Here is a 72,089-nt window from a genome sequence, read left to right as displayed (position 1 = left end):
AGGTTCCGACGAAAAATGCATTATTATCTGACATATGCATCAGTACGTCTGCTGCTCCCACGTACCTTCCTGCCCATCAGTTTGTAACCAAAGATCAAAAGGGAAAGACGATTAGAAGCTTCAACCTCATTGATGGAGGCGTTGCTGCAAATAATCCTGTAAGTCTTGCTTTAGACACTCGATTATATGGGGTGGATAGTATCTTTTATTTAGAAGTAGAAGAAAAAAAAAGTTGGACACAATTTTCAAAAAAAATAACATTATTTTAGTTTGAAAAATAAAAGTGAACTTTTAATCATAAAAAGTAATTATATATTTTAAAAAATGCCTTTGTTTTTTCGGTATCTTAATCGTTTCAATAAGTTGAATCCTACTAGTGTTTGAAGAAATTCAACTTAATGTTAATATGTTTTTTTTCGAAGGAAAAGATATATCGGGTTCAAAGTTATAGTTTAAACCTCCATTCCCCTGCATATTATTTAATTATTATTTATTTTTGTGTAGACTTTTGTAGCTGTTAGTGAAGTGACTCGAGAAGTCCATCAACGAAATCCAGATTTCTTCCCGGTTAAACCTACAGATTATGGAAGGTTTCTGGTTATCTCTCTTGGAACAGGAACATCCATCCCTCAAGAAAAATATAGTGCTAAAAGAGCTGCAAAATGGGGTGTTATGGGATGGCTGGTGAATGGTGGGAGCAGCCCTTTGATCAACACTTTCACTCATTCCAGTGGAGACATGGTTGATTTCCATGTCTCTGTGTTCTTCCAAGCACTTAAATCTGAACAAAACTATTTGCGAATCCAGGTATGCTAAATATATGTATATATATATATATATATATATATATATATATATATATATGTATATATATATATATATATATATATGTATATATATATATATTGATGAAAATGAACATTGCCCTGCATATTAAGCTTGCAAACCGCATGAAAATAAGAGCATGTTTGTATGTCGGGTGGGGAAAATCAAAGAAATGATAGGTACATGAAGTTTCATGTTTTTGCTGCCAAACGCACACTAGACCATCATTCATGAATGGGATGAATTTCTTGGATGGTGCATGAATTTTTTCCCAATAATCTAATTTAGGAAATTTTTGAATAAAAAAACTAAAACTTAAATTTTAAATATTGGTTGTTATTATTGTAGATTAAAATTTTACAAATATGCAATAAATAAATTGATTCAGACAAATTAATGATTCATCCATGCACCAATTCCGTGTGTGTAGGGATGGTAGTGGACGGGGGCGGTGGCGGGGGACAAGGTCTCCACCCTCGCGCCATCTCAAAATCCTGCCCTCCGTCCCTGCACGGGTTTTGATTTTAACGTCCATCTCCACCTCCATTCCTGTTTCATGTCCTCCATCCCCGGTCCAAACGTGGAGAGGCGGGGCTTCGTTAATTTCTCCTCGGTCCATTGCCATCCCTAAAGAAGGATTGGGGAGGGGGTGGGGTGGGGCGGCGATCAGGATGGGGACGGGGTGGGACAAGGGAAAGCTTAAGTCCATCCCTGCCTCCATCTCTGCACGGGTTTTGATTTTAACCTCCATCCCCGTTTCATGTCCTCCATCCTCCAGTCCAAATTAACGGGGCGAGGGGGGGGGGTGCTCTGTTTCTCCCTGGTCCACTGCCATCCCTGCGTGTGTGTGTGTGTGGTTGGGTGCATGCATGTGTGCGGATTCATAAGACTCCTTAAAGCAAGAGTTTATGAAATTCATTGTTTGATCAATCTTTAAATATATGGGTATATATAGGTTGAAAATTTGGCCGGAGATACATCTTCAGTTGACGTATCAACCAAGGAAAACCTAGACAGCTTGGTGAAGCTTGGTGAAGCCCTCTTGGAAAAACCAGTTTCACGTGTGAACTTGGTGACAGCAACCTATGAACCCGTAGCAAACGAGGGCACCAACAAAGATGCACTTATCAGGTAGATGTTCTTGCAATTTTTTATATCTGATTAAAATTTTTAAAACTGAAAGAAAGTTTGATGATAAAGACTATCATCAACCGAAACAAGTACTCTTCACCCATTAACAATGAGATTTTATGTCTTCTTGGCTTCAATAATGCTGTACTGTAATCTTTTCACTATTAATTTTACAATATCTTACTCATTTAATTGTTCAAATTTGAAGGTTTGCAAAATTACTGTCTGAAGAACGGAAGCAAAGGAAATTGCGATCTCTGAAGATGGCTCACTGAAGATCATTTTGAAGTGTTATTCTTCTTCTTTGTGTATGTCATTGTATAATCCAATTTGTTCATTGACCATATTTCATTTCATTTGTTCAATTGCTTTGTAAGCTTCATTATTATATTTCATCTTATATGTATAAAAAAAAGATATACCTTTTCTATTTCATTGATGTTTGTATTACCTTTATAACCCCTTATTATAAATTTCTGTTTATCAAGGTACCTCAACCTCGTGCTCTACATCTGGAGATTTTGCTGGTGTTTCCATTTCTATTACTACCATTGATATTTTCAAGATGAGTTTTTTTTTTCAATGATGGAAAACCCACCCTTAAAATCAGAAACCTAGTCGCGCTGGCTAAGCCTGCACACTACTCGTTATAAGGAGTTGCCAAGCTTTGGCTGAGCAAAGGTTTATCCCTTGCTCACATTAATGCAAGAGGCTGATGCTCATGGGAATGGAACCCAGATCACTCTTATAGCGGCCAAAGCCCCTTCCACTGCACCAAACCCCTTGGGGCTTGCCAAGCTGAGTTTAATTATGATGGTTGTAACGTTACAGGGGACTCTGAATGTACTCAATTCTACTGCAAACATATAAAGCCCTATTTTCAATTTTAGTGGTCAAAACGGAATGGATATGGGATGGATCATGCCATATCCAAATCTCTGCCTAGATCCAAATGATATCCGATGTGGTAAGATTGAACCTAGGACCAAAATATAAATAATAGTGGATCCTAAGAGAAGGACTATGATCAAGCTTTTTACTCATAAAAAAAATGAAAACAGTTCAATTATTTTTCAAATATGGACATACATCTGACTTAAACATTGACCTAAATCCAATCCAAGTCCTAACATAATACATTTAAGTAGATCCAAATAAGATCTAATTGAACATTCAGATCTCATTTTAAGATCCACATCTGAAAAATGATATATTGGATTCCAATCCATATATCAAACGAAACCTGATCCATTTGCAATCCTGATTATTATAATAAAGTTGCAAGTCTTTTGAGGGATGTTGCAAGTTCAATAACCAAAGTCAAGCGCCACATTGTCAAAGACTAGGGATGGCAGTGGACCCGGGGACAACGGGGCTCCGCCCTGCCTCACCCCGTTTGGACCGGGGATGAAGGGCACAAAACGGGGATAAAGGTTAAAATCTATCCCCGTGTGGGGATGGAGGCGGTGATGGACTTAAGCTTTTCACGGCCCCACCCCATCCCTGTCCCAATCCCCGCCTAGCCCCTCCTCGCCCCCGTTTGGACCGGGGATGGAGGCGGGGGTGGAGGTTGAAATCCATCCCCGTGCAAGGATGGAGGTGGGGATGAAGGTTCGGATTTTGAAACGGGGCGGGGATGGAGACCTTGTCCCCCGCCCCGGTCCACTGCCATCCCTATCAAGACAATGGGAAGCTATCACAGGTGGGCAAGGGGGAGTACTCATAGAGGTTTACACCTCGAACACCGAAACAGGGCAACATTGCATCTCTGGACCCGTAACAGAATGTCTCAATCATAGCAGTAGTTTCTCTTTGATATAAAAAGAAGAAACAAAGTGTTCACAATGCCAGACAAAAATGATGCCATTGATATTAGCTGATAGTGATAATAATAATAGTTTTTTTTTTTAATTAGGGGAAAACAATTTATTAATAATCAAATATGAGAATACGTGATTAGGCCGATGAGGCGTTGGCAATCAAAAGAGAGATTAGATTAGGACAACCCTGGAACAACACACTAAGCCATTCGATACTAGAGTTAGACCATCTAGGGGGTGTTTGCTTCACGCTGAAAGAAGCTTCACACTGCAATCTACACGGAGCCTCCTTCCACAGAAACAGAGTCTGACCACCCTCCCATGGGAAGCGATTCCGCTGAAAGTGGGGTGGTCACATTGATATTGGGGTTGTCTTTTTGCAATGAAATAGAGTCCACTGTTTGCTTTTCCACGGTGGGGGAGGCACAAAAATGCTTCAGGCTTTGTGTGTTTTCACGGAAACCCCACCATTTCTGTGACACACAAATACACCCTTAATCATAGCTAGGTGAAAGGCATCGACAAGGACACATCTGTTTAAAGACTGAAGTGTAGAATGCTCTTCTTTGAAAACTTGGCATTTCGCTCTTTCCAGATAATCCACCAGATAGATAGTAACCAACATCCCCATACAAAATAGCATCACTGTCAGGATTTGAATAGAGAATGAACTAGCAGCAGGTCTCTGTCAAAAGAGGCCTCACGAACAACCATATCCGACAACTGCCAAACCTTATGGAATATGTCTTGAAGAAATGGGCAAGACTAAAAGAGGCGCGAGGCTGTTTCGACGTCAAATTCACACACATAACTGCAACTAACAATATGAAAACCTCTTATACATAGGCTGTCATGTGTAGGTGCCTTGTTGACGAGGATTAACTAAGCAAGACATTTTGAATGCCCAGTTTGTCTAGAGCCCCAAATGCATTGGATGGGAATCTGATCTACATGAGGATCGAGAAGCAAAAAACATAGAGAAGACATGGTGAACTGACCTGTAGCTCGCACTTAAAATTTCAATTCAACACGAATGCTTCAACATATTGAAATATAAAAGGAGGATAACTTAGAAGGAACTCAACAAGCAATCAATGATAACTTAGAAGCAACTCAACAAGCAATCAATTGGAGCCAAAGTTGGAAGAAATCAGAAATTTGCTTCTGTACGAGGAGAAACAAGTCCAAGTAGTGAGTGGATTTTACACTTGAATGGGAGGGAACTCTAAAGAAAAATATTTTTGGCCGAGTCGTGGTGGTTGAGAGATAAACAACTTGTGTGTGGCATTTAGGATTTGTGGTCCAAAGCATAGTTGTCATAAATAGGGTAAGGTACTGGTACAGGTATATGAAAGTTAAAAAAAATTCAAGTATGTTTTGGTACAAAATGTATATTGAGACCACTTGCAAAAACTTTTTTGAAAGAAAGTTTAAGATAATCAGCATTTATTCATATCCACAATTAATGAGGTATCACTTGTAGCTTGTACAAAGCATTAACAAGCATCAAAGAAGTTTATCAAAAAAATGATATAGACAAATCACATTCTTGGGTCGCTAGACCAAGTAAGACTTGTTGGGCCATTTAATTTTTAATCTTTCTTTGAATTCCCATTTGATGGTAGCCAAGACTAGCCCCACTAGAATAGATTCATCCCTCAATATTATAAAATTCCTTTCCAACCACGCACCTCACCATACAAGAAGAAGCCAACAACATGCAAACACCCACTTGCTGCCTTTAACAACCATTTCTTTGGGGCAAAATAAAGTCCCTAAGTGTTACAATGTTCTGCCAAAATAATATAACATTCACCTAGAAAAATCTGAAAAAGTTTGTTTATATATGAACACTGCACAAATAAGTGTTCGGGCGATTCCTCTGCTTGCACCCATAGTGAGCATTTGCTTCCCAAGTATATGCCTTGATTCTTCATAGTTAAATCTTTTTTGACTCCATTATTCAGTATTAACAATCCAAATGAGCAGCCTCTTGTAGGTAGACCCTGCCCCACAAGGCAATGACAGTCCAAGGTGCGGCGATAGAAGCAACAAGAATCCAAAAGCATGAGGATAAAAAAAACTTATCTGTACTAAAAAATTTCCAAGAAGTCATGTCCTTTCGTTAGCTTGATTTGAGAAAGGAGTTGTATGAGAGAGAGCCATTGTTGTAGTACCTGTGCATTAGGATGTCTCCTCAAAACTATGTCCCATGATGTGTTAGTCTTACACGTAGAGCTGACTAATTGATTGGTGCCTTTCATCACTTGAAATATCAATGGGTATTCCTCTCTTAGTGGTGATTCTTTACACCATACATCCCCACAGAAAATAGTTGAGTTTTCATTTTTTACTTGGATTTTGACAATTTCCAAGAAAATACTAAGTACCTTTTGGAGACCTTTCCAAAAACCAGATCCCCTCTTTCATTTGTTGTTTTCACAACATCTCCGTGGCCATCCATGTAAGTCATATTTGTTTTACATAACATTTGCAACCAATAAACTTTCAGTGGTGAAGATCCACCACCATTTAACGAGCAATACTTCATTAAATCTTCCATGATCCATAACTCCAAGGCCACCTACTTGCAATGGTAAAGCAACATGTTTCCAGCTTTTTATGATGTGTCCCTTTGGCATGGTTTGGATCAGCCCATATAAAATTCTGGATCAATTTTATTAGCCTCTTAACAACCTTCTTAGGCATTGAGAATAGCTGCAAGAAATGAATAACCATTGATGATAAAAACAAATCTTACCAATGTGATATGCCCCGTAAACAAGAAGAACCTAGCTTTCCAAGACTGAATCTTAGAGTTGATGTTACAATCGATGGTCGACCAGTGTTTCACCCGAGTGATGCCCAGGTCTAAAGGGATTCTCAGGTAGCGCATTGGTAGTTCTCACTTCTGACACTTGAAGATAACAAATGCAATATGTTGCAGCTCCTCACCACTATCATTGAAAACTAAAATCTGACTTTTGGAACCATTTGTTTTTAATCCTGATATTCCTGAAAAACATCTTAAAATCAAGCACAAGGAATTCAGATTTTGGACCGATGCCTGCCCAAAAATAATAAAGTCATCTACAAATAGTAGATGTGACAAACTTGAGGCACACAATAAAGTGATTCCTTTGAAAAATCCTTGTGTTAAAACATCCTCTAACATTACACTAAGACCTTCCATGGTAACACCAAAGATTAGGGGTGATAGCGGGTTTCCTTGCTGCAACCTACAAAATGGTTTGAAGAATTGATCTCTTTTCCACTGATGGAAACTGCAATGGAGGCTGAATTTAGGATCGATTGCATCCATTGAATCCATTGAATCCAATTCTATCCAACATCAATCTTCTCCCATAATTGAATTAAGTAGGGCCAATTTATCGAGTCAAAGGTCTTCTTGAAATCAATTTTCAATAATTTTAGTAGATGTACGTGGGTGTATCTCATGAGATACAAGTCTGAAACGTATGCTCATCTCAAAAGATTCATTAATATGATTGAAAATCAATTCAATACCAATGTCTTAAATCTTAGATTGAATAATGATACTGAATTATTCTTCAATAATATGCAAACGTATCTCAGAGGAAAGGGAATTAACCACCAACACAGTTGTGTCGCGACCTCACAACAAAATGGGGTTGTTAATATGAAGAACTTTCCCTCTATGCAAGATTAAAGGAATAAAAACTGTCTTCCTTAGGCTGACAAGAAGTTCAATACTAGCCTCAAAATCTGATGTAATAGATAACAAATTTTGAACCGACCTCCCTTTATCACAGATGTAGAATAACACATCATCCGTGAAGAGGGAGTGACTACAACTAAAATCTTTAATAGAGATTGAGGATATGAAGTGATCCCTCTCAACTTGGTGAAGATGTCCACTCAATCTCTCTATCCCTAGCAAGAAAAGAAAATGGAGATAGGATCCCCCTGATGAATTCCCTGACTGCTAGGTAATTCAGAACCAAGTTCCCCATTCATCACCACAACAAATTTATGGGTGGATATATCACATTATACAATGTATCCACTCTATAGCAAACCCAAAACAGAGTAGAGTTTCTTCTAAAAAAGTCCAATCAACCCGTTCATAGGCTTTGGCAAGATCTATTTTAAATAAAACAGACAAAGTTTTGCTATAAGCCATGGGATCAATTAACTCATGGGTGAGAAGAATACTCTCTTGGATATTGTTCCCCCTTCAAAAAGGCCCTTTGGTTTTGAGAAGCAAAATGCTACAGAATAGGTAACATATGGTTGACCATTATCTTGTTAATAATCTTATAGATGACATTACACAAGCTAATGGACCTCAATTTAGAAAAAGTGTGGGCATCCTCTTATTTGGGAAGAAGGATAATGCGAGTGTTGTTTATGCTAGTAAGTAATTTACCCTTGACAAAAAAGTCCTTAGCAGTCACACAAACATCCTTGGAAATAATATACCAAAAGATAGAAGCTACCTGAGAATCCATTTGGACAGGGGGCACTATCACCATCAATATCAACTACTGCTTTAGAAACTTTCTCATCAGTGATAGAGGAAAGATGATTCATTTTCCTCTGTGCGGACAACAAACTCCACGGGACCTTCAAAGCAATTGGGGCTCACATTGGTTTTGGTAAAGACATGAGTGAAGAAGTTATTTGCCTCCATGAACATGGACTCTCTATTAGATACATAATATCAATCCTCATGTTAAAGCCAGTGAATCTATTTTTTCTGAATATTCTTGTTGGTAAGAAAATGGAAGAAATATGAGTTGTGATCCCCCTCTTTAAGCCATCTGCACTGGGATTTTTGACACCAATTTGCCTTTTCAAGATGCATGATTTCTGAAAGTTCCTCTTGTAAAAGACTCTTTTCCAATGGCTGCAAGATTACATGAATCCACCTAAGATTGCAAGTTGGAAATATCTGAATTGATGCTTTCTTTATGGGTTTGTAGACACCCAATGGAATGCTTCCTCCATTCCTTAAGATATTGACGCACTTCAACCAGTTTATGAACTGTAGGATGCATAGGGCAACCTTGAATCAGTGTAGACCACGCTCGTTTCATAACCTCATGACATTCTGGAATTGAAGCTCATGAGAAATACTTTGAAGGCCATGGAACTGAAGATCGTCTACTAGCCATCAATAGTAGAGCATTATGATCTGATATGGTTTTGGGCATAGCGACAATGGATGTAGCAAGATACTTAAAAAAATCTGTCAATTTTACTCTCCCAAAATCTAGATCATAATTGCTTGTTGTGCCAAGTGAATTGGCAAGAAGGATCATCTAATTCCAGAAGACCAGCCCCACTTATAAGTTGGGTGAAATTAAATCAGTTGCTCCTAAATGATGGCCCGTAGAATCCCTCTGTTCAGATAAAGCACAAGTCACATTCCAATCTCCCACTATCACCCAAGGAGATTCGATGGAATGCTGGGATAAATCACGCCACAAAGAACTATGATCCAAGTAACTATTCCTCCTATAAATGCCAAAGACGATGATAACATCCTTGCCATCATCAACCAAAACCATCAACAACTGATCCGAACACTAAAGAATCTCCAATTAGATGCTGCTAGGCCGACACAAGCAAATAATACGGCTAGCAGAAGCATGCTCGAAGTTTCCAACTATGTCATAGTTGAGAAAATACAAACGAACAAGTAAGAAAGCTTCAAAAATCTTTGTTTCCAGCATAAAAACATTATCAGGTTGGTGCTGGGACAAAATCGGAGATTTGGCAATGTGCTTAGGCTCGACCGAGCCTACATACATTCCAACTAATAAGCCTCATGGAAAGACTCATCGACTTCTAGAATTTAATAAAGATTCACAACAGGGTTGGAAAGAGGGAGAAACCATACTGTAGCTCGTGTTCATAGTAGCCACCAGCATTGCTTTCGATATGGACAGACCACGATGGCGCTGAAGACATTCTGACGAGTAGAGAAAACTTCATATAGAGGAGAACGATGGGCATCGAACGTACGTCCCTTGTATCCAGGGGCGTAGCTAGGATTCATGTGGGGGGGGGGGGCAAACAGCAGGGGTGTAGCAAAAAAAAATTTATTTGTGCGATAGTCGGGGGTTCGGGGGCAGCGCCCCCGATTTTTTTTTTGAGATAAAATAAAAAATAGCTACAATTATTAATAAAAATCTATTTCATATGGACAAATCAAACTATTTGCTGCAGTCAGGGCTGGGATAGGACTGGGCGGAGCTACAAAAATGGATTAAAAATCTATTTCATATGGAATCAGGGCTGGGGTAGGACTGGGCTTTAAAAAAAAAAAAAATTAACTGTTTCGGGAGGCAGAACTGGGCTACAGCCCAGTCCTGCCCCCCTAGCTACGCCTTTGCTTGTATCGATAGTGTTGTTTCACTGTTTTGGGAGAAACATGATTCTTCTGCTGACCCGGCCATATCAGTGGAACGAGCATTTTCTTTTTTTGGCTGCTCGCTAGCTAGACACAAAAATGAAAGATGAGACTCCTTGGTAGAGCGAGGGACAGGGGCGTAGCTAGGGGGGGGGCAGGACTGGGCTGTAGCCCAGTCCTGCCTCCACAAACAGTTAATTTTTTTTTTTTAAAAGCCCAGTTCTAGCCCTTCCCTGATTCCATATGAAATAGATTTTTATCCATTTTTTAGCCCAGCCCAGTCCTAGCCCAGCCCTTACTGGAGCAAATAGTTTGATTTGTCCATATGAAATAGATTTTTATTAATAATTGTCGCCATTTTTTATTTTATCTCAAAATTTTTTTTTTTCGGGGGCACTGCCCCCGAACCCCGACTATCACACAAATTATTTTTTTTTCTACACCCCTGTTTGCCCCCCCCCCTCACATGAATCCTAGCTACGCCCCTGGCGAGGGAGATGTGGAGTCAGAAGCTGAGTTGACATTGGAGGGCCCCTGATCAGAGACGTGGATGCCCATTGGGCAGCCGTTATCCAATGAAGATTCTTGGATCCCGTGGAGGTTGCCATCTGAGCCACGTTAGGGTAGTTATCACCCGTCTAAGTGCTTCCTGTGAACATCGACGTCGGCTGGCACTCTGATATCTTCTTAGTGGTAACTGTCACCCAAAATTTCAAGTTTTTGGGGTGGACGAAAAAATTGTTGTCATTGAAAGCCTTATGACAGAGGCATCATCCTGCTTGATATGAGGATCACAGTGTTCTTCAGGGACCTCTTCTACGTCCATGGAGGAGTCAGTCCATTTGTCGGTAGAGGAAGGATTATTGTCGAAAGCTTTTACTGGTCTCTTATTTAAGAACCACAAACCTATTAGTTTGCCTTAATTTGTTGTTGTTTATGTCCTTCGGAGGGTTTGAGTTGCTGATATAAGAAAATTAGGTTTCACTAATCCTGCTATGGAGCATCATGTTGAACTGAAGGAGATGATCATCGGACAGGGCAAGTAGAGGTTGAATGGTTCATGGATCTACAAAGAGAGCAATACTTTATTTTTTGCTCATAAAAGATTTCCTAAGTGAATGTTTGATGATTGAGGATCGCAATTTCGATTTGTGGTTTCGACACAAAATCAATGGCACCGATGCATAAATACAGGCAAACACACAATGCTCCAATGCCTTTGTTTGACTATCAACATCAAGCGGGAGCCCTGAAGGAACAAAGCTATTCCTTCAAAGACATCCCTAGTGTAATAATATTCGACCGACAACCCTGGTAGTCGAATCCACAAGGGAACTTAGTTAGATACTTGAAGCTTCAGTTCCATTCTAGGAAGCCATTGGTGGGCGACCAAGATGCATCCCACCACATTCAAAGGCCCGTCATGCATTATTTGTGTCATCTCGTCCATGTTATTCAATCTGATCAATAACAACCCATGGTTGAGAACGAAGAATTTGATTGAAGAAGCAAAACTCCATAGGAAACTGAGTTCCTAAAAAACGAAACGGTATTCCATGTGTTTGTAAGGGTTATCGCCCGAGAAACCAGCCAATAAAGTCCATCGAAGAGGCTGCATCATTCCGTCATGCCTTTCAGGAGAAATCTCCATATGCATGTGATCTCCATGCTTCACTAATGCAACCTTAGGAGAAGAGTTTTCAGTAGTGGTTCCCTCCACCACACTGGCCCATGAACAGGGAGGCACCCTGCTCTTGGACTATGTGAAGCATCGTGGCATTCATCACCCTTCGAAGGGGAGCGGGGGTTGCTAGGGGAGTCACTCACTATCTCTCCATTAGAGAGCCAACTACCTTATCTTGATCTTCATTATACAAAACTTCATTAGGACAACCCCTAGAGCTTTCTCTTATGTACACTAAACCTGAACCATTCTCTTGTATGATTCTTGAATCTTGTGTCAGATCTGCCTTCAACACCTTTTAGTGGCCATTTGAATGACAAGGGCCAAAACCTTGTGTTTATCTAGCTAGGTTTTGTGTCAAACCAGGTTATTGGCAAACCTGGCTTGCAAAAAACCAGCCCATGTTCAGTTGCTTAGGTTGTCATGAACTTCTTGTATTTAAAGAGCGCAATCCGTCTTTTATAAAGGAAATGCATCTCAATCTTAATAGTAGATCTTAGTGTGGCCATGGACGTAGGCAACTCTCATGTGGGTATTTCTCATGTGGCTGCCTAATTGGCCAAAAAATTTAACTGTAATCGTTTTATTGTTCAAATATTCAACATAAATATTTGTTTGCTTATATGACAGACTGATTTACTTTTACCATTTGAAATTACTTATTTGTCTTTAACCATGGCTACCAAATGAAGAACTATGGAAGTGACATTCAATAGTCTTTTTTTTTGTGGAGAGGCAAGCCTGGATAAATTTGTTAACATTGCCAAAGTTGTAAACGATATAATAGGTTATTTGATGTTATCCTCTAAATATACGTTCTTTTAAGATATGTTTTTCTAGTCCAAGCAATTGGAACGAGAGATATAGGTCATATGGAAAAGATAGCGAATGTCTGGGTCCATCTTTCTTGGATGGGACACTATATACGACTATGTTAAGGGACCTGATAAAGCAATGAACAGATAAAAGAATACTCGTAGATGATGATCTTTATTGAGCGTGCGAGTGTATTTATATACATCATTCAGTTACAACATATAAGTAAATAACAACAAAATGATAAGGATAAAGTTTAAAATTCAAATTTGAATCCTGCAATAATCTTGGATTCTCAAGGATGGTAGTAACTGAAATTCCATCCGAGGATCACGTTCAGGATAGCCCTTTGATAGTTACCATTTTTGACACTACACCTCAAGTTGGTGCTCCTATGTCTATGAGGGCCAACTTGTGTGCTAGGTGGGCGAATTGCTCTCGTCCAAGGGACTTGGTAAAAATATCGACAATTTAATCCTTCGATCATACGAATGTAGTGCAAATCTCTCCTGCCTGAATTTTTTCTCTAATGAGATGACAATCTATCTCAATGTGTTTGGTCCATTCGTGAAAGACTTGATTTGCTGCTATGTGCATTGCTGCTTGATTATCACAACATAGATTTATTGGTCCTTTATGTCCAATGCCCAAATCTTTAAGCAAATACCGAATCCATGTTAATTCGCAACATGTTAATGCCATTGCTCTATATTCTGCTTCGGCTAGTGATTTTGACGTTGTGGTCTGCTTCTTAGTCTTCCAGGATATGGGGCTTTTATCAATCATAACACAGTAACCAGTAGTGGATCGCCGAGTCATTAGGCAAGAAGCCCAATCAGAGTCAGAGAAGCCTATTATATTGACCTTGCTTTGTGATGACATCATGATTCCGTGTGATATGGTTCCCTTTAAGTATTTGAGAGTTTGTACATTGCATCTTGGTGGGGAATCCTTGGCTCATTCATGATCTGACTCAAAATATGAACCGAGTGAACTATATCTGGTCGTGTAATGGTCAAATAAATGAGTTTGCCCGCTATTCTTCTGTATGACGTAGGGTCTTTGAGAACTTCTCCACTTTCATTGTCGAGTTTCAAATTTTGCTCCATGGGAAACTCACATGGTTTTACTCCTGTATATCCAACGCTTTCTAAGATGCCGAGTGTATATTTTCTTTGGGAAAGGAAGATGCCATCCTTGGAATTGGTAACTTCAATTCCTAGAAAATATTTGAGTTTGCCCAGGTCCTTTAATCAAAATTGCTCATTGATGAGTTCTTTTAGATGTGATATGGCCTGCAAATCATGTCCTGCAATGATGATGTCGTCGACATAGATTAATAAGAAAATTCTTTCACTGGCCATGATTTTCGAGAATAGAGAATAGTCGGCTTTGGATTGGAGGAAGCCCACGCTGACGAGAAAATCTGAAAGTTTGGCAAACCAGTTTCGTGAAGATTTCTTGAACCCATATATGAATTTGTTTAGTCAACACACAACGTTCTTCCCCTGTCGACTGAAGCCTGGTGGAAGAGTCATATAGACTTCTTCTTGGAGGTTGCCATGCAGGAAGGCATTATTGACATCAACCTGGTAAAGATGCCAATTAAAGATGGCGGCAAGGGCTAAAATACAACGGATGGTGATGACCTTAGCCACAGGAGCAAATGTTTCGTTGTAGTCAACCCCCCTTGTTTGTGTATAGCCCTTAGCAACGAGGCGTGCCCTGTAGCGTTCAACACGTCCATCCGAGTGGTACTTGATCTTGTAAACCCATTTGCATCCATTGGGATATTTGACGGGAGGTAAAGTCGTGAGGGTCCAAGTATTGTTTTCTTTTAATGCTTGAATCTCAGCTTGCATGATGTTTTGCCATTTATCATCTTGCATGGCTTGGTGGAAATTGGATGGCTCAAAATCCTTAATTAGGTTAGTGAGAAAACAACGGTGTTTTGAAGAGTACCTATGATCATCCAAACGTGAAACAATCGGATAATGTGTTCCTTTTTGCTTGCAGGGAGCAACACTCTTGTGATTGGTGTTGGCTTCAGGTAAGAGAGCAAGACAGTGGTAATCCTTGAGATGAGTAGGTGGATAATGATGTCGTGTAGATCGATGAACAGGTTGAGCCGAGGTTGGAGAATGGGCAGGTTCAGGCGCAGACTCAAAATTGATAGGTTGGGCTGGAGGTTCGATGGGTGTATGACTTTGGTTGGTATTGATGCCTGTATCTGGAAATGGATTGAAAGCAATTTGTTCATTGAAAGGTAAAGGGAGTACAATCTGAGATTCACCCATTTGGGACCCATTATTTTCTTGGTATGGAAAATTATTTTCATAAAAGCAAACGTCTCGACTAGTAAAAACGATGTGGTTTTCTAAGTCATATAATTTGTATGCATTTTGGCCAAATGGGTAACCTATGAATATGCATTTTCGGGCTCTTTTATCAAACTTATTGGTTTTATGGATGTTGTAGGCATAGCAAAGGCAACCAAAAATGCGGAAATGTTCATATTTTGGAGGACGATTATATAAAATTTCATAAGGAACATTGTTTGAAATCACATTAGTTGGTAATCAGTTGAGAAGAAAGGCTGCAGTCATGATACTTTCTCCCCAAAATTTAATGGATAGGCCGCTTTGAAAAAGAAGAGCACGAGCAGTGTTCAAAAGGTCACGATGTTTGCGTTCTACGACTCCATTTTGTTGGGGTGTGGCAACGCAACTATGTTGACGTTCTATCCCCATGTCATTTAAAAATAACTGCATTTCTTGTGAAAAAAACTCAATTCCATTGTCAATTGTATTTTCTTGATTCATATTCCAAATTGGTTTTCAATAAGTTTCACAAAATTTTTAATGATGGAAGAGGTTTCATCTTTGTACTTCATTAAATAAACCCAAATGGCTCTTGAAAAATCATCAACGATTGTTAGAAAATAATGGGCACCATTAAGGGATGCGGTCTTATATCCTCCCTATACGTTACAATGAATCAAATCAAACACTTTAGAGGTAGAAACTCCATTGTTGGGAAATGGAAGTCTAGAATCTTTAGCTAGATGGCAAACATGACAATTGTCTATGCGCTTAAAATGTTCAATGAAATTAGTACCAAGTAGAGAAGTGGTTCTAGAATTTGATGGATGGCCGAGGCGATAATGCCATAAACTGGATTTATCGATGATGGAAGAGTTGATGACTTGATCGGCTTGCTCAAGGATATATAGGCCACCTTGCAATTTACCCGTTCCAATCATAATCGTCGAGTGTTGGTCCTGCAAGATACAAGAAATATCATTAAATATTGCATCACATTTGGAGTCAGCACACAACTTGGGTATGGAAATAAGGTTGAATTTGAATTCTGGCATATATAGGACATTTTTAAGGATGAGATTGGGAGTGATAGTTACGGTTCCTGTGTAGGTGACATTAGCACAGGTTCCATTAGGGAGGCCGACGGATGAATGAAGGGGTTTTTTTGGTGACTCTATCATTATCAAGTTGTTGCATATGTGGTCGGTGGCTCCGGTGTCCAGAATCCAAAGTTTGTTTGAAATAAGACAACAAGACAAGTTTATCTTCATGCCTAATACATTCGCAAGTGGTTCGGTTTTACCTTAGTTGGCCTTGGTCATGAGTTCAACAATTTGTTTGAGTAGTTCAGGACTCACTTGATTGTTGTTGGGCTTGCTTATGGTCTGGTTTGTGTTTGCTGATGTAGTGACATTTACCTTGGGCCTTGAATGAGCATTAGAAAAATTCGTCCTACTTGGGAACCCCACCAAAAAATAACATTTTGCCTTTATATGTCCCAATTTACCACAATGTTCACATTTCATTCGAGGTTTCCCTCGTCTTCGTCCTTGATGTTCTCTGTAATTGTTTGGCAAAGAGATATTGGTAGCAATAGAGTCTGTTATTGGTGTCACTACGCTCAGTTCTTTATGCTTTTCTTCCTGTATTAGGAGAGAACAGGCTTTGACCGTGGTAGGCAATGGCTCCATCAATAGGATTTGGCTTCGAACTTAATTGTAACTTTCATTCAACCCCATTAGGAATTGGATTAGTTGATCACGTTGTTGCAATTCATACACTTTCTTTATAGCACCGCAAATACATACATGCAAGGATGTGTAGGAAGCGAGTTCGTTCCATAATGCTTTGATCTTGCTGTAATATACGACAATCGACTGTTGCCCTTGTCTATAATTCAAAATTTGATGTTGAATTTGGTACACTCGTGGTGCATCAGCTTGAGTGAATCGTTCACTCAATTCGACCTATACTTCAGCCACAAATTGTGCATAGATGACCGTTGCAACAAGATCCTTATGTATGGCATTTAAAATCCAAGACTGAACGAGGTTGTTGCATCGATTCTAGGCTGCAACTAAAGGGTCTGACGAATCTGGTTTTGGGATTGATCCATCGATAAATCCCATTTTGTTTTTGGCGCTTAATGCCATGATCATGGCAATCCACCATGTGGGGTAGTTATCTCCCGTTAAACAATGAGAAACGAGCATGGTACATGGGTTGTCTGAATGATGGATGTAATATGGGCTATCTTCCGCATTTTCTTTGTTTTGAGGTTGAAAGTATGTTTCAACGTCTTTGCCTGCCATGGTGCCCTTAGGATGAAGGTAATGCAGCTTCCTTGGTGCAATACGTATCTTCGATCTTGGAGTATGGTGGGCAGATGCTCACATTAAACTTGATTAGGCAGGGAAAGAGTGTCCGATGCCTGATCTCACAGGCCTCAGCAGAAAACGTTTGGGGTCGCTGTTGTGATCTGTGCGGAAGCAACAAAGATGGTTCAGCAACACACGTAAGATCCAAGATGACGACGGCAGAAAAGGGAACTAAAAGAAACCAGATGCTTTGATACCATGTTAAGGGACTTGATAAAGCAATGAACAAAGAAAAGAATACTCGTAGATGATTATCTTTATTCAACGTGTGAGTGTATTTATATACATCATTCAGTTACAACATATAAGTAAATAACAACAAAATGATAAGGATAAAGTTTAAAATTCAAATTTGAATCCTGCGATAATGTTGGATTCTCAAGGATGGTAGTAACTGAAATTCCATCTGAGGATCACGTTCAGGATAGCCCTTTGATAGTTACCATTTTTGACACGATACCAGTTTTGAACAAGCGTGCCTAAAACTTGGTGGTCCTGTTATCGGGAACTTGGTGGCTTTTTCTTTTTCACTCTCTCTTATTGGTGGTCCTGTTATGGGGAACTTCAATTGCTGGAAGTTAGTGCCTGAATAAAAAAGAAGAAAAAACGTTGTTGGTGTGTGGACATTGGAGTCTGGGACATTGACCCAATCGTAAATGCTTGAATTCAAAATTCTGATTGAATAAATCTTGATGACCCACTAGGAAGTTTCATCAATTACACCCAAACGCTCTGTTTTCCATCCTCAAGGCAGCGTCTTCCATGTTCCTATAACTACTACAACCCTTCTTTATTCTTCATCGTTTCCCATGCAAAGCCTGATCCAGTCTTAATACACTGCAAATTGCAAACCTTATCGCTTTGCCTTTTTATACTCTATTACCTACGCTTTAAACCCAGACTCTCTCTCTCTCTCTCTCTCTCTCTCTTAACAAGGCTTTAAACCCAGACATGTGGAAAGTAGAGGATTGAATGGGTGCTTCTGTTGTTGTTTTCCTCAGCTGAAAATGGTCCCCGCCAAAGATGCATTACTATCTGACATATGCATCGGTATATCTGCTGCTCCCACGTACCTTCCTGCCCACCATTTTGTAACCAAGGATGAACAGGGGAAGACGATTAAAAAATCAGTACTGGCCACACCTTATGGATGGATATGAGGAACCGATTCTTCTCTCTCTTATATATATATATATATATATGCTGCATTTAACTTTTCTTCAAATGAATTTAATTTAGGGTCCCATTTTTTGAATCTTATAATCATATCTATGTTGGATTTGGATATCTACCTACTTACCAGACTTTTTTTCAATGTCCCATTTATATAGTTTTAAGGACATCAAAATAGGTTCTTTTTAAGTCATAAAATTTTGGTACATTGTGAGCCATTGATTTTTGAAAATCTTAAAAAACTTACATGTATGCCATAGTCACAGTAGAAAACTTGTTTTCCACTAAATAATGGGTGTCGATCATATCTATAAGGTCTAATCAATGAAAAAGCAGTTAAATTTTTAAAATTTCAAGCTTCTATTAAGTGGGAGTAGGTGCTCTGGGAGCACCCTATCATTACTAATATATAATAGCTATAAAATACCCATGTAATTTACAAACCACTATTACATATACCTGAAAACGTTTTGATTTACTGAGCATTTTCATTAAAATTCTAATAATGCTATGTAATAGTGGTTTCTAAATTAGTATCTTATAGCTATTATATATTAGTAATGATAGGGTGCTCTCAGAGCACCTACTCCCACATAATAGAAGCTTTAAATTTTCAAACTTTGAATTTTTTTTCGTTGATCAGACCTTATAGATATGATCTATAATCATTATTTAGTGAGAAAAAAAGTTTTGGATCATGTGATTATGGTAAACATGTAGGTTTTTTAAGATCTTCAAAAATCAATGGCTCACAATATACCAAAATTTCATGACTTAAAAAAACCTATTTTGATGTTCAAAAAACATGATCCAAAACATAATTCCTATCAAATAAACTGTGTTAAGTACATCTATAAGGTTTGATTGAGAACATGCAACATACAACTATGATTTCTAGTAGGTAGAAGTAGGTGCTCCCAGAGCACCATAGCATGACTATAGATGTGGGAACATACTACTTGGTCACAATGCTAAATGAAACACGCTATTGGTTTTTCATTGTTTTATTCAAAATTATAATTATACAGATGTGTTCAGCATGATTGATTTACTAAAAATCAAGAACATGCATTTTGGATGAAAAAAATCATTTTTGGAACCTCAAAAATTTATTAAAATTATAGGTCATTCATTTTTTAAACCTTTTAAAAACATATCCATGCATTGGAATCAAACACACCAAGGAGTCATACCTACAAAAAAACATATAGCTTACATATGTAGAGTCAGAATTTTGAAAGAACACCGAAAATCCAATGGCACACTTCATTTAGCACTATGCCTATTTGGTGGGTTCCCATCTCTCTCTCTCTCTCTCTCTCTCTCTCTCTCTCTCTATATATATATATATATATATATATATATATATATATATATATATATATATATATATATATATATATATGGTTATTATTGGAGGAGTGTGGAACCTGATTCCTACCTTGATATAAATCTTCAATTTTGGATTGTAGTTTTATAATTTTATCCAATAGGGTTGTCATAAACTCCTTGTATTTAAAGGGAGCAATCCGTCTTTTATAAAGGAAATGTATCTCAATCTTAATAGTAGATCTTAGTGTGGCCATGGACGTATTTGTTCTTTGTGTGGTTGAACTTTTTCTCTTCTTTGTTTTTTTTTGTTTCTATGATTTATCGATAGTGTGTTGAGTTGTTCCCTAACAATTATGATCGATTGATTGATGCTTTATGCTAAAATAGTGTTTTGAAGGGAGTAGTGAAGCATAAGAAAGGATGAATGGGCATGCCTCCTGGCCTCCTTTCAAACACGAATGGGTATTTCTCATGTGGCTGCCTAATTGGCAAAAAAAATTTAAGTGTAATCGTTTTATTGTTCAAATATTCAACATAAATATTTGTTTTGCTTATATGACAGACTGAGTTACTTTTACCATTTGAAATGACTTATTTGTCTTTAACCATGGCTACCAAATGAAGAACTATGGAAGTGACATTCAATAGTCTTTTTTTTTTTTTTTGTGGAGAGGCAAGTCAGGACAAATTGTTAACATTGTCAAAGTTGTAAACGATATAATAAGTTATTTGATGTTGTTATCCTCTAATTAAATACACTTTCTTTTAAGATACGTTTTTCTAGTCCTAGCAATTGGAACGAGAGATATGGGTCTTATGGAAAAGATAGCGACTGTGTGGGTCCATCCTTCTTGGACGGGACACTATATACGACTACGATGCCAGTTTTGAAGAAGCGTGCCGAAAACTTGGTGGTCCTGTTATTGGGAACTTGGTGGCTTTTTCTTTTTTACTCTCTCATCAGGCCTTGATGGTTTTCACATCGACTTCTTTAAAGCATTTTGGTCAAGTGTTAAAACTGACCTGCTCCACTTGTTCGATGAATTCTATCATAATGCGAGGTTGCCTAAACCATATCATGTGGCAGTCATCTCTTTGATTTCTAAGAGGCAAGGGGCGTCAGACATATCCAACTTCAGGCCGATTTCGGTGATGGGTGCTCTGTATCGCATTATATCTAAGGTGTTGGCTAATCGATTGCGCGCTGTCATTGATCAACTTGTTTCTCCGAACCAGGGTGCTTTTATTCCAGGTCGAAGTTTGCAAGAATCTTTTATTTGTGCAACTGAGCTTCTTCACTCTTTACAGTCGACTGGATCACCGCACTTCATGTTAAAATTGGATTTTCACAAGGCTTATGACAGTCTGACATAGGATTTTTTGATTGAATCTCTAACAAATATGGGGTTTGGCAGCCGGTTTATAGCATGGGTTAAGGAGTTGGTCACAAAATCCGTATCATCAGTTTGCATCAATGGAATGAGAGGGGAAGAATTCAAGTTGGCTAGAGGTGTACGACAGAGTTGTTCTCTAGCACCTATCCTTTTTAATATCGCGGTAGATGGTTTACCTATTCTCATGAAAAGGGCAGAAGAAACAGGCTTCTTGGAATCCTTGGGCATTCCTGGTTTTGTTGGTCACACAATTCAATATGCAGACGATACTTTAATATTTGGACATGTGAATGTTAATCAAATGTCCAGGTTGTGCTTCATTATTAAACTCTTCGCTGCAATTTCAGGCCTTCGCCTGAACGAGAGTAAGTGCGCTCTGGTCTTACTCAATGCTGACCCTCTTCTCCAATCGGCTACTGCAAGGATCTTCAACTGCCCAATATCCGACCTTCCTGTCAATTTCTTGGGTCTATCGTTGCACTCTCTGCAGCCAGCAGGAACTTCTACTTGGATGTCTACCATAGAGCGGGTGCAAGGGAGATTGCAGGCTTGGAAGGCTCGATATTTATCTTTTGCGGGACGAGTGACGCTCATTTGCCATGTTTTAGCCAGATTACCAGAGTTTCGAATGAGCATGTCTATTATACCGACGATAGTAGAGTAGACGATTAACCGTTTGCTTTCGCACTTCCTTTGGTCTGGGAATGTGTCGCACAAAAAGTACCCGCTTGTTTCTTGGCAACAGATCGTTCTTCCGAGGCAACAAGGCGCCTTGGAGATTCCAGCTCTAAGAAAGAGGAGCATCGTTTTAGTCTTGAAGTGGGCTTGGGAAGCTTCCACATCTCAATCTTCTTGGGCTACGTTTGTTAGGCAAAAATATGGTAGTCTACATGAATCCCTTCTTTCCACACCCAGTTCAGTGTGTCACTCGTCCCTTTGGCTGGAGTGGCGGAAGACACTTCGATCCTTCAGTGGCAGAGATCTTAGGCCGGTCCATAGCCTGCCATGGCTTCACTGGGCCATGGCGAGCGGAGATAGGTTCTCCATTAAGCAAGTTTACCATTCCTTGTTGCCGTCCGGGATGGACTGGTTTCCCAGTGATTGTATGTGGGGTAAGGGGCCAGCTCCAAGGGCAAAAGCTTTGGCGTGGCTTGTGGCTCTGGATCGTGTTCAAACCCAAATTAATGTCAGGAAACGGGGGATTCAATTTCCAAGCATGTGCGTTCTTTGCGAGAAGACTGTAGAGGACACGACTCACCTATTTTGGCTTTGCCCGGTCGTTCTAGACTTATTTTTTCAAACTTGGGGTGCGCCACCTGTTCAAACTCGTCCGTGCTCCGTCATTTGGGACCTCTTGCTTGGTCCCAGGATTGTACGACATAAAAAAAATGGGGATTATTGTGAAGGGTTTGGTTGCTTTCAGCATGGTGGGTCATATGGACCGAAAGAAACATCTTTTTCAGGGGCATCAAATTCGATTTCGGAAGGCTTCGGCAAGGGGTCATGTCTGATGTGTATCTGGCTCTTAAGTTACATAGTAGGGGGGAGGGGTTGATCGACTTGTACTCTGATCTCTGCATAATCACCATCTAGATTGTGGTTGTTTTGCTTTTATGTTTCTCTTTTGTCTCTCCCATCCAATATTCTGTTGGATGTTTTTTGGTAATGTTGAATGGTGAATGTTCTCTCTCTCTTATTGGTGGTCCTGTCATGGGGAACTTCAAGAGCTGCAAGTTGGTGCCTGAATAAAAAAGAAGAAAAAACGTTGTTGGTGTGTGGACATTGGAGTCTGGGACATCCCACATTTTTCTAAACACCTCAATTAGAAAGCCATCAACCACAAAACCTATTAGCCAATGGCATAGACCAAACGACCTTCTTTACCTAATACCCTCACTTCTGCTTTTATGATATTTGGGATATAAGACTCTGACATAAGTTTTTAAGCACATGCGCACATAAAAAAATTACTAGTATTACTAGATGCGTAATTAAACACTTCATGATTTTGCTAAAGTTGTCCATCAAAATGCCCATAAGGGGATGCTCAAAATTACTAGTAGGGACAACTTATGAAAGTCACCAATTTGACAGGAGATCATGAGTTCAAAATCCATCGGAGGATGCTCTCCTGCGGATTATCATTTACCTTGCGGTGGGTAGAGGGGCTTCAAGGGTCTTATCAACTGAAGTCCAGCAAATGTGCTGTCGGTGATAGGGGGTTTTCTTTGGCCTAGCAAAGAAAAAAAAAAGATATCCATCAGAATTATCATTATTCGACTACACTCAGGTGATTATTTTATTTTTTGGTTAGGCCAAGGGAAAACTCTCCCATCACAAACTGCCACCTTGGTGGGCTTTAAATTGAGGTTGTCCTATGTTTGAGACTCTTTTGTTTTTTATCATTAGGACACTGCATCTCTAGTTATTGCGAACAGAATACTAGAGGAGTTGAATTTTGGGTATCTCCACACCTTCATATAAGCCACCTTTAGTTGCAGCATTAAGCATAGATGACAATGCCTCGCTTTGGAGAGGTCCAATTCGAGGATGAATTCCTGACCATGACGGGAGTGCATAGAATGAATTGCCTCATGAGTAAATATGAATCCCTCATGCAAACACCTCTCAGAAATGAAAGCATGCTGATTATAAGAGATAATCTTATTTAACACTCTTTGCAATCGAGATGCCAAAAGCTTGAAAATAATTTTGTACATGCTACCACTCAATGCAATGGGACGAAAGTTATCAATGGATCGAGTTCCTTGAGCCATCTTTGGGGATGAGCACGGTGGACGGTCTCCCAGGAGCTCTAGGGAGAAATACATTATAGAGTAGAATTCTTGAAAATAGACAGTGAACATCTTCTTTGCATGCCTCCCATATTTTTCGAAAAATTTTTATTGAAAACCCATCTGGCCCTGGAGCCTTATTTGAAGGCATAGCTCAAACCAATTTCCTAATCTCCTCTTCAGAAAATGGGCTCATAAGTGACTGCTGGCCTTCCTCATTCAATGCTAAAAAATTCATTACATTAAGTCTGGAGTAGCAAGGTAATCACAACTATATCTTTCTTGAAATGAATTAGAGAAGTAAGCCAAAAGTTCATTTGCTTGCAATTAGAGAAGTAAGCCAAAAGTTCATTTGCTTGCAAGTTATCAATCCCCAAATGGACCAAGATTGGTCCACATTTCTGAGGAAGCAGATCAGGTCATGCTGAACATGAGCTTATGGCATTATAATAATGCGATTGACATTATAATAAATTAGTTGAGCATTTCCGTTTTGTTGAAGGAAGAGAGATTGCGAGTCAGAATAAAACTTCCCTATATATACATTTTAAAATTTCTCAAAGTAACACGCCAAATGAATGGTATATATAATGGGCCATGCATGCATGCCTTCTTAGTACCCCACTACCTGTGGGTCAAAGAAAAGAAGATTGGTTGATACAGCTTGAATACTATATGGTATAGTTACTTGTTAATAAAATGTTAAGAAAGCTGTTTGCATTGAAAAATATTTTGTTTTTACAACTAGAATTAAAAAGATCACAACCTTTACAAAGGAAAAACTAAACGCTCGTTAGGAATCAAATTACAAAACGAGATATTGCCAAGGATTTAAAAAATAACGTTATTTTTAACAAGCATAAAGTTACATTTACATGATACCTGGAAACATATGTAAAAGATTGCTAAAATAATTTATTTGAAAGAAGTAAAAGATTGATAAAATAATTTATTTGAAAGAAGTAAAAGATTGATAAAATTGATTGAAGAAAATTGTGTTGATTTTTTGGGTGGTTTTGAGTGTTGATATACTTTTTAGGATCTTTTTTTTTTTGCTATTGGCTGTAAATGGAGAAAGGGACATGGTAGGTTGGGTTTCATCATACATTCAATCCTAGCCATCCAGCAGAACCATTTTAGCCATTGATTGGATGGCTAGGATTGAATGTATGATGGAACCCGTGTACTGGACGGAATCCACTTATATTAAATTCCTTTGTCCCTTTTGGACGGGCAACTGGGTAAGACTATGACGCCATAGTTGAACACGTGCAGAAAACTGGCGATTGACGACCAACATTATCCATCCAAGTCATCATCATGTCATGTCCAAATTTCACTCTCTCTCTCAAAGAATTTGGAAGCAATTTAATCTTTTGTTTGAGGAGGTTTTAGTAGAAAAAATTACATTTACAGTCCCATCTTTTACTCTGATATTCCAAAAATAGGCTCTATATTTACCAAAAAAAATAGGCCCTATAATTTTTTTAGTGCATTTTGGGTATGCAGCATCTCATTCTAGATTATCAGTATGCTTACACTGGATGAAACCCTGAATGAAAGTTTTCCAATTTTTTAATTGCAAAATAACTCAATTTTGTTTTTGCCGTTAAGAATAGGATTAGTCCACATCAAGGTGAGAATGTCGACTAATCTTAACCGTTGGTTGGACGGATAGGATTTAATGTGGAATGGAACTCAACATGTCTCCTACGATGGTTGACGTGTCAAATAATATTAAAAGAAAGAGAAGTTGGTGTGGAACATTGTAAGCGTGGGCCTTGACATAGTCGTATATGCTTGAGTTGAAAATTCTGATTGAATAATACTTGAAAACCCTCTAGGAACTTTCATCAAGTACATCCCCATATCCAAACGCTCTATTTTCCCTTCTCACCGGAGCCCCCCATCGTCTATAAATACCATGGCCCTTCTTTTGTTATTCATCATTCCCCAAACAGAGCCTGTTCTAGTGTTAATACATTGCAAATTGCAAAGTCTATTCGCTCTCTCTCTCTCTACTAGAAACCATCCTTTTGAGCTCAGCAGCAATGGCAGCAACATCACCAGTGTCTCAAAATCAGCAACCAACTTATGGCAAAATGATCACCATTCTAAGCATAGATGGAGGTGGAGTAAGAGGGATCATTCCGGGGACCATCCTAAGCTTCCTTGAATCACAACTTCAAGTACTAGATATTGTCCTTTTTCTTTTTCTTCCCTGTATTTATTAGTATGAACTTTTTTATGTTCTATTTTGAATCGAACCGAATAAGGAAAGAAAAATTACATTGAAAGAAAGGACAAATCTATCTGATTAATAAAATGAATTAATACAGCATTTTTTCTTTGGAAAAAAATATGGATTTACTAATAATCAAATTGCTTCTTGTGAACAGCAACTGGATGGAAAGGACGTGAGGATCGCTGATTACTTCGATGTTGTAGCGGGAACAAGTACGGGAGGTCTAGTGACCGCCATGCTTACTGCTCCTGGTGCAGATAACCGACCTCTCTATACAGCTAAAGATATCGTCCCATTCTACCTTGAAAACTCCCCTATGATCTTCCCTCAATCTTGGTAGGTTATATATCAAATATTATGCTGTGTTTGTGGTTTCCCACCTTCTGTTCTTTGGGAGCAGCAGTGTTCTCAAAATAGTTTGTGGAGATTGTTTTCTCAAGGCAGTTATCGTCATATTGTATATTATATCACCACCCAACATCTCACTTGGTGGAGATTTGCGTGGGCCACACTCTCACATATATCCCATGTGAGAGGCACATCTTTTCACCGTAACTGCTCTCATGTTTTTTGCAACAATATATATTTTTTTTCAAAGGCAAAACCATATTTTGTCAATACATGGATACAATTCTTTTACACATGTCCCAAATGCAAGGCTCCCAAATAGAGCCTTTAGTTACTTCATTCACATACAAGTTGGTTGAAATTTTATTGGTTTGGTTGGTGACGGAATGCAGTAGTGGGCCATTGAGCAACGCCAAGAAGCTGATAGATGCAATAGAGGCACCCAAATATGATGGCAAATTTCTTCACCAGCTCCTCAGGAGAAATCTTGGTGATACCAAATTGCACCAAACCCTAACGAATGTGGTCATCCCAACCTTCGATATCAAACTCCTTCAGCCCACCATCTTCTCTACTCTTCAGGTTATCATCATTATCACCATGGTTATGTTCAATTATGTAATTATTTTTTAGGGTATAAGATTCAGTAAAAATAAAAAGGCAGAGCATTAGTTCATGCGAAAACTCAGATTGGAGGATTGAATTGGTGTTTATGTTGCTATTTTGCTCAGCTGCAAAGGAACCCAACCAAAGATGCACTGCTATCTGACATATGCATCAGCACGTCTGCTGCCCCCACGTATCTTCCCGCCCATTATTTTGAAACCAAAGATGAAAACGGAGAGACAGTCAGAAGCTTCAACCTTATTGATGGAGGCGTCGCAGCTAATAATCCTGTAAGTCTTGTACGGTCTACAGCACATACAATCTAGTTGGGAAATCATATATGCAAGCTGCATCTGCTCAACCTGACTTTGCATATATATATATATATATATATATATATATATATATATAATGTTTTCTTTGCAAAAGTATGGTGATTTGATTCTTGAAAATTTCGCACAATGTATGACATTGATTTCGGAAGCCCTTGAAAAACCTGTTTACGTATTGTAAATACATGATCTAAAACCTATTTACTACTAAACAAACTATGTAGATCACGTATATATATAAGGTTCGATCCACAAAAAAATTGCAAAAAAGTTTAAAATAATGGTGTTTTTTACTAGATTTATGTAAAACGACTGTAGGAAAAAAAATTATATATATGTATATGTTGTGCATATCATCTTAAGTGTGCAGAATATATCAATTAATTATTGTTTATTTTTGTGCAGGCTTTGGTTGCGGTTAGTGAAGTGAGTCGAGAAATCTTCAAACAAAATCCAAATTTCTTCCCCATTAAACCTACAGACTACGGAAGGTTTCTGGTCATCTCTCTTGGAACAGGAGCAGCCAAGGTAGAAGAAAAATATAGTGCTACATCAGCTGCAAAATGGGGTGTTGTGGGCTGGCTGGTGAACGGTGGGAGCAGCCCTTTGATCGACAGTTTCACCCATTCAAGTGGGGACATGGTTGATTTCCATCTCTCTGTGACTTTCCAAGCACTAAACTCTGAGCAAAACTATTTGAGGATCCAGGTATGCTAAATATTATGATGAAATTGTGCCTCGTTCAGATGGAGAGGGATAAAGGCTGCCGGCTGGCAAACCAGTAATGACTTGAGTATCCGTTCGGTGTCGCCTTTGTGGCCGAAGGCAGATCAGGTGCAATCACATTGCACACTTTAGCTGCCGCTGCATCATGATCTGCCCTCCATCTTCGGTTGGGCCCCGCAACTAACAAGCTGTACCCCAGAGATGGAGGGCAGTCAGGTGCAGGGTCATGTTCAAAGTGTGCAATATGATTGCACCTGATCCACCCTCCATGTGGCCTCAGGCTTAGGGACAACGAGGTCTCATCCTACCTCGAGTTCGAATCCCCATGTGGGCGCCCCTCTTGAATCAAAAAACAAAAGTTTTCTTTGTGTGTGTGGCTTCTTGAATCAATTTTCATGGAATTCATTTTATGGACCATCCTTAATTTTGGGTATATGTAGGATGATTCTTTAAGTGGTGATACGACTTCAGTTGACATATCAACCAAGGAAAACCTTGATAACTTGGTGAAGGTTGGTGAAGCCCTCCTGGACAAACCAGTTTCACGTGTGAACTTGGACACGGGTGCATATGAACCCGTACAGAACGAAGGCACCAACAAAGATGCACTTATCAGGTATAATGATCTTGCAATTTTTATGTAGTGCGAATATTTTCATTGTTAATTTAACAATTTCTTACAATTTTGATGGTTGATTTTTGAAGGTTTGCGAAATTATTGTCCCAAGAAAGAAAGCTTCGTCAACTGAAATCTCCCAGGACTCAGCACTGAAGATTTATTTTGAAGTATTATTATTCTTTGTATAATCCAATTGTTTATGACCATATTTCATTTCATTTCTTCAGTTTCTTTGAAAACTTTGCTGTAATCTTTCATTTCATTTGAATAAAAAGTCTAGACATTTTTATTACATCAAGTGACTCTGTCCCTAAGAAAGTTTCTCGTTATCAAAATGACAATAACAATAATAATATACAATAATTTAAATAAAACGTAAATTCTCCAAGGTATTTGACGTTGCCTACGAGGTCGGTACGCTAAGGGACGGTCTCAAATATAAATAATCAGTCCCGCCATCTAAACTGATTTATAAGTAATTGTCTTGACGAGTTTAAAACCATGTTCAACGATAATTGATATTCGCAAGGGAATTTAACACATAAGAACAAGATTCAGTGAGGATGAAAAAATAATAAAAAACATACTCATAAACGGGATAGGAATTGATGTGAAGACTGGTTCCAAACTAGGACAGTTTGACGTTGATTTCAGTAAGAGCGATTCACCCGAATGAATGCTAGTTTCAAACAAATATTTCGATCTATATTAGTAGTTTGGGCACAACAGAAATTAAACCCAAAACAGATTCAACGTTAATGATGATAAAACTGAGTGCAAATCAGATGAGCATGTGTGCAATGTTGTGAGTGAAACCAAATACTGCAAATAAGTTCTTGACTTTCCCTCGCCAAAGCTAAGGCTAAAAGTAACTTTCAATGAATAGGATTTTGCATTGCTAGCCGATGTGGGTTATGCGAAATGGCCATTAAGACAACTACACACCTGTTTGTCGAATGCAAATGGATCAAAGAACTGCAGATAGCCTACAAGAACCACAATTTTCCACCGCACGCTTGTAGCCCATGAGACTTATTCCTCTCTCCTAGGATGGGCATTGTAGGCAGCAAAGAGCATTTTCGGTGGTGGTGGTGGTGGGTATTGATTACATGGCACCAGATTTGGAAGCACAAAAACCAGACGGTATTGTTGGAATTATAAGCAAGACTCTTCGTATTCCTCCCTCATTTTTGGGAAACTCATTTTACTTTAAGGCTTGTTGGAATTATAAGCTAGACTCTTCGTATTCCTCCCTCATTTTGGGAACTCATTTAACATTAAGGCTATTTGCAGTTTTCTATGCAAACTCTTTGGGTTCCTCTCTCATTTAATTTTTCTCTTTGAAAATGTAATAGTCTTTTAGTTTTTTTATGGTAGAAATTTATTATGTAATTAAATTTTGGTTGAGCTTGAATGCTATATATATATATATATATATATATATATATATATATATATATATATATATATAGCAGCCATGTATCATCATTTTGACAAGTCATTAGAATGTATTGAAGCCTTTTGTAGTCTTCTCCTTCTCTTGCACCATTTCTGTGTGTTTTTCATTTTAGAGAACAATCTTCTTCTCTAGTTTGTTGTTTTATTTCCAACATAGTGGTATCAGAGCTATGATGACTTTCAACAATATGGTGCAACCACAAGTTCCTTGCTTTGCTGGAAAAAATTATAACAAGTGGAGTATTCAAATAAAGGCATTCTTTGGTTCTCAAGATCTATGGGACATTGTTAAAAGTGGCTTCGATGTGATGGACAATGTTGAGGGCATCACTCCACGACAACTAACTTAGTTGAAGGAAAACCGGAAGAAGAACAATAAGGCATTGTTCTATATTTATCAAGCTGTTGATGAAGGCATTTTCGAAAGGATATCTATAGCGGAATCGGCAAAGAAAGCATGTGATACTCTCTATACAACATATAAAGGAGAAGACAAGGTAAAAATGGTGAGACTCCAAAATCTTAGAAGTGAATTTGATTCTTTAAAAATGAAAGAATCTGAAACTATTGAAGTATTTTTCAATCGAGTCTTCTCCATTGTTAATCAAATGCGAGTAAATGGTGAAAAATTTGAAGATCAAAGAGTTGTTAAAAAGATATTGAGAAGCTTAACTCGCAAGTTTGAACATATTGTTGTTGCTATAGAAGAATCCAAAGACTTATCCACCTTGTCCATTGATAGTTTAATGAGATTACTTCAATTCCATGAACTTTGTATAAAGCAATTTGATTATCCTCCAATCGAGTAAACTTTTCAGACACATCTCTCTATTCATGGTGGTGCTCGAGGACAAAGAGGAAGAGGAAGATGTTATGGAGGTGGTAGAAATCAAGAAACAAAAGAAGATGCTTGTGATTCATCTTATTCTATGCGAGGAAGAGGTCGAGGTCGAGGTCGTGATCGCTCTCTCTCACAAGTTCAATGCTTTCATTGTCAGAAGTATGGTCACACCATAAAGTTCTGCAGAAAGAGATAGGCAGAAGAAAACCAAAAGGAGGTAACTTTCATGCATGAGAAAAATAAAATTCTTGATAATGATATTGTCTTTCTTGCTTGTGATACCAAAGAAGAAACACATGATGAAGTATGGTATATTGATAGTGGTTGTAGTAACCACATGACTGGAAACAAAAAATTATTTATGGACCTAAATGAAATGGTTCAAACTAAAGTTAGAATAGGTGATGATAATAGACTTGCTGTCAAGGGACGTAGTGATATTCTTGTTAAAACTAACCATGGCAGCAAACACGTCACCGATGTTTTCTATGTTCTAGGCCTCAAACACAATCTTTTGAGTGTTGGGCAATTTATTCTAAAAGGATATGATCTTCATTTCAAAGGAGAAATATGTGAAATCAAAGACAAAAAGAATACTCTCATAGTCGAGGTAAAAATGACTCAAAACAAAATGTTTTCATTTACATTTCAAAGTGTTGTTCTTCCTTGCTTCAATACTATTATTAAAGATCCATCATGGTTATGGCATCTTCGATATGTGCATTTGAATTTCAGTTGTTTATCTCTCATGTGCAAAAAACATATGGTCAGAGGCATGCCTAACATTCATCAGCAAGACAAAATTTGTGAAGGTTGTGTTCTTGGAAAACATCACAGAGACTCTTTTCCTGGTGGCAAATCTTGGCGAACATCAAAACTACTTGAGTTGGTTCACTCTGATCTATGCGGTCCTATGCGCACCACATCTATTGGAGGTAATCGTTACTTTTTAACATTCATTGATGACTTCAGTCGGAAGACATGGGTTTATTTTCTAAAAGAAAAATCTGAGGTGTTTAAATATTTTAAGCAATTTATGACATTTATTGAAAGCAAAGTGATCTTTCTATTAAAACCTTGCGTACTGATCGTGGGGCTGAATATATGTCCAATGAGTTCGAGTAATTCTTGAAAAAGAAGGGCATCCGTCATCAGTTGACTACTCGGTATACACCTCAACAAAACGGCATTGCGGAAATGAAGAATCGCACGATCATGGAGATGGCAAGAAGTATGTTGAAATCTAAAGGTATGCCTAACATATTCTGGGTTGAATCAGTGGCATGTGCTATCTATCTTCTTAATCGTGCCCCCAGTAAAAGTGTTCAAGACCTAACTCCTCAAGAAGCTTGGAGTGGGCAAAAACCATGTGTTGCTCATTTGAAAGTATTTGTCAGCATATGTTATTCTTATATTCTCGATGAACGAAGGAGCAAGCTTGAAGATAAATCTGAAAAATGTATCCTTGTTGGGTACAGTGAATGCTCAAAGGCTTATAAGCTTTACAATCCAATCATCAAGAAAATTATCATAAGTAGAGATGCAAAATTCAATGAAGAAGAATCTTGGAATTGGGATGGCGAGAATGAAAATAAAAATTCACATTTCATCAATAAGGAGGAGAGTTATGACCCTAATAGTGATGGTGGCGAATGAGATACTTCACTCTCCTCTCCATCTACGCATTTATCATCGTCTTCCTCATCTTCAAGGAGTTCTGAATCTCCTCCTATGAAGACAAGAAGTCTTCAAGAAATTTATGAAACAACAAGAAGAAATCTTGAGGAAAATTTGGTGAATTTTGCTTTATTTGCGGATGCCGATCCAATTACTTATAAAGAAGCATCTCAAGAAGAAAAGTGAAGAATTGCTATGAATCAAGAAATGGACTTCATTGAAAGAAATCATACTTGGGAGTTGACTGAGCTCCCAAGAGGGCACAAATCTATTGGCGTCAAGTGGGTATATAAAACAAAGTTCAACTCAAATGGAGAAGTTGAAAAATGCAAAGCTCGTCTGATGGTAAAAGGTTACAAGCAAAGGTATGGTGTTGATTTTAATGAAGTTTTTGCTCCTGTAGCTCGCCTTGAAACAATTCGCATGGTGATAGCTTTGGCTGCTCAAAGAAAATGGAAGGTCTATCAAATGGATGTTAAATCGGCTTTCTTGAATGGTTTCCTTGAAAAAGAAGTGTATATTGATCAACCTCCGGGTTATGTGAAGAAGGATGTAGAAAATAAAGTGTGTCGATTGAAGAAGAGTTTATATGGGCTGAAACAAGCGCCAAGGGCTTGGTATAGTCGCATTGATGGATATTTCTTGAAGAATGGTTTCAAACGGTGTCCCTTCGAGCATACTCTCTTCATTAAAGAAGGCAATCAAGGGAAGTTCTTAGTCATATGCTTATATGTTGATGATTTAAAAATTACTAGCACTAGTGCAAGCATGGGTGAAAATTTCAAGAAGGATATGATGCACGAATTCGAAATGACTGACATGGGGCTTCTCCATTTTTTTCTGGGCATTGAAGTAAAGCAAACCGAAGATGGAATATTCATATCTCAAAAAGGTATGCTGAAAACATATTAAAGAAGTTCAGAATGGAGGGTGCTACACCTCTTAATACTCCTATGGAAGTTGGACTGAAACTTAGCAAAAATGATAGTGAGAAAAAGATCGATGCAACTCTCTATAGAAGCCTTGTTGGTAGTCTTATGTACTTGACTGCTACAAGACCTGATCTTATGTTTGTTGTCAGCATGATTAGCAGATTCATGGAATCTCCTTCTAATACTCATTGGGACATAGGCAAAAGAATTTTGAGATATGTGCGTGGCACTATCAATTATGAAATTCATTATAAATGTGTCGAATATTCAAAATGGTGGGTTTTTGTGATAGTGATTGGGGTGGAAATAGAGATGATAGTAAAAGCACTTCAGGTTTCGTTTTTCACATTGGTTCAGGTGCAATCTCGTGGGCATCGAAGAAGCAAGTTGTTGTTGCTCTCCCCACAACCGAAGCTGAGTATATTTCATTGGCTCTTTCTAGTTGTCAGGCTCTCTAGCTAAGGTGGATTCTTCATGAGTTGAAGCATCCTTAATGGGAAAGCACTCTTTTGTTTTGTGATAATAGTTCAGCCATAGCACTCACCAAAAATCCAGTTTTTCATGACAAAAGCAAGCATATTCGAATCAAGTATCATTTCATTAGAGACTTGGTCAAAGATAGAGATGTCAATGTCAAGTTTTGCAAGACCCAAGACCAACTGGCTGATATCTTTACAAAAGCATTGAAGAATGAAACTTTCAATAAATTGAGAGAGAAATTTGGTGTCATTATAGTCTAGCTTAAGAGGGGCTGTTGGAATTATAAGCTAGACTCTTCGTATTCCTCCCTCATTTTTGGGAAACTCATTTTACTTTAAGGCTTGTTGAAATTATAAGCTAGACTCTTCGTATTCCTCCTTCATTTTGGGAACTCATTTAACATTAAGGCTATTTGCAATTTTCTATGCAAACTCTTTGGGTTCCTCTCTTATTTAATTTTTCTCCTTGAAAATGTAATAGTCTTTTAGTTTTTCTATGGTAGAAATTTACTATGTAATTAAATTCTGGTTGAGCTTGAATGCTATATATATAGCAGCCATGTATCATCATTTTGACAAGTCATTGGAATGTATTGAAGCCTTTTGTAGCCTTCTCCTTCTCTTGCACCATTTCTGTGTGTTTTTCATTCTAGAGAACAATCTTCTTGTCTAGTTTGTTGTTTTATTTCCAACAAATATTTGAAGATGTTACTCCAAAGTTTCAAACTAGTTCTTAGTGCAACACAAAATGAACAAAGAAATCACATAATGGATGCAGCTGAGGTTAATACAAAGCTATGTCAATAGAACGACGATGACCATGAAAATCTAGCAGAACTCAAATAGGTTTTCTTTGATGCAGGCTTTGAATGACACCTTGTCATTCGACTAGTTTGCCTGCTGAATTGTAAACTGATAGTGTTTTGTTAAATTATTACTCATGTTCATAAATAAATAAAATAAGACTTTCATCTAAAAAAATATTATCATTTTTTTTGTTCTTTACAAGATCAAGTATGCTATATATATATATATATATATATATATATATATATATATATATATATATATATATATATATATATATATATTGTATCTGAATTATCACATAGGATATCACTTGGATTTTGGAAAGATTCAAATGTGGCATGATCCGGCCAATAACCAATCGGTTTGGACCCCTAAAATTAATAATAGGGTTTGACATGTTGGTCAACAAAACAATCCCATTTAGGGCTCCATATAACAACATTGCTATCATCATAAACTTAGCATGCCAAAAATGGTAGCAGATAGAGCTAAAAATTTAACTGTACCGAATCCAACATCTTCAACATATGGGTCTTGTTGTACACATTTTCAAAACTCTCAGGTTTCTCTATCAACGGCCAAAAAAATCTGGCTTTGTTCCCTTTAACGTTGGGGACATAATGGCTTCTTTTGCATCCACCAGCTTTGGTTATCATATCAACGACTTACCAATCAAGTACTTGAGATTAACTCACCATCTCGGAGTTACCAAAGTCCAATATTTGGAAGGAGGTAGAAGAAAAAGTAGGAACAAAATAAACTCATGGGTTCGGTTCAATCTCGCAATTGCAGGAAGGGTAACTCCTGTGAAACATGTTCTCACAAGTATTCTATTGCATTTTTGACAAATTTTTCATATATAATCCAAGACTAGAATGCATATCAACAGAGCCTTCCAAAATTTCATCTGGTCCAAGAAGACACATAAGGAGAAGGTGCACCTGGTATAATAGAAAATCATCACCCGAACCGAGGAGAAAGGTGGTCTTGGTATTTGGGAGGTTGGCCATTGGAATAAAGCTATACTCATCAAATGACTTTGGTCAATCATCTCTCTTGACAAGCCATGGACGGTGGTTGTTAAACACAAATACAAGTTACATGGCTGGCCTTCGATGTGGATTTGGGGTGTCCAAATGCTTACCCATTAATTTTGTTGAAGCCTTGTACATATCGTTAGGTGATGGGTCGACGAGTACCTTATTTTGGAAGGATGCTTGGTGCATAGACGGATGCTTAGAGAACTATTTTCAGCATTATATTGGGTTGCCACCAACATGGAGGGGGCAACAACTCATTTTGGATGGGATATCTAACTTCGCAGAAATCCTTCTCCGTTAGCGTTGGATTAATGGATGGAACTTATGCAAAGGTTGGCCTTAATTAAGCCCAAGGATCCGTCTGACGCTCCTTGCTGGAAGTACTCTACATCCGGTCAATTCACTACCTCCTTGTGTTATCGAATGTTAATTAGGCCCCCAATTGTTCAATGGATCATGGTTGATATTGCAAAACACATTGCTCATTCGAGGCTCTATGATTAATACAATCTGATTAGGCGAGCTCAAGAAGAAAGCACATTCTGGAAAAATGAGCCATCAAATCCGAATGCAAAGGCCAAGCTCACACCAAGCTTGAGGAGTCCGGGCTTCAATTTTGAACATACAAGATCACATTTTGTTTGGAACCGAATTTTGCATAGTTAGATTTTTAATCAATATAGCTTGTTTTATTCTTTTATTAGTTCTGACAACCGTTAGGATTTATTTTGCATAGTGGGAGGGTACTGTATGCCGGATCAGGGTAGTTTATTTTGTGTTTTAGACCCAAGACCTGTGAAAATCTAGACCCAAGACTGGCCCAAACACTTGAATGGGTCTCCTGGCCCAAAACTGGTCCAGGGGGTCGGATCCCAGATCCAGACCCACCTTGGTCTAGGGACACCATCGTCATTGTAGGGTTCCCGGATTGTTCCTTAGCCTCACACATCCCATTTCTTCTGCATCAATTTGTCTCTCAAAAAAATAGAAATCTACATTATTGGGTTATAAAAATAAAAGAAACACTGATAGAATAAGAAGGTATGGTCTTTTTATACATAAGAGATGAAATATTACAATAAAGCTTTCAAGGAAATTGAAGAAATGTAATGTAATATGATATATCGACAATTGGATTACACAATGGTATACACAAAGAATCATATGAGTAATACTTCAAGATGAATCTTCAATGGTGGGCCTTGTGAGATCTCAGTTGCCGAAGCTTCCTTTCTTCGGACAATAATTTCGCAAACCTTCAAATTTTCAACAATTAAAAGAGTAAGATATTGTTAGATTAACAGTGAAAATTTCCATACTAGCTACAGAACAATTGCGGAATTATGCTACCTGATAAGTGCATCTTTGTTGGTGCCCTCGTTTTGTGCGGGTTCATAGGCTCCTGTCTCCAAGTTCACACGTGAAACTGGTTTCTCCAAGAGAGCTTCACCAACCTTCACCAGGTTGGTTAGATTTTTCTTGGTTGCTATGTCGACTGAAGCTGTGTCCCCGCTTAAAGTGTCATCCTATATTTATACCCATATAATTAAAGTTTGACAAAAATTAATTTAATAGTCTCTTGCTGCAAGAAGCCTTATGAATACGCACACAAAATCATGGTAACAAACCTTGCTTTCGAGATATTCGGGGTAAAGGAAAATTTTATGCTAAATTAAAAATTTGTTATATTTAAATTTTAAATTATATAAGAAAATATAGAAAAAAATAAAGAAAACATTGAAAATTTAACAGTATTTAAAAAATTATGAATACCCTAATCACATGATAATTGATAATACATGATAAAAATATAATATTTTTAGAATAGGTGATATTTTCAAAATATAATCTTTTTCTAGGGACAGTATCATCAGTTTGTGAGAATCTTGCAACAAAATCATGAGATTTTCAAAATATGACTCGATGATGTCATTTGCAAGCGTAATAGACTCGATGATGTACGAATTCATGAAAATATTTTTCATACCTCGATTCGCAAATAGTTTTGTTCAGAATTTAATGCTTGGAAGACCACAGAGACGTGGAAATCAACCATGTCCCCGCTTGAATGAGTGAAAGTGTTGATCAACGGGCTGCTCCCGCTATTCACCAGCCAGCCCATAACACCCCATTTTGCAGCTGATGTTGCACTGTATTTTTTTTTTAGGGATGACTGTTCCTGTTCCAAGAGAGATAACCAGAAACCTTCCATAGTCTATGGGTTTGACAGGGAAGAAATTTGGATTTCGTTGGAAGATTTCTCGAATCACTTCACTTACCGCTACCAAAGTCTGCACAAAAATAAATAGCAACAACAATTATATAATAATGATTGTCTATCCAAAAACATAATAATAATTAATTAAGATGAGATGCACACTTTAGATACTCTCACAAATTTGTCTCTGTGAGAGAGAGAGAGAGAGAGTTAAGCTAGCATAACCCTGGATCAAACCCTGCGGTTTCACGGGTGTGTCCATAGCTTTTAGAGGTGGACCACCCGGAGTTTTTCTTGCTTTGACGAGGAATTGGCGAGGGTTCCTCGTCATTATCAAAAAATAAAAATAAATGATTGAGATACCCCCAAAAGCTAAAATGGCATTTCTGAAATGATACGCTTTTAGTTTTTGTATAAAAATAATATAATTACTTTTTAAGAATTGTTTTTCACATTTTTTCTAAAAAAGAAAATGTAATCAACCGTCAAAAGTAATTACATAGAAACGGGCATGTAGTGCAAGACTTACAGGATTATTAGCAGCGACGCCTCCGTCAACAAGGTTGAAGCCTCTAATAGTCTTTCCCTCTTCATCCTTGGTTACAAAATGATGGGCAGGAAGGTAGGTGGGGGCAGCAGACGTACTGATGCATATGTTAGAAAGGAGTGCATCTTTTGTGGGATTCTTTTTAAGCTGAGCAAAATAGCAATAGAAACACCAAGTCAATCCTCCAATGCGAGTCATCACATGATCTTATGCTCTAGTAATTAACTATATACGAAAATTTTACAAAAACATGCCCAAGTTTTGGCCTACCTAACTTTTGGGAATTATTTTGATAACTGGGTGTATTAATAATATCTCAAAAGTTCGGCATGTGTTTGTAAGTAAGCCAAAATTAGGCATCTTTTTGTACATTTTTTCATTATATACTGATTATGACCATCGAGATCTTCCCATCATTTTAGTAAAAAAAAAGAAAAGAAAATCATGACCGTGGTGATAATGATGGCTACCTGATAGGAGGAGAAGATGGTAGGCTTAAGGAGTCTGACGTCGAAGGTTGGGATGACCACATTCGTTAGAGTTTGGTGCAATTTGGTATCACCAAGGTTGCTTCTGATGAGCTGGTGAAGATATTTGCCATCATATTTGGGTCCAGCCATTGCACGCATCAGCTTCTTGACCTTATTCATGGGTCGTCTGCTGTCACGGGCCTATTTCCTTCAATGGGCCAGCGCGGCGCGACGGTCCTTCCTTACCACCGCAAGCCTACTCGTCAGCTCGCTTGCCGGTCGCGGAAGCTTATGATCAGAGTGCAAGAGAGCAAGAGAGAATAGAGGGAGAGAAGTTGCAATCACAAGAAGCAATCACAACGAGGGTGAACAAAAGAAAGCTCAACGCATTTAATTCATTCACAATTTTGCCCGCAGGCTATTACAGTTCAAGTATACGGGCTGCCCCTTCGGGGTATTGATTCACCTAAACCGGGCAGCTTACATCAGACTCAACAAAAGCAAAACAGACTCTAGCACAACCGTACACTGTAAGTCGCAAGGGAACATGCTCCCCCCTTCAAATCATGCGCCGTCCTCGGCGCCATCTGTTTCGTGGTAAGCCCTGACTTCAGCCGGGTAGCGGCTGTTCATTCGAAATGCAGGCGCCCACGTTGGTTCCGCTGTTTCCTCCCACTGCACCAAGTATTTCTTCGCTTGCCCCAAGTAGTTGACCTTGTGGCGAAGGATCTGACTGAGGTGCTTCTCGGCCCATTGTGCTGCCGGGGACCTCTGCATGATGGGAGCGCGTTGCGGCACATTGCGTTCCGGCACATTGCGTTCCGGGTCTCCATCATCTGGATGGAACTGCTTGAGGTTGCACACGTGGAACACCGGGTGCACCTTGAAGTCTGGGGGCAACTCCAGCTTATATGCCAGCTTGCCCACCTTCTTTGTGATGGTGAAGGGTCCCTCATACTTTCTGAGTAGTCCGCGGTGCCGCCCGCGAAAGATGCCTGTGCGACCAGGATATAACTTCACCAACACTTCGTCCCCAACCTGGAACCCTGCGGGCCGACGGTGTTTGTCCGCCCACTTCTTCATTCTCTTCGCCGCTTTGTGTAAGAATGCCTTCGCCAACTCATTCTGCTCGTGCCAGTCGTGAACAAACTGATAGGCGAAGGATGGCCTTCCCTTTTCTTGCGCGGCAAGAGTGTGCAGGGTCAGTGGCTGCTGCCCCGTGGCTATCTCAAACAGGCTGTGGCCTGAAGATTCGCTCTTCTGCAGATTATAACAAAATTGTGCCACATCAAGGAGCTTCACCCAATTTTTCTGATTGGCACTAACAAAGTGCCTAAGGTACTGCTCCAGTATCCCGTTGATGCGCTCTGTCTGCCCATTTGTCTGCGGATGGAAGCTTGTTGAAAACAGCAAATCAGAGCCAAGTAACCGAAATACTTCACGCCAGAACTTGCCCATGAAGCGAGCATCGCGATCGCTCACAATGCTCTTTGGTATGCCCCAGTGCTTCACCACATGCTTTACGAACAACTCTGCAGTCTTCTCTGCAGGGCACTCCTTGGAAGCTGAGATGAAGGTGGCATACTTTGAGAAACGATCCACCACGACTAAAATAGAACTGAGGCCCTCTACCTTTGGCAGACTAACAATGAAGTCCATAGAGATGCTTTCCCAAGGACGTTCTGGAATTGGTAGAGGCTCAAGGAGATCGGCAGCCTTCTGGTTTGTCCTCTTATCTTGCTGGCAGATGAGGCATGTCCGCACATACCCCTCAACATCGTCTCTCATCTGCGGCCAATAGTAGCCGCGCTCAAGAAGTGCTAAGGTCCGCTCCTGACCAGGATGGCCGGCCCATAGTGTATCATGGCACTCCTTGAGTAGCTCTCGGCGAAGGCTTCCCCACCGTGGTACAAAGATGCGTCCCCCTTTTGTTACAAGGAGGCCATCCTGTAGCCAAAATCGTCGAGTCTTCCCTGCCTGCGCCAGAGAAACAAGGTGTTGTGCGGTCGGATCCTGCTGTGTACCCTCGCGGATGCGGCTCAGCAATGCACTTTCCAAATGCACTTCAGAAGGCTCTGCGCGCGCAGCAGCTAATTCAGCCCTACGGCTCAAAGCATCCGCCACAACATTGGTTTTTCCAACCTTGTACTCTAAGGCAAAGTCAAACTCAACCAAAAACATCTGCCATCGAGCTTGCTTGGGCGTCAGCTTCTTTTGCGTCTGAAAATAGCTCGTGGCCACATTGTCCGTCTTGACGATGAACTCGGCACCCAAAAGGTAGTGCCGCCAGGTCCTGAGGCAATACACAATGGCGGTCATCTCACGTTCGTGCACTGTGTACCGCCTCTCTGCATCCTTCAGCTTACGACTCTCATATGCGATCGGATGCCCGTCTTGCATAATAACTCCGCCAATGGCAAAGTCTGAGGCATCAGTGTGGACTTCGAAGGGTCTCGAATGATCAGGCAGTCGCAGCACTGGCTCTCTCACTAAGGCTTTCTTCAAGCCCTCGAAGGCATCTTGGCACGCTCCTGTCCAGAGCCATACCCGATTCTTATTCAACAAATCTGTGAGGGGCGCAGCAATGAGGGAATAACCTTCGATGAAACGCCGATAATAATTTGCCAAGCCGAGGAATGACCGCAATTCTGGCACTTTGCTTGGCGGAACCCATTCCTGGATGGCCCTTATCTTCTGCCCATCCATACGCAGCACACCACGCCCCACAACGTGGCCAAGGAAGTTGATCTCCTCCTGCCCGAAGAGACACTTCTCTCGTTTAACACAGAGGTCATTCTCCTTCAGCACCTGAAACACTGTTCGCAAGTGCCCGACATGTTCCTCCATGTTACTGCTGTAGATCACGATATCATCCAGATAGACTACCACAAACTTGTCTAAGTAAGGGTAGAAAATCTGGTTCATTAAAGTCGTGAACGTGGCTGGAGCATTTGTCAACCCGAATGGCATTACTAGAAATTCGTAAGCACCATAGCGGGTGACACAAATTGTTTTCGGCTCATCACCTTCGGCAATCCTCACCTGCCAGTAACCCGATCGCAGATCTAGCTTGGAAAAGATACGGGCACTGCCTAGCTGATCGAACAAGTCTGCTATCAATGGCAATGGGTACTTGTTCTTCACCGTGACCTTGTTCAAGGCCCGGTAATCCACACATAACCGTTTAGAGCCATCATGTTTCATCTGAAAAAGGACCGGGGCACCAAATGGGGCTTTTGATGGACGAACAATGCCTGCGTCCAACATCTCGTCTAGCTGCCTGCGCAGCTCCTTCAACTCTGCTGGCCCCATACGGTATGAAACCATTGCGGGAGGCTTTGCTCCCGGGGTCAACTCAATCTTGTGGTCGACCTCGCGTCTTGGCGGAAGACGCTTTGGCAATTCCGGAGGCATCACCCCCCGAAACTCCTCCAATAGAGGGGCTAGGGTCGGCGGCACTGCTGCTTCTACCTTCCCTTCATCTGCACGCACTGCAACTAAGAATGTCTGCTCCCCATGCTTGACACCCTTCTTCAGTTGCATTGCTGATAACACTGAAGACTTGCCTTTCTGCGTAAGGCACTGCACTGTGTGGGACAGGTCTGATCCCATGATCGTCAACGTGTTAAACTTTGGCAGCATCATCACATTCTGGCTTCGCAGAAACTCCATACCCAGAATCACCTTGAAATCGTCCAGGGGCACCACAGAGAAGTTGGCTTTGCCGACCCAACTCCCCACTTGAGTAGCCACATCTCTTGCTTCACCAAGAATGGGCTTGGCCTCAGAGTTTACTGTTTTAATAGTCTTCTTCTTTGGCCCAGTTTTCAAGCCCAACCGCTCTGCCTCTTCCCGCGAGACAAAGTTGTGTGTGGCCCCGGAGTCTACCATTGCCGAAGTAGACTTTCCATTCATAATGACTTCTACGTACATAAGTTCCTTACTGACCTGCATGTTCTTAGCTGCGCAACTTCTAGCTGCATTAATCGATCGCATGGCGCCCATCCTCGGTTGCATGGTCTCAGTGTCACTGCCTTCAGTATCGCTGCATTCTTCCTGTGCAGCATTGGCTTGCCCGTCGTCCTTTACAAGGCGCTTTGGGCATTGCCGGGTGATATGTCTATCACCACAGAACCAACATGTCACAACCGCACCCTTGTTGCTGTTGTTATGCTTTGTGTAGTTCTGTTTCTTTTCGGATTGATGGCGTGTCGACGCCTCACCTTTATCGTTGCGCTGCTCATCCTTCTTGCCTCCGTGGTCAGGCTTCTTCCCAACTTTGGTTGATGGGGTGAAAGGTTTGCGCTGAGTATCAACTAAGCGCTCTGCCACCACATATGCATCTTCCAAAATACGGGGGTTGCTCCTTTCGACTTCGGACTGTGCCCATGGTTGAAGTCCCACAATGAACCAGTTGAGCATGTCGTCTTCTGGCATGTTAGGTATCTCCAGCATAAGCTTCTGGAACGTTCGGACATAGTCTTGCAACGAACCAGTATGTTTGAGTTCACGAACCATCCGGTAAGCCTGTCTCTGCGCATTTCTTGGCATGAAGTAGTTGCGCAACTCTACTTTGAAGTCGTCAAAGGTGTCTATCATACATTGACCCCTCTCCATGTCATTGCGCTTCCGCCTCCACCAAGCGATAGCATCACCATCAAGTAAGGCCGCTGCAGCCTTGATCCTCAGATCTTCAAGGGTCACATTTTGGATATCCAAGTAGTCTTCTACTTGGAACAAGAAGTTCTCAATGGCCTTGCTGTCGCGAGAACCATTGAATTTTGCGGGTCTAGGTACATCAATCCTTGATGGTCTCTCACCATTTCCACCATTCAGGGTCACCGTCCGCTGCAACGTATGGTTCCTCAACTCAAGATCGGTCACTGTAGTCGTCAACGAAGTGACCTGCCCCATTAGTAAGTTCACCTGCTCTTGCAAGCTCGCCACCACATCATTCAATCCATTGAATGATTCACATGCGCGTGAAATCGCTTCATCATGTGAAGTCACATCTTCCACCAACTTGTTAACAGTTGCAGCCAACTCTTCTTGGCCCCGAGGTGAACCCATCTCCTCAGCTTCGACAACTGCCTTGCCTCTGGTGTTGCGCAAGTGTTGATAAGGCGCCACGATGTCTTGCTCACAAATCGCAGCCTGTCGGCGTGTCTGTCGACACCGACTCCGGAGTCCCTTCCCCAGCACAAAAACGGGCTCTGGTACCACTTGTCACGGGCCTATTTCCTTCAATGGGCCAGCGCGACGCGACGATCCTTCCTTACTGCCGCAAGCCTACTCGTCAGCTCGCTTGCCGGTCGCGGAAGCTTATGATCAGAGTGCAAGAGAGCAAGAGAGAATAGAGGGAGAGAAGTTGCAATCACAAGAAGCAATCACAACGAGGGTGAACAAAAGAAAGCTCAACGCATTTAATTTATTCACAATTTTGCCCGCAGGCTATTACAGTTCAAGTATACGGGCTGCCCCTTCGGGGTATTGATTCACCTGAACCGGGCAGCTTACATCAGACTCAACAAAAGCAAAACAGACTCTAGCGCAACCGTACACTGTAAGTCGCAAGGGAACATCTGCATTCCCTCAATTATCACCAATCAAGTATTACACCCATTACCAACTCGCATGAAAAACATGAAGTCCTATCCTATGACATTTGATGCCCTAGCTATGTTGATCCTAGACATCCAACTGATGCATCTGGATGGCTAAGATATGTCCACATCAGGGACGTTAGTTGGATGGCTAAGATCAACATAGGATGGATCCTATCGTATGCCATATGATGGGATTCGTGTTTGAAATGTAGCACTACCAAATTTACTGTGTTTGAAGCAATTAATACTTGATATGTTAGTTACCTAGACTGAGGGAAAATCTTAGGGCAGTTTTTGAGATAGAACGGGACCACATCTTTAGCTGCATAGAGAGGTCGGTTGTCTGCACCAGGTGTGGTAAGCATGGCCAGGGGTGTAGCTAGGATTCATGTGAGGGGGGGGGGGCAAACAGGGGTGTAGAAAAAAAATTATTTGTGTGATAGTCGGGGTTTCGGGGGCAGCGCCCCCGAAATTTTTTTTTTTTTGAGATAAAATAAAAAATGGCTACAATTATTAATAAAAATCTATTTCATATGGACAAATCAAACTATTTGCTGCAGTAAGGGCTGGGCTGGGCTAAAAAATGGATAAAAATCTATTTCATATGGAATCAGGGCAGGGCTAGGACTGGGCTTTTAAATTTTTTTTTTTAACTGTTTGGGGAGGCAGGATTGGGCTACAGCCCAGTCCTGCCCCCCCTAGCTACGCCCCTGAGCATGGCTGTCACCAGACCACCGGTGCTGGTTCCTGCTATGACGTCAAAATAATCGGTGATCCTCGCATCCTTCCCATCCAATTCCTATTCAATAAGAAAATAACGAGTCATTAATAAATTAATTTTTGCTTTAAAAAATAATAAATGCATATTTTTTTTGCAGGAAAAAAGAAAGATCTTAATTTTTTTTTAAAATGATGAAGAACCCTGGTTGAGAATTTGGCCCGGGTCATTTATAATGGGCTTCCCCCCTTGGTGAGGTCACCGACACCCAAGACCTTATGGGGCTCACCAGTTAAAGGCACCCGCACACCCAAGTACTTTATGTTGGATCTAGGTATTGGATCCAAAGTATTGATCAAGGTATTAGATCCAAAATTGACCATTGGGTCTCACAATAAAATCCAATGGCCACCGGCCCACCACAGTAATTGACTCTTGGTGTACAGTTATATAGTGAGGTGGTTATTGAAGAGGGTGGCATATTTCTCCATAAAATGTGATGAATCCCCCTACATCGTGTATAGGAGAACGAAAATGAAAACAGAGAAATAGAGATCTCTATAAAGGTTTGAGAGATTCACTGCTGAGAAGAAGGGAGTTAGAATAACTCAAAGATATAGCATGTTGTGATACATAAATGGAGGTTTGATTCCTCCTTTTCAAACACATGCCCCGCCTTCAATTACCCCACCCTAAACCAAACTAGGAATCCAATCGGGGTTTCATCACTTTATCCCTATGCCCGCTGTCACTTGGGCAACCCGAGTGGGTGTAAAATAATGATCTTATTAATCAGGTTAATTCAAAGTGGAAGATTTTTTTTGATGGGCATGAAAAAATGGATCCGCATAATTATGCAGTGCAAGAAATGTTGATACTGTATGTTTGTTTTGCTTTTTTTTTTGAGATATTTCAAATTCATATGCCTTTGATTTTTCTCTGCTCTGTTTTCCTTTTCTGAAAATATTTAGTTTGTTTCACTGCTCAGTTGATCGGAGGGTGCCGCGCAACAATTAACAAGTTCATGTTATCTTTGAAAAAAAAAGAGATTCATCTATTAACCGGATTAATTCAAAGCAGAAAATGCACTGAAAGGTGTTTGTGTTCGTGCTCATGTTTAGACTAGCCTTGCTGTGCTTGAGCTCGATGTCAAGCAAGATTAGCCAAATACGAGCTGGCTTCTTCGAAAAAGAGTACATGTACTTTAATTAAAGAGACAAAAACCAAATGAGATTTAAACCGAGAACCTCAATTTTAAGAACCAACTAAGCTATCCAACTATATTAAGTTAGATTTTTTGACATAAACCTATATATTTTATCTACGCAAGCTCATCCAAGGTGAGCTTAGCCAAACGCACCCTGTTCAGGCTCAAACCATTGAAGCTAAATAAGCTGCTCACGATTCGGTGAACCAGCTACATGAATGAGTTTAGGACGAGCCAATGCAAGTGCTCAGTTCACTTGATCTCTGCACTACTATAAACCCATGCTGATAATAAATGTACACCAAGTGATGGAAAAGAAAAAAAAGGATATATGTTTATATTACTTGAAGTTGTGATTCAAGGAAGCTTAGGATGGTCCCTGGAATGATCCCTCTGACTCCACCTCCATCTATGCTTAGAATGGTGATCTACTACAACAAAGCAGTAGCTTAGCGACGACCACATTCCGTCGCTAATCCGTCGCTAACAAGCGACGGATTAGCGACAACGCGGCGACAGTATGCTTACGTCGCGAATATTTCGACGCTAACTGGCGACGAAATAATTCCGTCGCCAAGTCCGTCGCTAATTGCGACGGAATAACGAGCGCTATATTCCGTCGCCAATCCGCCGGTACTAAACGGCGACCACGGCGTGGCGACGGATTTAATTTTGTCGCTAAGCCGTCGCTAGATTAATATGAATAGCGACGGAATCATCCGTCGCTAATCCGTCGCAAAAACGAAAAAAAATAAAAAAAAAATTATTTAAAAATTAATTACCGAGAACCGTACAATTTATATTTCCTGTAAATAAAAAACAAACCACACAAAAAAATTCATATAACAAGTATCTATAATAATTAATCGTTCCACCTTAAAACTAAGAAGTTTAATTATTTACAATTCAACAATTATAATTAGGAAAAATAAAAAAAATAGAACTTCTTCAACACAGTCCTCTAATCATCGCCAAGATTTTGTGCGTCTTCTTGTTCATTGTCTTTATCTGTCCCTTCAGCTCCACTACCCTGATTATCGCTAGCAGCCTACACAAGAAAAGAACAGTCAGTATTGATAAACAAAATATAATGAAATAAATTACACACTATATGTGATTCTATCATGTGCTCATGTGTGATCTAAGGCAATAAAAAAACTCTATATGTGATTCTATCATGCTCATATGTGTGCTAAGGCAGTCAAAAAATTGAATATGTGATTATAGCATGTTCATATGTGTTCTAAGGCATATAAAAAAACTCTATATGTGATTCTACCATGCTCAGATGTGCTTTAAGGCAGGCAAAAAACTATATATGTGATTCGATCATGCTCGTATGTGTGCTAAGGCAGTAAAAAAATTGAATATGTGAATATAGCATGCTCATATGTGCTCTAAGGCAGGCAAAGCCAAAAATTTTATATGTGATTCTATCATAAATGATATATAACATGTTCATATGTGTTCTAAGGCAGTTAAAAAACTCTATATGTTATTATAGCATGTTCATATGTGTGCTAAGGCAGTCAAAAAACAGAATATGTGATTATAATATGCTCATATGTGTTCTTAGGCAGTAAAAAAACTGAATATGTGATTATAGCATGCTTATGTGTTCTAATGCAATCAAAAAAACTTTATATGTGATTCTATCATGCTCATATGTGCTCTAAGACAGACAAAAAGTTAAATATATATATATATATATATATATATATATATATATATATATATATATATATATATATATATATATATATATATATATATATATATGTGATTCTATCATGCTTATATGTGTGCTAAGGCAGTAAAAAAATTGAATATGTGATTATAGCATGTTCATATGTGTTCTAAGGCATCTAGAAAAACTCTATATGTGATTCTACCATGTTCAGATGTGCTTTAAGACAGTCAAAAAAACTATATATGTGATTATACCTGAGAGGGACCTAGAATCGAAGATCCCCTATCCTGAACAACGGCCTTGATCTCATTTCGGAGAAAGGGGGCGACAGTGTATTGGAAGTAGTTATTCAGTGATTCATTAATGATCTCGCGTACATCATCACTGGAAAGAATAGTCGGCTGCTTGGAGCTTATGTCGGCGCAAGAAGTTGGTGAGCCGTAACTGGAAGAACCAATAACTGGTGAAGTGTTCATATTACTCCCAAACCCGAACACGCGACCTTTTTTGGGTTCACCTGCTGCAGTCACCCATGCTGTAGGATCAAATGATGGATGCTGAGTAGCGTCTTCGCCATATCGCTCTACCATTTGTTGCTCATATGCCTCCTACAAAATAATGTTTAAAGTATTCATTAATAATTAATGATAACATTATGATGACTTGCATATATATTGCAATGATTATTAATAGAATTAATACATACCGTTGTCGTTCTCGCCTTCTCTGATACGAAGACTCCCGTGGTCTTCCGTTTATGTGTTTCTACAAACACATCCTTATATGGTACACTGCCTCCTTTTTCTGCTTCCTGCGAAGTTAAATGACAAAAGATTTAGTACACAAATTTGCAACAATACTTATAAAATTAATATTATATATTGATGAGTTACAATACTTATAAAATCAAATTATACTCGGACTTCAAATTCATTAGTTGAAGAACTGCAGACAAGATAGTGTGACTCTCACAACCGTTCCAAAGTGGCTCATCAGCATCTCTAAGTAAATCATAAAATCTACTAGCTGCATCGTTTGGTGATTCTTCATCTACGACAGTTCTTACATCACTAGAACTCATAGCAGAACCCAGTTCTGTTCCTGCAGCATCAAATATCAAATTCGTATATGGATTATCGTGCACCACATTCACCCGTGCATCAAAATCGTTTCTAAATTCTTCTCCATGAAACGTCCAGTTTTGATAATCACTCACAAAACCCTTCCTGTATAGGTGATGTCTAACGCCATGAGGTTCTACAAATCGATTATTCTTACAAATCTTGCAGGGACACCTAATCCGACCTGTGGGATCTACCGTACTGACACTTGCCGTTGCAAATTCAATAAAACTGTCGACACCATCCATATATTCATGCGATAACTCATTGTCCACTATCCTACGGTACATTCATTCACGGTTTGCAGTCATTCTGTCGTATGATGTTACGAATAATATCCTAACCAGTTAAAAGAGAACCATCAGAATACTATGATAAAGAAAATATCAAATTTATCATGCAATATATGATGTCATACAATCACAAGAATTATGATGCATGCATTGATAACTTAATATTTTCATGTGCAAACTATTCATGACACGATACATTCATTTGAAGCATGCTTTCAGTACACAATTTCACATGGAAGACATAATCAAATTGAAAGTAACTACATGTAAGCATGGATACAATCACATCAAACATTGCAATACATCGAAATAATTCATATCAAACAAATATCAAACATGTACCTGCAGCAAACATACTTCAATATCCTACTAACTACTACCATGCATAGCATGGACTCCGTACTCCAAAAATAAGAACACTTCCATATTCATACATTAAAATCATGCTCAGCATGATCTCCGAACTCCAACAAAGTAGTCCTAGATATCAACAACTAAGTGAGTGTGTGAACAATAAAGTGTTATATTCAATAAATTAAATAACATGTGATGCGCTTGCATCACTTACTCACCACGGGTATTTACCCGATTTGCATTATTTTTGTCACTTACTTACCACGGGTGGCGGGGCACAAGCGAGTTCTGTTGAGAAATCTGCAAAAAAAAATGATGTTTTAAAATGAAGTCACCATGAAATTATTCGACCATATTAAATCATAAAACCTTAAAATACAAGAAAATAAATTATAAATAAACCAAAACATCATAAACTATAAGAAAAATAAACCATAAAATTAAATAAAAAAGCCACAATTTAAACCTTAATCAAACAAGGAAAAAACCTGCCCAAATCAAATACAAAAAAATCCTTAATCAAATTAACTAAAAAGTATTAATTAAAAAAATGTGATTTAAATCCCTAATTATAGAAAATAAAAATAAAAACTCTAAATAAATAAAAAAAACCTAATCAAATTAACTATAAAAGCCTTAATTAAAAAATTTTGATTTAAAGTCCTAACCAAATTAACTAAAAATCCTTAATTAAAAAAATTATGATTCAAATCCCTAATCATAGAAAATAAAAATAAAAGCTCTAATCAAATCCAAGAAAACCCTAATCAAATTAACTATAAAATGCCCTAATTTTTAAATTTTGATTCAAAGCCCTAATAAAACAAAATCAAATAAAAAACCCTAATTAAATTAACTATAAATAGCCTTAATTTAAGAAATTTGATTCAATTGCTTAATAAATGAAAATCAAAATAAAAAATCCTAATCAATGAAAATCAAAGAAAACTAAACAATAAAAATAAAATAAAAACCCTAATTTCTGAAAAAAGAAAAAAAAGAGCAAGAAACCAGGGGGTCGACCCCCGGCCGGACACGGCAGGGGGTCGACCCCCGGCCGAACATCAAAAGGGGTTGACCCCCTGCCGGACAAGGCAGGGGGTTGACCCCTGGCCGGACACGGCAGGGGGTCGACCCCGGCTGGACAAGGCAGGGGGTTGACCCCCTACCGGACATCAAAAGGGGTTGACCCCCTGCCGGGGTTGACCCCCTGCCGGACACGGCGGGGGGTCGACCCCCGGCCGGACATGGCGGGGGGTCGACCCCCCCCCCCCGGCCGGACACGGCAGGGGGTCGACCCCCTACCAGGGTTGACCCCCGGCCGGACACGGCAGAGGGTCGACCCCCGGCCGGACACGGCAGAGGGTCGACCACCTACCGTGGTCGACCGCCTGGCAGAGTCGACCCCCTGCCGGAAAACGCAGGGGGTCGACCTCCAATCCATTTAAGGTGAAATACGTACCTGCGGTTGCTCCGGGCAGCGACGGCGGCAGCGGAAGGTTGACGGAGATCGACTTCCGGCGAACGATGGGGGCCGGCAGAGAGGTCGACGGGATGTATAGGGCGGCCGAAGGAAGAGGGCGGCAGGAGGGAGAGGGCGGCGGGCGGGAGCAGCGAAAGGAGAAAGGAAAAAGAGGGGTGGGATTAGGGGTAATGCGACATTTAGCGACGGCTTAGCGACGGATTAATTCCGTCGCTAAGCCATCGTAATTCAAAAAACAAAAAAGGCGACAGAAAATATTTCGTCGCCTAGGCCGTCGCTATGTTGCGACGGAATTTTAGCCGTCGCAATTCCGTCGCTAACTGTCGTATTTATTGCGACAAAATATTCTCTCGCACAATCCGTCGCTAAGTAGCGACGGATTTTGCGAGGGAATATAATCTGTCGCTAGTTTCGTAAAATTCTACAAATATAGCGATGGATTCATTTCTCTCGTTAATCCGTCGCTAAGTAGCGACGATATAACTCCGTCGCTAAATTCCGTCGCTAATCAACTATTTTTTTGTAGTGATCATTCTACCATAAAATGGTGTCTGATGCTGAGACAGTGGTGATGTTGCAGCCATTGCTCTCCTAGATTAAAAGGGTGGTTTCTAGAGAGATGGTTTGTTTGGGATGAAAGCCTCAACGGTAGAGTTTAGAAGGCCTTGGATTGAAGGAAATGAATAGGCTTTGCAATCTAAAGTGTATTAAGACTAGAGCAAGGTGGCTTAATTTGTATGGGGAATGATGAGTTTACCTAATAAAGAACGGTTGTGGTATTTATAGGACGACGAAGATGCGAGCTACCAAGGTTGTTAAATGCGATGAGGCGAAGCGAGGCGTTGAGCCTGCGCTTCGCCTCTGAGGCGTACGCCTCTCACAACTGGAATGGAAGTGAAGCGGTGGGAGGGGAGGCAGTAAGAGAAGGACCACCGCCCAGCTGGTACGGAAGCGAGGGATATGCCGGTCGTCCGGTGGTCGGAGAAGACTGAGCAGCAGCTGCAGCACAGCAACTCCGGTGGTCGGTGGTCACAACTGGTTGGAGGTTGATGAGGGGCGCATCACAGCAACGCCTCAGTACCTTGAGCGTGCGCCTCGCCTCTGAGGCGTACGCTTCAGGTACTGAGGCGTACGCCTCTCACAACACTGCGAGCTACCGTGATCATGGAAAATTGAGTGTTTGGATGCACTTGATGAAACTTCCTTGTGGGTTCAAAAAGAGATCAGAATTTTGAATTCAAGCATGTACTGCTTGGTCAAGGAAATAGATTACAATGTTCAGACACCAACACTTTTTCTCTCTCTATGTTTATCCACACACCAACTTGCAGTTGAAGACCAGGGCAGTCGTTTGCTAACCTGGCCCTTCTGCACTTCACCGTTCCTGTTTTCCTAACCACGAATATTTTAATCGACTTAGTTTTTTTTTGCAATTAAAAACAGAGAAATTTGTATAGAGTCTAACCTTTTGCGTGGTGGTCAAGAAAAAAAAAAATCTATTTAAAAAGACATTTCAGGAGGCAAGCTTTTGCTAGAACTGATCTCATGGTTAAGATCCATATAACATAACATCCATAACCTTTAGCTTGAAAATGTGTATTTTGCCTAGTTTCTTATGCAATAGAAGGCTAGGAGCAATTTAATAATTTTATTATACATAACTCACCATTTAATTAACTTGGTTGTGAATTGACACCTGGGTTGGGTTTCTCAGATTGTGGTTGTGTTTTTTTTGGCACTTGTCAAATTGACTGTTTTCTTTGAAAAAAAAAAGAACAGAGTTTAGCCTGAGTTACGTACATCATGAGGTTTCTTTATTTTTTTTATTATGAAGAACCCTTGGTGAAGCGAGGAAAACTTCGGGTGAGAACCCATGACCAACCTGCCTTAATTAAATGGCCCACCTTTGAAAGCTACAGACATACCCTTCCACTCATGGGTTTGATCTGGTGTCTTCATCTCAGCACCCTCACATCCACCCTGCTAGCTACACTGGCGACCCCGCGGTGTTATCTGAGGTCTCTTTATCGAACAACTTTAGTTAAAAGTTGGGTCTTGAAATGTATTTTAATAAAACCTGAAACTCTTCTTGAAATATCTGGCAAAAGGCTAGGTTTTAAATGAAAACTTTTCTCCATAAACCATATTTAATTTTCTCTCTCTCTCTCTCTCTTTATATATATATATATATACTTGTACTCTGAACTGTGCACAGTCACCATCTAGATGGTGGCTGTCTTACTCTTATGTTCCTCTCTCATCCAATATTCGGTTGGATGTATTTTGGTAATGTTGAATGATAAATGTTCTTCTCTCTTTATATATATATATATATATATATATATATATATATATATATATATATATATATATATATATATATATATATATATATATATATATATATATATATATATATATATATATATATATATATATATATATATAAGAACCCTCAATGAGCACCTGGTCACTTAATGGGCCTAACTAACTAACTCCGGTGCTGTTATGGAAGCACCAGTACCGGAAGCTTTTTAGATAGGTGGGAAGCCCGCTTCCCGAAAACTCGCTTCGGAAAGATGATACTCCTCGCTTCCAAAACTTGATGAGAATCTCGTCCTTTGCTTATTCTTCTTATATGTTCTTTCACTCTATTTTTTATGTGTTTCCCTCTCACACTTTGCACTCACTTTCCTCTTCTGTCTCTAAATTGGTAGTCACTATTTTTAGATTATCTTAAAAATTTAATTTTTATACTAAAAAATCATGAAATTTAAGAATAGTTATTTTTATTTTATTTTTTATTTGTATTTTATTTTGATTCCCATTCAATTCTTATATTTATTTATTTATTTTATTCTCCGCTCCCCGCTTTCTAGCTTTCGCTTCGTAATCTGGCAACCTTGGTCAAACCTAGGATGAAGGGTCAGCACCTTTTCTCCCAAGCCCGCCGGGCCACTGGGCAGGTGTCATAAACGCCATGTACGATAGCTTTGGGAGAATGAGGATCAGGTCAGGGGTACCGATGGTGGCCATGAGCGGGCCCCTCCGATGAAGCTCATTCATGTGATCAATGACATACCAGATGCAATAGGTTTGCCTTTGTTTTCAGCTATTAATTTTGCACATTTTTAGACGTTCAGTTAGAGAATCAATGGCTTTAAAAATATATATATGAGGCCCATTTAATTGAGATACACAAGCCAACGATGGTGTTTGGGATGTGGAAATCAAGAACTCATTTCGTGAGCTTTGACATCAAAAGAATGATGACCAGGATGGCTGAACACTATTTTATCTGCATGTCTTCAAAACTGGCATCGTATTCATATATAGATTTCTCCCTAAAAAAAAGTACATACGGATCGAGTGTTCCATTTTTTCTTCCATGGGTGGCTGACGTCCAAGAAACGCATCTCTTGTTCCACCCAATGTTAGTCAATATCGGTATCGTCCCTGAATCGCTCGCCCAACGATTCAGGTGAATTCAGGCCCGATACCGATACTGAAGTGAATCGTTTTGAATGGGCCAAAAAATAATTAAAAGGTATTACGTGTCAGAACATGACACATGTTACAACTAACAAAATAGTATTTAAAAATATTAAAAAAAAACGGAACTGTGATTGCACTTTTAGTCTGTCGCTGCACCGATCGCCCTCCATCATTTCTAGGGCTCCACAACTGACAGGCCCTATCCCCAAGATGGAGCGCGATCAGGTGCAGTGGCACGTACACTAAGTGTGCAATCACATTGCACCTGATCTTTTTTCCAAGTATTAACATTTAATAGTTTAAAGAAAAGGAAAAAGTTATATAAAAAGTAACTCCTGTAATCATTCGAGCGGTTTCTTAAAAGATGAACATTTATCCTAAATAATTGAAAACAGATGCGACTGAACAGAAGTTTGTTATGTATTAGGCTTCTGTAAACTTAATTACCGAAAGCAAAAGAAAGAGTTCTGAGCAGGTAAGAGGTGTTCCTTACGATACTACCAATGAGAGGCCCTTATATTATTTTACAACACCTCTCTCTCTCTCGGGAGGGTGGTGTATGTTCTCCCCCGATGATTCACTGAATCCCACGTCTGTGTTCGGGGGGTCTGAATGAACACCACATATACAAGCACATGGGGCTCATATTCCCGTATATGTTGACATCACTTAGCATTGGAGCCTGGTGTAGTTGCATAGACTTAAGTACCCTTTCTTGAATTTCTTCTTATAAAACGATGGTTTGAGAAAATGATAAAAATGCCCTTCATTCAAAAAAAAAAAAAAAACGGTTCAAAAAAAGGACAAACATGTCTTCAATCCAGAAAGTCGAGGATGATGTTGACTCTTCAAAGTCTACACAGCGAAACGAACCTTCATCGTTTCGCTGATGGTGATCCGGCGAAACGATGATGAGTCGACGATCCGATGGTAAGCTGGCGATCCGATGGTCATCCCGCGAAACGAACCTAAGCTATCAAAAATGTCTGTTTGAACTTTTCATTGTCATCTTCTTTTTTTTCCTTCTCTGTAAAACACTGTAAAATCCTCTCTCTCTCTAGAGAAGAAATCAAGCGAGACAAAAAGTTCTCCCTGGAGAAGGCCATGAACATCAACCCTCTCACTCTCTCTCCCTTCTCTTTCTACTTTTGTGCACATCCAGCAGACGATCCTACATTACTCCATCGAACACCGACTGACCTGCACACTAACTATACCATCGTGCGTGGTCTATGTCGATAGTGGGCCTTTAAAATTTTGCATGGGTTACATTTCATAGCCTGCGTGTTTCTATTTCTATGGGGAGATTAAACTAGTTCATTAATCTAGTTTATATCTGAAAATTTTTATAACTTTATATATTTATTTGATATTTTAAATATGTAAAAAACCAGAACTGTTTTGTTTAATCATAGTTAAATAAGATTAATCTGTAACCAGTCCTGAGTTTTAACAAATTTAAAATATCAAATATGTATAAAAAGTTATAAAAATTTTCAGATATAAACTAGACACATAAAAAAAGAAAACCCTTTTTAGAGATTTGGAAAATGATCTCCCATTGGAGAGATATGACTCTCGCAAAATGAACTAAAAATATGTGCAACTCAAATAATGCAGAATAATAGGGGTCTGATTTTTAATCAAAATAGGAAAACAAATAACCATAAAAATTGCTAAAAATTGACAAAAATAAACTAGACTCAATAAGAAAGACACCGCTTTTTACGGATTTGAAATTCGATCTTCGGTTAGGGAGATATGCCCCTGACAAGTTGGTTCTTATTCAGGCAGCGATTTACGCCGTAAATCGCACAGCGATTTTCTGAAAACACTATAAGTCACAATAGCGATTTACACATAATGATTTACTAAACAATACCACAAATCGCTATAGTGACTCATAAAATACACTACAAATCGCTATAACGATTTGTAGTGTTATTCAGTAAGTCGTCACGCGTAAATCGCTATTTGAATCAAGACCAACTTGTTGGGGGCGTATCTCTCTAACCGGAGATCAGATTTCCAATCCGTAAAAAGCAGCATCTTTGTTATTGAGTCTAGTTTATTTCTGACAATTTTTAGGAATTTTTGTGGTGATTTAATACCTATTTTTGGTCGAAAACTAAGACCCTATCACACTTTATATCATTTGAGTTACTCAGGTTTTTAGTTCATTTTGCACGAGTCATATCTCCATAACGGAAGATCATTTTTCAAATCTGTAAAAAGAATTTTCTTTTTTTATTTGTCTAGTTTATATCTGAAATTTTTATAACTTTATATATTTATTTGATATTATAAATATTTAAAAAAACTAAAACTATTTTGTTTAATCATGGTTAAATAAGATTAATCTGTAACCAGTCTTGAATTTTAATAAATTTAAAATATCAAATTTGTATAAAAAGTTATAACAATTTTCAGATATAAACTGGACAAATAAAAAAAGAAAATCCTTTTTACAGATTTGGAAAATGATCTTCCGTTGGAGAGATATGACTCTTGCAAAATGAACTAAAAACCTATGCAACTCAAATAATGCAGAATAATAGGGGTCTGGTTTTTAATCAAAATGGGGAATGAAATGACCATAAAAAATGCTAAAGATTGTCAGAAATAAACTAGACTCAATAAGAAAGACATCGCTTTTTACAGATTTGAAATCCGATCTCTGTAACAGGTTTATTTTCTAAAATTGAACGGTAACTTTAAGAAGTCACCATCTTCAAACCAGAAAAAAAAACAGAAAAATCGTAGTAAAGGGTGTTACGAAAACCTTTAGCAAGAAACAACCGAGGCCTCCACCAGGGGCGGCTCCCCTTGGACCCCCGCCCACTGACCGCGCAGCGGGACCCGTACCGCGGGGGAGCCCCTGGACCCCCCTCCTGTAAGAGCAAAAACTCTAAATCAGGCTCCACAACTCATCAAGTTGAATTATGCTACCCACGCTGGGAGGAGCCCCCAGACCCCTCTTCTGTAAGGGTAAAAACTCTGAATCAGGATCCACAACTCATTTAGTAGAATGATGCTACCCACGCTGGGAGGAGCCCCAAAACCCTCCTCCTGTAAGGGTAAAACTCTGAATTAGGCTCCACAACAATCAATGTGCAAGTCAGTCGGTGGTTGATGGAGCAATGTAGGATCTTTTGTTGGATGTGCACAGAAGCAGAAAGAGAAGAGAGAGAGAGAGTGAGAGAGGGTTGATGTTCATGGCCTCCTCCAGGGGAGATTTCTTTCTCGGATAATCATGCAGTGTAGAGACTGGGTCTTAAATAATCATCTTCGAGGCACTTAAGTCTTTACAACCACTCCTTTTCGAGAATCATCATTTTTTTTGGCACCAATGGAGGAGAGGGTACTTAAGTCTTTGCAATTGCATCAAACCCCAATGCTAATTAATGCTGACAAACATGCGGATAAGAGACGAACATGCTTAAATACGTGGTGCTTTTTGGGACCCCCCGAACATGAGATGTGGCTACCGGCCCTGTTCAGGGGGGGGGGGGGGGGGGGGGTAAGGGACATATAACCTGCCTATCTCTCTCTCTCTGTACATAGAAGAGTGGAAAGGCAATCTTTTATTTTTTATTAATTTCACTGTTTTATTCCTCTTATTCAAAGAAAAAAATGGCGAGGCAAAGGAACAACAGTTCATGCTAGTTAGTTCATGAAATACTTAATGAGTAATTAAATGAAAATGACTCCACCAACAGTCATTATATATATACGTAGATCGGATGAGATCATCTGTATATTTAATATACTTGAGAGTTAGTCTCCCATGGGATTTTCAAGAATTAGTAAAGGAATTAACAATAGAGCTACGGATTCAAGTCTGAATTAGTAAAGCAATATCATCTGTATAGGAAGAGAGATTGCGAGTCAGAATAAAACTCTCCAATTAACAATTTTAAAATTCTTGAAGTAGACCACTAAATGAACGTTATATATATCGAACTACGGATGCATGCCTTCTTTTCATGTCACCACATGTAAGTCAAAGAGAAGAAGAAAATTTATTAATAGAGCCTGGATAAATTTGTTAACATTGTCAAAGTTGTAAACGATATAATAAGTTGTTTGATGTTGTTATCCTCAAATTAAATATACTTTCTTTTAAGATATGTTTGTCTAGTCCAAGCAATTGGAACGAGAGATATGGGTCTTGCTCGGAATCTTGATTATATATGGAATAGATAATGACTGTCTGGGTCCATCCTTCTTGGACGGGACACTATCTACGACTACGATGCCAGTTTTGAAGAAGCGTGCCGAAAACATGGTGGTCCTGTTATTGGGAACTTGGTGTCTTTTTCTTTTTTACTCTCTCTCTCTCTCTCTCTCTTATTGGTGGTCCTGTTATGGGGAACTTCAAGAGCTGCAAGTTGGTCTTGGTCCTGTTATGGGGAACTTCTTGAAGTCTTATTTTTTTACTCTCTCTCTCTCTCTTATTGGAGTGCAGGCCAAGCTTCAGGAGCTGGAAGTTGGTGCCTGAATAAAGAAAAACGTTGTTGGTGTGTGGACATTGTAGTCTGGGACATTGACCCAGCCGTACATGCTTGAATTCAAAATCCTGTTGATGACCCACTAGGAAGTTTCATCAACTACGTACACACCCAAACGCTTTGTTTTCCGTCCTCAAGGCAGCACCTTCCATGTTCCTATAACTACTACAACCCTTCTTTATTCCTCATCGTTTCCCATGCAAAGCCTGCTCCAGTCTTACAACACTGCAAATTGCAAAACTTATCCCTTTGCCTTTTTATACTCAATTACCTAGGCTTTAAACCCAGACACTCTCTCTCTTATAGCCCAGGGAGCCATGGCAGCAACATCACCCGTGGCTCAAATCCACACACCATTTTATGGTAGAATGATCACCATTCTAAGCATAGATGGAGGTGGAGTCCGAGGGATCATTCCAGGAACCATCCTAAGCTTCCTTGAATCACAACTTCAAGTAATATAGATATAGATATAGGCTTTTCCCTTCCCCACGACTTGATGTTAGGGCTGCAAATGGATCGGACGTGGTTGCGCAGATATCTAATCTGAGTCCGACATGTTATTTCTGGATATGGATGTTTTAAGTAAAATCCAAATGGTCATTCTAATCCGATTCAGATATACTCAATAGGATTACTTTTTTTATTCTGGTCAGATTCGGATCAGCATTTTAAGTTGGGTCGAGAGTTGATCCGAATAAAAATCCGACCTCATTGGATTTTTTTACATCTAAATAGTTTTTTTTGTTCTATTTTCTTCCGGATCCAGTATTATCTCATGTATTTTAGATTCAGATTCAACCTTATCTCCTCGGATCTAATTCATATTCAGATATGTTACTGGATCAACTATTTAAATTTTGTATTCGTATTCGGGTCTGACAAGATCCAGCCCGAATCTGACCCGTTTGCAGCCCTACTTGGTGTACTAGACATGTATCTCTTTTTTTCTTCCTCAAGTATTCATCACTATGGACTTTCCAAAATTATTATGAGCTTATTCATTTCTGAAACAGAAGATCAAAATTTCATTCAAGATGATTGCACTAGATATGTGTCTTGATTGATAAGATCGTTTTATTTTTCTTTTAAAAAAGCATGCATTTGTTAATTGATCATTATTTTCTTATTGAATAGGAATTGGACGGGAAGAAGGCGAGGATTGCTGATTATTTTGACGTCATTGCCGGAACCAGCACAGGTGGTCTGGTGACTGCCATGCTAACTACACCTGGTGCAGACAACCGACCACTCTATGCAGCTAAGGATATCGTCTCATTCTATCTCAAAAACTGCTCCAAGATCTTCCCTCAATCTAGGTATAACTAACACATCAAATGTTAATTACTTCACATACTAAATTTGGTCATGCGTTCTATCATATGTCATATGACGGGATCTGCCCTATGTTAATTCTAGCCATCCAACCAACGGCTAAGATTAATTTACATTCTCACCAGATTTGGACTAGTCTTAGCCATCGAGGATACTTCAGTTGGACGGCTAGGATCAGCATAAGAATCTAGGACATCATCTGTCATAAGATGCATGCGATCCTTTTTCACGGGGGCAGGTTGTATTAGGGGTGGCAATCGGGTCGGGTCGGGTCGAAATACCTCAACACGAGCATGACCCGTTTATTAAATGGGTTGGATGTGGCAAACACGAACACGACCCATTTATTAAACGGGTAACCCGACACGACATGGTTAATCCGTTTAATAAACGGGTCGGGTCGGGTCGACACGACACGATTACACGACACGACGACTCGTTTATTAAACGGGTCGACCCGATAACATAGACATCTCTGTTTACGATTTGGTTTGGTTCGGACTATTGGTCAAATAGGAGTTAGGGTTAGATAAGTTTATATATATATATATAAACTGGTTGCGGGTTGACGGGTTCTGCCTAACCCGTTTATTAAACGGGTCAAATGGGTTGGCATACCCCTAACACGAACATGACCCGTTTAATAAATGGGTTAGGCGGGTTGACCCGTTTACGACACGAACCCGTTTAAGACAAACCCTAACCCGGCTAAGAAGCGGGTTGGCAGGTCGGGTCAGATTTTGCCACCCCTAGGTTGTATGTCCCCCCCCCCCCCCCTTGTTCCGAGGGGAACATACAACCTGCTCTCCTTTTTAACAGCATTCACAAGATTCATGCCAGTTGGTAACAGGTTGTATAATTTTATTTGTTTGGTGAATGCGGAAATGTAGGCGCCCGTTGGGTACGGTCAAGAAGCTGATACGTGGATTATCTGGACCGAAATATGATGGTAAATATCTTCACAAGCTGGTCAGAAGCAACCTTGGTGATACAAGATTGCACCAAACTCTAACGAATGTGGTCATCCCAGCATTCGACATCAAACGCCTTCAACCCACCATCTTCTCTTCTTATCAGGTTACCTTCATTTATCACCAGTGGTCAAGAAATTTTTTTTTTCCAACAAAATGAATTTTGGGAAATCAACATGGACATGTAAGGATCGATGCAAATGGGATGTATATAGCTGTTTCGAATCCGAACCATCATACATATAATTGTACTAGGATATAGCTAGGATTCAATTGAAAAGAATATACTACAGTCTAAGATCATATGTGGAAACTCACATTGGAGGATTGAATGGGTGTTTCTGTTGTTGTTTTCCTCAGCTGAAAATGGTCCCCGCCAAAGATGCATTACTATCTGACATATGCATCGGTACATCTGCTGCTCCCACGTACCTTCCTGCCCACCATTTTGTAACCAAGGATGAACAGGGGAAGACGATTAGAAACTTCAACCTTGTTGACGGAGGCGTTGCTGCTAATAATCCTGTAATTCTTGCACTACACACCCATTTCTATGCAATTATTTTTTTATGGCAGTTAAAATAAGGCTGGTAAACAAGCCGAATTCTAGCCGAGCTTGAGCTGTTCGGGCTTAGCTCGTTAAGGGCAAACCCCAGCTTGAGCTTGGCTCGCTGATCTTGGCGAGCCGATCACTAGGTGGCTCGTTATCTTTAAAAAATTATTTTTAAGTGTTTTTAAGCTTGATAGTATATAAGATATATAAAATGCATATAATAAATGTATAAACATATATAATATATAATTTATATATATAATATAAGTAATTAATATGTAAAACAAGCCTATATGAGCCTAGCCAAGCTTGCCTGGTTCATGCTCGGCTCGTTTACCTAAATGAGCTGGCTCTTAGCTCTGCCCGCTATTTCCGAGCCTAGCCGCGCTTCTCACGAACTGAGCTGGACCGAACAGCGAGCTGCTCGTCTGGTTCCCCAGCCGGAGCAGTTACATTGTTTGTTTTTTTAGAGAAAAAAAGGAAAACACAATTTTCAAAAAGTAACTATACATTTTAAAAAGAAGGCAAAACACGGTTTTCAAAAAGTAACAATATTGTTCTAATATGAAAAATATTAGCAAAGTTTTTACCTTATATAGTAATTATATATTTAAAAAAAATCATGCTCGCATTAACAGAAAGGCTTAAATCTAGTTTAACTCTCTCTCTCTCTCTCACGCACACGTAACACACAATTAAATGTGCATCTCATATATCTTAAATGTCCAGTATATATATGTTATTTAGTTATTATTATACTTTTTTGATAGATAATTATTATTATTATTATTTTTTTAGACTTTGGTAGCGGTTAGTGAAGTGACTCGAGAAATCTTCCAACGAAATCCAAATTTCTTTCCTGTCAAACCTGTAGACCATGGAAGGTTTTTGGTTATCTCTCTTGGAACAGGAACATCCATCCCTCAAGAAAAATACAGTGCTAGATCAGCTGCTAAATGGGGCGTTATGGGCTGGCTGTTAAATGATGGGAGCTGTCCTTTGATCAACACTTTCACTCATTCAAGCGGGGACATGGTTGATTTCCACGTCTCTGTGCTCTTGGAAGCACTAAATTCTGAGCAAAACTATTTGCGAATCGAGGTATGATAGATATTTTGTTTTTTCTTTTTTTTTTTCTTTTTATGATAGGCTAAGGATGGTGTGTTTGTATGATGGATGGGGTGAAGTAAGCAGTGTTGTCAGTATCGTATTGGCCAGAAATTGATACGGTGCAGGGCTGATTCGCTTATTTTTTTTAAATTTTCAAAAAATGTTAAATTTTGTTATTAATATTTTTAATATAATTTTAATTTTTTTGTGATATGTATCATTTTCTGGTTAAAAAATTGACTGATTCAGTTTCGATTTAGCTCCGAACCAGAATTGGCGATTCACCTGAATCATTTTCAAAACGATTAAGGGTCCGATACGATATTGACAACATTGGAATTAATGAATGATAGATACATGCAATTTCACGCTTCTTTTGCATCCAAACGTAGTCTAGACCGACAACATTCATCGATGGGATGCTCATGAATGAAGCATGAATTTGATTTTTGTTCCTTTGAAAGTAAAGACCTTGTAGTTTTCCCATTAGTCTAAATTGAGGAAATATTTCAATCAAAAAATAAAATTGGAAATTTCAGTTATTGGTTCTTGACATTGTAAATTAAAACCTTATGAAAATGGAGCCAACAAATTAATCTAGTTATTAGTGTTTTATAAAAAAATGTCCCGATCGATTTTGTTGCAAGATTAAACTGATACAATCCTTAAAAAATGAATATATTTTCAAAATATTGTCTATTCTGAAAATATCATGTTTTAATCATGATATTATCAATTATTATGTTATCAAAGTGTTTATATTTTCATTATTTTCTTATATATTTTAAAATTTAAATATAATGGTATTTTGAGCAGATTATTCCAAGAAGAACAAACTTTTTAATTTCCTTTATAGAGAAAATCCCGAGAATGAGATTTGTGAACATGATTCTATGTGTGTGTGTATTCATAGAGCTTCTTGAAGCAAGAGTATATGGAATTCATTCTTTAATCTTGGGTATATATATATATAGGATGACACTTTAAGCGGCGACACATCTTCAGTTGACATATCAACCAAGAAAAACCTAGATAACCTGGTGATGGTTGGTGAGGCTCTCTTGGAGAAACCCGTTTCCCGTGTGAACTTGGAGACAGGTGAATATGAACCCGTACAAAACGAGGGCACCAACAAAGACAGACTTATCAGGTAGGATGATTCTGTAATTGTTCTGCAGCTACTGTGGATGTTTTCACTGTTAATCTCACAGAATCTTATTCTTTTAATTGTTGAAATTTGAAGGTTTGCAAAATTATTGTCCGAAGAAAGGAAGCTTCGGCAACTGAGATCTGACGGGGCGCATCATTGAAGAGCTATTTATCTTGGAAGGATTACTATTATCATTCTTTGTGTATGCCATTGTGCAATCCCAATTGTGATCATTCGCCATATTTCATTCCATTTCTTTGAAAGATTTACTATAATATTTTCATTTCTTATGTATAAAATGACCATACCTTCTTATTCCATCAGTGTTTCTTTTATTTTTGTAACCCATTAATGTAAATTTCTATTTGTCAAGGTACCTCAACCTCGTGCTCTACAACTGGAAATTTTTCTCTATATCTGTCCATTTTCATTTCTGTTGTTTGCATGCCCATGCTGAGTTTACGATGGTTGTAATGTTATTACCGCTGTTGGGTTTGTATCATGTATACTTGATCCGACCCAAAACCCGAGTTTTCGGTTAGGGGCATAAAAAGTGTCAACCTGAACCTGACCTAAGCAATATACCAGCCAGGTTTGGGTTATGATCTCCAACCTGATCCAGCTTTTTAATTTGTCAGGTATCAGACCGGACCCGAGCTAGTGTTTTATGTGTACTTTTGGTAAAAGTAAACTTTTGAAATTATACGGGGCTTGGTAAATGTGATTCCCGGGCCCCAAGATCCACCATGACCCCTTTTTGTGTTTATGCTCCCCTCTGATGAAGTTAAAGTATGAGTGAATGTTGTGTATCGTCTTTTTCAAGGACAGGTCGTGTGAAGATAGTGGCTGTGTTGAAAGTCAAGAGTTGAAAGGGCTATGTGTGTCAGTGTGTAACTGTTAAAATAAAAGTGTTAGTGGTGAGTAAAGAATTAGTGGTGTTAGTGGTTAAAGGGTGTAACCTTTGTAATAAAGTGTTAGTGGGTTAGGGTCATACTTGGGTGTGTGCCTTAATGATGTGTTGCTTAGATAAAGAGGCATTAGACGTGTATTGGTGTGTCATTTTGTGTATTTTTCATTTTGAGTGTTGTGTGAGTTCTTTACTTCTTGTTATTTTCTTGTACTCATTTATTAATGTATTGAGGTATTTTAGTATTTCTTTTGTGTGTGATGAGTGTGGTATAGCTAGTGTTGATCTTGTTCCAGCATTTTTGGTATCAGAGCCTAGAAACTGGGCGTAGCACTGTGGTGGTGAAGGTTGTGTAGATAGGCAATCATTTTGTAGTTCATGATGTCGAATTGTATGAACACACTCTAACCTCTCACGATCTCTGGTTCTTATTTTTAGTGGTGAAAAATATGAATTTTTTAGTACAAAAATTCAAACATTCTTCATCTCACAAGATCTTTGGGTTCTAGTAGAGACTGGTTCTGTAGAGATAGAGAGTTCTAAAGCTGAGGAGAAACCGACAGATGCAAAGGAGATTCAGAAATCTTTGCTTGTGTTGAAACAAGCAGATATAGATTCTATTTTTAGTCGAATTTGCCAATGTCACAAAAGTAAAAGAAGCATGGGACATATTAAAGCAAAAATTTCATGATGACAAGAAGGTAACCACGGTGAAACTCTAAACTCTACATAGAGAATTTGAAACATTACTTATGAAAGATGAGTCTGTACAAGTTTTTTTCTCTAGAATTTCTATTATTATGAATCAAATGTGATCTTTTGGAGAAAATATTACTAATCAAAAGACTGTCAAAAAAGTTTTGAGGAGTTTACCCTAAAAATTTGATCATATTGTCACTGCTATCGAGGAATCTAAGGACTTATCAACTTACTCTCTTAATGATCTAATGGGCGCTTTGATGGCTCACGAAGTAAGATTGAATAGAGAGATTGGCAAAAATATTGAGCATGCATTTTAGTCTAAGGTGGCGATTTTTGAGAAAGAGAAAAATGGTAAGAATTTCTTTCCTCATAAATATATAGGCAGAGATAGAGGAATAGCTAGCTATCATGGTCGTGGTCGAGGATGAGGGAGATCCTACACCATACATCAGAAATTAGATAGTGGTGAGAAAGCAGATAAAAAACAAAGTCACAAGGGAAAACAATGCATATTTTGTAAAAAGATGGTCATATTGAGTCATACTCTTGGGATAAAGCAGAGCAAACGACAATCTTGTGGAAGAAAAACAAGATGAAGGTAAGTTATTTCTCACTTGCTTAAATTCAAATGAAAGTACTGGCAATGTGTGGTTTTTAGATAGTAGATATAGTAACCACATGACAGGCAAACAAGATTTGTTCTGCCATATAGATGAATCAGTGAAGTTGCAAGTTAAGCCTGGAAATGACAAATGTGTAAAAATTGAAGGCAAAGGTACCATTGTTGTTAAGACTAAATCAAGTGGTGAAAAAAAAATTGGTGATATCTATTATATTCCTAGATTAACTCATAACTTTCTTAGTGTGGGTCAGTTGATTCAAAAAGGTTGTTCAATAATATTTCATGATAATATGTGTGAAATTAAAAGTAGAAAACTTAATGTTCCAAATATTAAGATTCACACGGCCAACAACAAGATGCTCCCTCTTGATATCTCACATCTTGATAAGTGTATTTTTGTTGCTAATGTAAAGAATGACTCTTGGCTATGGCATCTACATTATGGTCATTTGCGCTTCAATGGTTTGAAGTTGTTAAGTCAAAGATGAATAATATGTGGTTTGTCATCTATTGTTTCTATTGATAATGTGTGTGAATGTTGTGTTTATAACAAGCAACATAAATGGTCGTTTCTTATTGAAAAAGCTTAGAGAGCCAAAAAACCTCTTGAACTGGTTCATATTGGACCGATACAAACTCCATCTATGAACAAGAGTAAATATTTTTTATTATTTAGTGATTACTTTTGTCGGATGAGTTGCATGTTCTTTCTTGTTCAAAAATCAAAGGCGTTTGAAAAATTTCAGGAATTTAAAGCCCTTGTTGAAAAAGAAAGTGGACAAGTTATAAAACTCTCTGTACTGATAGAGAGGAAGAATTTTTATCTGATGAGTTTGGTTTTTTTTTGCAAGCAAAATGGTATTTGCAAGCAATCAACTATAATAAAAACATTAAAACAAAATGGTATTGTCGAGCAAAAAAATCAAAAAATTATAGAAATGACTCAAAGTATGCTAAGTGAGAAGAGGCTCTAAAATGATTCTTGGGTTGAAGCAGTGGCGACATCAATTCATCTTCTAAACATATTATCAACTAAGGCAATGTGCAACAAGACTCCGTATGAAGCTTGGTGGAAGAGGAAACTTGGTGTAAGGTTTCTGAGAATCTTTGGTTCTATTGCTTATTCTTTGATTCATTTTGATGATAATTTCAAAATGGATAAAAAAAGTGAAAAATGCATATTTGTTGCATTACAAGAAAAATGCTAATTAGAGAAGAAAATTTGCGATGGATTTTTTCCGTCGCAAATTTGCGATGGAGTAGCGAGAGAAAACTCTTTGTTGATAACATTCAAAATATTTGCGAAATTAGCGATGAAAAAAATTCTGTTGTAAATCCGTCGCTAATTTGCGACGGATTTGCGACAAAAAAATTATGTCTCAAACTTCGTTGTAACTTAGCAACGAAAAGTTTTTCCTCGCTATTCCCGTCGCTAAGTCACGATGGATTAGCGACGATATTTTTTTGTCACCAAACATTACAAGAAAAAATGCTAATTAGCAACAGAATTAGCGAGAGAATTTTTCTGTCGCTAATATGTCACTAATTAGCGAGGGATTTTTTTTGTCTCTAATCCATCCCTAATTAGCGACAGAAAAATTCCCTTGCTAATTTGTCGCTACTTTTCAATTTAAACTAACCCATCTAGGGCATGAATTTCTTTCTCTCCTTGTGCGAAATGTAAACTGACCCAGTGGCTCGATTAAAGCGCCAGACGACGTGCTTCTCTTTCAGATCGTCCGGCTTCGCCGAGAAGCCTCGCAGGTGACGACCGAAATGTGACTTCGTGGCGTAGGAATGCGAGGAAGATGAGGAGTCTGAGTCGCTGGTGCTGGTTGGATTGGGAAGCTCGTCGTCCCCTTCCTCGTTTCCCTGCATCGATCTGTGCCCTAACCTCTTCCTCTCCAACTGAAGCCTCAGAGTCTTAGCCACACTTTCCTCTCTGCCGCATTCGTCATCCACTAGGCAGGATGAGAAATCGATCGAGAACTGGCTTAGCCTCCTCCACTCATACTTTCCAACCGGCTATTGAACGATCGCAGGTCGGCAAACTCAAAACTGCGGTGAGATTTGATCGAATCACGTTTCTTGGATGCTCTTTTATTTTTTTGCCGCATCTAGGGGTTCTCGGTTTGGTTGTCATCTACGTCTTTGTTGATTTATGTGTTCAAAGTTTCTTTTGATCGCATTGCCGCATAACTACAGTGCTTGCTTTATTAACTGAATTTCTTTTGTTGTTTCTTGATGGAATTAGGATTACTGGGCATCGGGTGAGTGTGCTATAATGCAATGCAGCAACATGTACAAAGGTAGTCAACCTCATCGAGAGATAATTCGTCGCTAAACACGTTAGCGACGAGTTTACGATGGATTAGCGATGAATAATGTATGTCGCTAATATGCATTTTTCTTGTAGTGTTGGGTATAGTAATGAAACAAAGTGTTATGGATTGTTTAATCCTATTAGTAAAAAGTTGTTTATTCAAAGAGATGTTTTTGATGAAAATAGTTATTGAGATTGAAAAGGAGAATCAGGTCAACATTTAACATTTTTTGATGATGAACTTAAGTCTACTCCATCAATTGAGAATATGTCATCCCATGGGTTTTCACCTCCTTCCTCTTCAACTCGAAGGACATCATCCAATGATTTGAATGAACCTGACAACAACACTCCTCTACAGAAGGTATGATCCTTACATGAAATTTATGAATCATGCAATTTTGTTCTTATAGTTGCAGAGCCTACATGTTATAAAAAGGTGAGTGAAAAAGAAGAGTGAGAAGAATCAATAAGAGAAGAGATTGCAACTATTAAGAAGAATAATATGTGTGAGCTTGTAGACTTGCCACTTGAAAAAGATGTAAATAAGATTTAAAATACAATGATGAGTTTAAGAGAGATTGGGTCAATAACCTCCGACAAACCATGAGCTTTCTTGTTTTTGTCATCCTTAAGATATTTAAGCATATTCTATTCATGTTATCACTCACAAGAATCAGCTCGTGAAGGAATAAAATGCCAAAATATAAAGAGCAAGATTTGCCCAAAAATCATATACTTTAAGAAGAATTTTATCCTCAATTAAACTAGCCAAGATTACCCATATTGCCTTAGGCGTAGCAAAATATAAAGAAAAAGAGTAAGAGTTATTTTTTTATTTTTTTAATATGAAAGCTGGGGATAGACACACCCGTAGAAATTACATGAAAAACTACAATTGAAACAAAAAAAAAAGATTCAACAAATCTATAAAAAGTTATTTTATCTAAGGTTATTGTTTTAGCCAAACAACATGATGTTTTGAAAACATCTATTTTGATAATGTTGGGCTTCTTTTTATATATTATTATTTTTTAATATTTTTTAATATTTTGATATATTTTATATATATTTGTGTCTATGTACCTAGAGCCCAATCTATTTCATACCAGCAGCAATCACGACACTCAGTTGCCTCAATAATAGGAGTTTTCTCTTAATTTGATGATTTAGGGTTGCCCCAAAATTTAAACCATTAAAAAAATAGAACTATTGGTCATACGTTCAAACCCCAATTATGTTATAAAGAAAAAAAAGAAGAAATTACATCCAAAAGCACTGAGCTATGCATGTCTTGGAACCCAATGATTGAAGAAGTAAAAAAAGAAATAAATTTTGAACAACACAAACAAAGCTTGTTTAAGCTCTGCAAAAGAATAAAACACACAAAAAATTAACCAAAAATAAAACAAATGGGCAACTCTTTAAACCCTCAATAAAAAAAGAATCCCTTATTAAAAAAAAACATAAAATTTTGAGTAAAAAAGAGAGGAACATATCAGCCTTGTTTGCCTCTTCTGTTGTAACTACACTGATGGGATATTTAAGTCGATGACAATCGTACATGCCAATATCTTTGCAAGAAAATCTAGGAATCCTACCCAGCTAAGACATAGGTTTTGTTTAGAAAGGGAAGATGAGAGGAGAAACAAAAAAAGGTAACAAGGTCTGAATTTTACCTTTAACCTTTTTTAGTTTTTTTATGTTTTTTTTGTAAATAAGAACATTGGGGTTACCTTGATTTTATATTAGAGAATAAAAAATGATAAAAGATCACCCTCAGAGGGTAGCCAATCCGGCGGCTTATCTTTCCATAGCAAATAATTAAAAGATCGAAGCAAGAAAAGAACTGAACCCATGGCCATCAAAGGCCTCTTACACAAAACATCCTCATAAGCAAAAATATTTGTAAGAGAAAATGCTTGATTTGAAGATTGATGTTCTTCAACAGCACCCCTCATGGTTCTGCACTACCACTAGTTATTTGAAATCACACAAACATGAGTACCATGCTGAAGGGATGACAACTGGTACAAACACTCAGCTTCAACAAAATTCGAGTTTAAAACTCTCTTCACACACCCCAAGTAAAAAAATTTGTCTCTATCATAGACAACAAATGGTTGAAGATCACAATATAGGAGCATGTCACAAATCTGGTTGCATGTGTAATGATTTTGGTAGGGAAAAATTGTCTATTATCAATCTGGGTTTTGCAAACAATGAAATAAATTTCATATAAGAAACTGGTCACTTTATCAACGCAATATGTTCGGTGCATGATGCCCAAACTAGATCAACAATTGTAGTTTTACTTAGATGCACATCCTTATGATAAGACATGTTCTTCAACTTCCAAATATTTCAGCAAACAATATGAAATGCAATGTTCCAACAAAGCTTGAGCCATGGGAGGTGGAAGTATGACATCATCCACCATTTAAGTTCCCAGATAAAATCAGAATACAAAATATGCTTCTTTATAAAAAATCTGCACACATGTTTTCAAATTAATTGAGCA

The 72,089-nt window shown here is 38.8% G+C and overlaps 3 protein-coding genes and 1 pseudogene across 6 annotated transcripts in view; 3 read left to right on the top strand and 1 right to left on the bottom strand.

Moving 5' to 3' along the window:
• Positions 1 to 2,447, top strand: part of LOC149841193 (patatin-like protein 2) — a 5,026-nt gene extending 2,579 nt beyond the window's left edge. The window contains exons 4-7 of one of the 2 annotated variants that reach the window (XM_090004704.1): positions 1 to 158; positions 505 to 807; positions 1,781 to 1,956; positions 2,165 to 2,391. The exon at positions 1 to 158 is cut by the window's left edge and continues 7 nt beyond it. In XM_090004704.1, coding sequence (XP_089860830.1) covers positions 1 to 158; positions 505 to 807; positions 1,781 to 1,956; positions 2,165 to 2,231 — 704 coding nt within the window. In that variant the 3' untranslated portion in view covers positions 2,232 to 2,391. Of the gene's footprint in view, positions 159 to 504; positions 808 to 1,780; positions 1,957 to 2,164 lie in introns of both variants that reach the window. The other variant, XM_090004705.1, reaches the window with a different exon arrangement.
• Positions 2,448 to 26,059: 23,612 nt separating this feature from the next.
• On the top strand, positions 26,060 to 29,237 carry LOC149841192 (patatin-like protein 2). The gene is made up of 7 exons (XM_090004703.1): positions 26,060 to 26,258; positions 26,469 to 26,650; positions 27,055 to 27,244; positions 27,394 to 27,558; positions 28,006 to 28,308; positions 28,767 to 28,942; positions 29,032 to 29,237. Exons 1-7 carry the CDS (start codon positions 26,121 to 26,123, stop codon positions 29,096 to 29,098), a joined length of 1,221 nt encoding a protein of 406 aa, XP_089860829.1. The 5' UTR covers positions 26,060 to 26,120; the 3' UTR covers positions 29,099 to 29,237.
• Positions 29,238 to 37,267: 8,030 nt separating this feature from the next.
• LOC149841191 (patatin-like protein 2) lies at positions 37,268 to 56,263 on the bottom strand (annotated as a pseudogene). Its single transcript, XR_016431689.1, has 9 exons — positions 56,258 to 56,263; positions 47,293 to 47,376; positions 45,746 to 45,822; positions 45,288 to 45,392; positions 39,418 to 39,604; positions 38,930 to 39,094; positions 38,170 to 38,473; positions 37,533 to 37,708; positions 37,268 to 37,438 (listed from the first exon to the last, which is right to left on the bottom strand). The product of XR_016431689.1 is annotated as a patatin-like protein 2 (transcript).
• A 3,933-nt stretch (positions 56,264 to 60,196) lies between these two features.
• On the top strand, positions 60,197 to 65,225 carry LOC149841190 (patatin-like protein 2). Of its 2 annotated transcripts, XM_090004701.1 has the most exons (7): positions 60,197 to 60,350; positions 61,033 to 61,214; positions 62,121 to 62,307; positions 62,562 to 62,726; positions 63,553 to 63,855; positions 64,839 to 65,014; positions 65,108 to 65,225. In XM_090004701.1, exons 1-7 carry the CDS (start codon positions 60,213 to 60,215, stop codon positions 65,172 to 65,174), a joined length of 1,218 nt encoding a protein of 405 aa, XP_089860827.1. In that variant the 5' UTR covers positions 60,197 to 60,212; the 3' UTR covers positions 65,175 to 65,225. The 2 variants fall into 2 exon arrangements, with proteins under 2 accessions (XP_089860827.1, XP_089860828.1); XM_090004702.1 differs by lacking the exon at positions 65,108 to 65,225 and having other exon boundaries at positions 64,839 to 65,018.
• The last annotated feature ends 6,864 nt before the right edge of the window (positions 65,226 to 72,089 follow it).

Source organism: Nuphar pumila, chromosome 4 (assembly GCF_984573655.1).
Source record: "Nuphar pumila chromosome 4, dmNupPumi1.hap1.1, whole genome shotgun sequence".
NCBI lineage: Eukaryota > Viridiplantae > Streptophyta > Magnoliopsida > Nymphaeales > Nymphaeaceae > Nuphar > Nuphar pumila.
This window is presented reverse-complemented; position numbering and strand designations above follow the sequence as displayed.

Bases quoted from the DNA above. Each gene is read 5' to 3' on its own strand.
- LOC149841192 (XM_090004703.1), top strand. From the start codon at position 26,121: ATGGCAGCAACATCACCAGTGTCTCAAAATCAGCAACCAACTTATGGC. The intron at 27,559-28,005 runs GTAAGTCTTGTA...ATTTTTGTGCAG, and splicing joins GCGTCGCAGCTAATAATCCT to GCTTTGGTTGCGGTTAGTGA. The intron at 28,943-29,031 runs GTATAATGATCT...TGATTTTTGAAG, and splicing joins AACAAAGATGCACTTATCAG to GTTTGCGAAATTATTGTCCC.
- LOC149841190 (XM_090004701.1), top strand. From the start codon at position 60,213: ATGGCAGCAACATCACCCGTGGCTCAAATCCACACACCATTTTATGGT. The intron at 62,727-63,552 runs GTAATTCTTGCA...TTATTTTTTTAG, and splicing joins GCGTTGCTGCTAATAATCCT to ACTTTGGTAGCGGTTAGTGA. The intron at 65,015-65,107 runs GTAGGATGATTC...TGAAATTTGAAG, and splicing joins AACAAAGACAGACTTATCAG to GTTTGCAAAATTATTGTCCG.